Source organism: Gorilla gorilla, chromosome 12 (assembly GCF_029281585.2).
Source record: "Gorilla gorilla gorilla isolate KB3781 chromosome 12, NHGRI_mGorGor1-v2.1_pri, whole genome shotgun sequence".
NCBI classification, from domain to species: Eukaryota; Metazoa; Chordata; class Mammalia; order Primates; family Hominidae; genus Gorilla; species Gorilla gorilla.
The window spans coordinates 25,834,609-25,890,597 of NC_073236.2; the positions used below are offsets into that span (position 1 = coordinate 25,834,609).

The 55,989-nt window shown below is 50.7% G+C and overlaps 2 protein-coding genes across 2 annotated transcripts in view; both read left to right on the forward strand.

Annotated features, from left to right (window-relative positions):
- The window catches only part of LOC101143341 (carboxylesterase 3), an 8,547-nt gene extending 6,814 nt beyond the window's left edge, over positions 1–1,733 (forward strand). Inside the window, exon 9 of the mRNA XM_063695509.1 lies at positions 1,403–1,733. Within this exon, the coding sequence (XP_063551579.1) occupies positions 1,403–1,459 (57 nt within the window). The 3' untranslated portion in view covers positions 1,460–1,733. The remainder of the gene's footprint in view (positions 1–1,402) is intronic.
- Positions 1,734–19,613: 17,880 nt separating this feature from the next.
- Positions 19,614–38,775, forward strand: LOC115932799 (carboxylesterase 4A-like). The gene is made up of 12 exons (XM_063695510.1): positions 19,614–19,686; positions 25,255–25,456; positions 30,280–30,421; positions 30,499–30,632; positions 30,947–31,100; positions 32,713–32,817; positions 32,899–33,003; positions 33,158–33,196; positions 33,727–33,867; positions 34,436–34,516; positions 34,884–35,034; positions 38,605–38,775. The coding sequence occupies exons 1-12, from the start codon at positions 19,629–19,631 to the stop codon at positions 38,694–38,696; spliced, it is 1,404 nt and encodes a 467-aa protein (XP_063551580.1). The 5' UTR covers positions 19,614–19,628; the 3' UTR covers positions 38,697–38,775.
- The last annotated feature ends 17,214 nt before the right edge of the window (positions 38,776–55,989 follow it).

The window sequence follows — 55,989 nt, forward strand, 5'->3', positions numbered from 1 at the left end:
AGAGACAGGGTTTCACCATGTTGGCCAGGCTGGTCTCACACTCCTGACCTCAGCTGATTCACCCGCCTCGGCCTCCCAAAGTGCTGGGATTGCAGGCGTGGAGCCACCGTGCCCGGCACTGCAACTCTTTACAGAGGAATTTTCACTAGCCCCATTTTACACATGAGGAAACTGAGGCTTGAGGTGTCATGGTGGGGAAGAGGCAGAGGCAGAGTTTAAGTGAGTTCTGTCTGACCCCAGAGCCTCAGCTGTCACACGTGGAGCTAGACAGACCTGGGGCCAAATCCCAGCCCTGGGCACTTGCCCAGTTATCCTATCCCCTCTAAGCCCATCTCTTCATCTACACATGGGGATGATACTGCCCACTCACCTGGGCTGTTGTAAGGAGACTAGACATTGCATTTGAAGAGTCTACCTGGGATCTCAATACCAGGGGCTGTTCAATCTTTGTCCATTTCCCTTCTTTGGGAGCCCCAGAACCCTTCCCATTCACACAATCTCATCACTGCCCTCTGGAGCTGAGGGGAGCCCCTATCATTTCTGCTCTCACTTACTTCCCAGTTAACTTCAACCAAGCACCTGCTTCCAGGCCAGACCCTTTGCTGGGGACTTCACATAGGCTGCCAGGCAGAGACTGACTTTCAGAGAGGTTTAGCCACCTGTCTGAGATCACACAGCCAAGCAGTGGTTGCAGAGCTAAGATTTGACTCCAAACCTGAGCTTATGCCAAGGTGACCTTGGGAAAAAGATACCTACCCACTCTGAGCCTCAGTTTCCTCCTTTGTAAAATGGAAATAATAATATAATCTAATCTATTAATTCTATTAATACAGAATCTAATCTATTGTGATGGGGATTCAATAAATGATGACACTGGCCAGGCGCAGTGGGTGGCTCAAGCTTGTGATCCCAGTACTTTGGGAGAAGTGGGAGGATTGCTTGAGCCCAGGAGTTGAAGACCAGCCTGGGCAACATATTGACCCCAATCTCTACACAAATTGTTTGAAAATTAGCCGGGCATGGTGGTACACACCTGTAGTCCCAGATACTTGGGAAGCTGAAGTGGGAAGATCACTTGAGCGTGGGAGTCTCAGGCTGCAGTGAGCTGTGATCATGCCACTGCACTCCAGCACGGTCGACAGTCAGACCATTTCAGAGATTAAAATAAAAATATTAAATTAAAATGATGACACAAAGCACAGAGAATGGTGCCTGTCACCTAGCAAGCACTCAGTAAATGTTTGCAGCTAGTCATTTTATCATCATCATCATCATCATCATCATCATCATCATCATCATCATCATCATCATGGAAATTGGTGTTATTATGAGCATGTGCTGCCAAAGGCAGCATCGAATCAGGCCATGAGTGCCTAACTCCCATCCCATCCTTTCTTTGTAGATTCTGGAAGCCCTGTGTTTTTCTATGAGTTCCAGCATCGACCCAGTTCTTTTGTGAAGATCAAACCCGCCTGGGTGAAGGCTGATCATGTGGCTGAGGGTGCTTTTGTGTTTGGAGGTCCCTTCCTCATGGATTAGAGCTCCCGCCTGGGTGAGGACAGACAGACAGACATGTGATCCCTAGGCTGCCAGACTCCAAGGGGCCTGGGCAGGGCTTGTGGGAACACGGGTCTCCAGTCAGCACTGAGGATTCTTGGGTCCCTTCCAGGTCCCACCTGACTCTCGTTCAGTTCTGTCCCTCTCACCTTTCCAGCCTTTCCAGAGGCCACAGAGGAGGAGAAGCAGCTAAGCCTCACCATCATGGCCCAGTGGACCCACTTTGCCCGGACAGGGTGAGTGAGTGACAGGGCATAGCTCGCTTTGGGCCTGGGATGCTCAGGTCAGCCCCTCTGGGGGACAGCACAGGAAGCCTTGGTCCTCATTCATTCCTCCCACCCAGGGACCCCAATAGCAAGGGTCTGCCTCCTTGGCCCCGATTCAACCAGGTGGAACAATATCTGGAGATCAACCCAGTGCCACGGGCCAGACAGAGAAGTTCAGGGAGGCCTGGATGCAGTTCTGGTCAGAGACACTGCCCAGCAAGATACAACAGTGGCACCAGAAATAGAAGAACAGGAAGGCCCAGGAAGACCTCGGAGGCCAGTCCTGAACCTTCTTGGCTGGGGCAAACCACTCTTCAAGTGGTGGCAGAGTCCCAGCAGGGCAGCCCGCCTCTCCCCCTGCTGAGACTTTAATCTCAACCAGCCCCACATGGAGTCATGTTCCTTAAAGCGTCGGCCGCTCTGTGACTGGCATTATGCTCTTTTGAAATGTCATAAGGCTGCCTCCCACCTCTGGGCCATTGTACAAGTTCTTCCCTCTCCCTGAAGTGCCTTTCCTGCTTTCATCGTGGTAGGTTCTAGCACACTCCTCTAGCTTCCTGGAGGACTCACTCCCCCAGGAAGCCTTCCCTGCTTTCTCTGGGCTGTGCAGCCCCGAGTCTGCATCCATTAGAGCACAGTCCACCCGAGGCTAGCACTGTGTCTGTGTCTGTCTCCCCGTCAGAGGAGCTCTCTGAAAGTGGGGATTAGCCTAACCCCACTCTGTCACCCACACCAGGATCGGGTGGGACCTGGAGTTAGGGGATGTTTGCTGAGTGAGTGAGTGAAACACAGAGTATGGGAATGGCAGCTGCTGAACTTGAACCCAGAGCCTTCAGGTGTCAAAGCCATACTGAGGCCCCCACTGACATTGTCCACCCTGGCCAGAAGGGTGCATGCCAATGGCAGAGACCTGGGATGGGAGAAGTCCTCGGGCGCCAGGGGATCCAGCCTAGACCAGACCTTAGCCCCTGACTAAGGCCTCGGACTAGGGTGGGAGGGATCTCCTCCTCTCTGCTGCCTAGTCCTGGCCCCTGCACAAGACAACAGAATCCAGCAGGGCCATGAGTGTCACCCAGACCTGACCCTCACCAATTCCAGCCCTGACCCTCAGGACGCTGGATGCCAGCTCCCAGCCCCAAGTGCCGGGTCCTCCCTCCCTTCCTGGCTTGGGGAGACCAGTTTCTGGGGAGCTCAGCACAGCTCCAAGAGCACCCACCAAGACACAGCAGGACAGGCCAGGGGAGGACATCTGGACAAGGGCATCAGTTGGGCTATTGTCACAGAGAAAAGAAGAGACCCAGCCACTCGGGCTGCAAAAGGTGAAAAGCACCAAGAGGTTTTCAGAGTGGGAGTAAACATTTCTTGCTTTGAGGATCAATGTACCACTACCTTAAAACACCTGGGTTTGTTTTTGTTTTTGTTTTAGAGACAGGGTGCACTCTGCTGTGCATGCTGGACTGCAGTGGCACCATTGTAGCTCTCTGCAGCCTTGAACTCCTCGAACTCACTGCAGCCTCAAACTCGATCAAGCGATTCTCCCACCTCAGCCTCCCAAGTAGCTGGTACTACAGGCGAGTGTCGCCATGCCTGGATAATTTTTTGTTTTTGTAGGGACAGGGTCTCACCATGTTGCCCAGACTGGCCTCAAACTCCTGGCCTCAAATGATCTTCCAAAACTCTGGGCTCGGCCTTCCAAAAGGCTCGGCCTTCCAAAACACTGGGATTGCAGGTGTGACCCACTGTGCCCAGCCAACACCTGGATTTCAGCATATATCCCAGAGTCTTCCCTGCCCCCATTACGCCATCCTACCAGCTCCAGTCCCACAAATGCCCTTCCTCAGTCAGACTGAGCTGCTGGCTGCTGATGGGTGCATGAAAAGCATTTTCATTTTCTTTTTTCTTTCTTTCTTTCTGTCTTTTTTTTGAGACGGAGTTTCACTCTTGTTGCCCAGGCTGGTGTGCAATGACATGATCTCAGCCCACTGCAACCTCCACCTCCCAGGTCCAAGTGATTCTCCTGCATCGGCCTCACAAGTAGCTGGGATTACAGGCTCCCACCACCACGCCCAGCTAATTTTTTGTATTTTTAGTAGAGACAGGGTTTCACCATGTTGGCCAGGCTGGTCTCGAACTCCTGACTTCAGATGATCCACCCGCCTCGGCCTCCCAAAGTGCTGGGATTACAGGCGTGAGCCACTGCACCCGGCCAGCATTTTCATTTCCAACTGGAACCAGCTCTGTTCTGGGAAGGCCATTTTGGGGAGGAAGGAGAGACAGAAAGCCAGAAGGGCTCTGAGTCATGTCATTCCCCTGCTTGAAAGCTCCTGGTGACTCCCTGTCTCCCTTAGGACAAGTCCAAGTTCTCCACGTGCCACTGAAGTCCTGCTATTCTCATCCCCTTCCTTCCACCAGGGAAGTTCATCCCCATAAGCTGGTAGAGCCTGACAAGTAGACAGGCCCTGGCCAGGCACGGTGGCTCATGCCTGTAATCCCAGCACTTTGGGAAGCTGAGGCGGGCGGATCACCTGAGGTCAGCAGTTTGAGACCAGCCTGGCCAACATGGCGAAATCTTGTCTGTACTAAAAATACAGAAATTAGCCCAGTGTGCTAGTGTGCACCTGTAGTCCCAGCTACTAGAGAGGCTGAGCCAGGAGAATCACATGAACCCGGGAGGCAGAGGTTGCAGTGAGCCAAGATCACACCACTGCACTCCAGCCTGGGTGACAGAGTGAGACCTTGTCTCAAAAAGAAAACAAAACAGGCCCCAATAATACAGTGTGTAACTGGGACATGAAGGGCTGTGAGGACACAGAGACGTAGACCAGCCCAGACTTGGGAGACAAGGAAGGAGGGACATGTCAGCTGAGACCCGAGGAATAAACAGAGGTTACTCAACCGTGTAGACCAGCGTAGAAGACTGGAAGGGTGGGGAGCGAGGCAAGGGCGTGACTGGCAGAGGGAACAACAGGAGCAGAGCCCTGAAGGATGCAATGTGCTGAGGAATCGCAGTTCTGCAGGGCTGGAGAGGTCAGCAAAGAGCAGACGTGAGAGGACTTGTGGGCTGCGACGGGGGGCGGCAGGGACTTGAGGCTCATGGAAGCCCTGTTGTATGGAGGAGGGTGGCTGGGAGAGGGGAGAGGAGGGGGAGAGCAGGGAGAACAGGGAGGGGACCAGGGTGGGCTGCCAGGTGGATGGAGAGTCACTGGTGGGCTCTAGATTTAGAGTCCGCAGACAAGACCGGGCGACTGACCATACACAGAGGTTGGGGAAAAGAAGCCCGGATAGGGCAGCCTTAAGGCAAGCAGGAGCGGACCCGGAAATCAGGGGTCTGGTGTGGGCCACCCTGGATGTACAAAGAGGCCTCTTCCTCTGGGCCTGATGGTGGCCCACACAGGGCACCCATGGGTGTGTAGTGGGGGGGGGTGGGTGTTACCAGATTGGGTATGGCCAACACCAGCAGGCCCAGGAGAGGGTGGGCAAGCCGGCTGCTGAAGCCTCAGACCCTGTCCTAGCTCCAGCCCTCTCCGCCAAGGGCATCCTTCACCCAGGGAGGGAGGAGAATGTCTGGTACCGCCCCAGGGGCCAGGGGATATGACCTGCCAGGCGGAGGGGATTCCAGGCCTCATGCCTCTCTAGTCTCTCCTCCCTGAGGCTCCCTGAGGGCCCCTCCATGCTCTAGGACCCAACAGCCATGCAGAGCTGAAGGGAGCAAGCCAAAGACTCAGACAGGCATGGCCCTGCAGGACAGGGACTGGTGGACCCGGGAGCCTCCCAGTGGAAGGGCCACAGGAAGGGCCAAGTGAACAGTGCAGGAGTGTGAGCACCAGGGGGCGCTGCAGGATCAGACGTGAACACCTGGACCCTGCCACAGGATGAGGTCCTAGCAGATGCTTCCAGTATCTACCCAAGGCCAACCTTAGTTACTCACACAACCCGACAGTCTCTCACACACACACGCTCACAGATAGGGTTCCTATGAGTTCCGCCATTTACTGGGTGTGTATCTTTTCTTTATTTTATTTCTATTTTTTATTTTTGTTGAAAAAGAGTCTCACTCTGTCACCCAGGCTGGAGTGCATTGGTGCAATCTTGGTTCACTGCAACCTCTGTCTCCAGGGTTCAAATGATTCTTGTGCCTCAGCCTCCCAAGTAGCTGGGATTAAAGCTGTACACCACCACGCCTGGCTAATTTTTGTATTTTTAGTAGAGATGGGGTTTCATTTCACCATGTTGGCCAGGCTGGTCTCAAACTCGTGGCCCCAAGTGATCCACCCACCTCAGCCTCCCAAAGTGCTGGGATTACAGGCATGAGCCACTGCACTTGACCACAGATGTGTATCTTTGAGTAAGCTGTGTATCCTCTTTGTTCCTCAGTTTTCTCATCTGTAAAATGAGAGTAAGGTTAGTGACTCCCTTCCCAGGTCTGGCTGTGAGTACTGAAACATCATTAGCCATGAAGCACCTAGAGTCGTGCTTGACACACAGCCAGTGCTAAATAAGTGCTCCCTGGCACAGGTATAAACACTCCGCTCACAATGTCCAAAAAAATCATATGGCTCCTCGACTACAACTCAAACATGGAAGAATTGGGGTATGTCAGGGGGCGTCATAATATTGGCATGAGTCTCTTCCACCTTAAAATAATTTCTGGGACTAGGTGCAGTTGCTCACGCCTGTAACCCCAGCACTTTGGGAAGCCGAGGTGGGAGGATCGCTTGAGGCCAGGAATTTAAGACCAGCCTGGGCAACATAGCAAGGCCCCATCTGTACAAAAAGTTTTAAAAATTAGCCAGACGTTGTGTCTCACACCTGTAGTAGTGTGAGGCAGGAGGATGGTTTGAGCCCAGGAGTTCGAGGTTACAGTGAGCTGATTGAGCCACAACACTCCAGGCTGGGCAACAGAGTGAGACTCTGTCTCTAAGTAAATAAATAACTTCTGAGCCTGTAGCTGCCCAAAAGAATTGGTCGGTGGACCCCTGGGAGGCTCTGAATGGCAGGTTGAGTGTCATATAGAGTCTGTGTCCCTCCCTGGGGACTTCAGGGAAGCCATGTTCAAGTTCCTCCCCAGTCTGTCTATAGCCCCACCTCCTGGGTTTTAGCCACCCCCCATCTCCACTTCCGCACGCCCCCCCAACCTCCACCCCAGTTCCCAGTCCAGCCTGCCCAGGCTCTGGGAAGGCTATTGCAAGAACAGGAAGGAACTTGGCAGGGGAACGCCAGCTCTGGTTCTTGCAGTGGCACCCACATGGCCTTCGTTCCCTGCCCTAGCCTGCCTGCCTTCCTTCCCATCACCCTCAGACCTCCCACACTTTGCGGCATCGTTGCCACTAGAGCCTGTCTTCGGGTGACGTTGCCCCTCCCTGCTGCCCCCAAGCTGGCCCCTTCCCACTCTTCGGACCTTGACCAGGACCCCAGGAAACAAGGCAATCGCTGGCAGTGCGGGTAGGGGTGAGGTCCAGGCTTCTCCCGGCCACCCACTGAGCTCTCCTCAGAGCCCAAGCTTACTCACACCCGGCCTCTCCAGCAGGCCTCTGGGCGGTCCTCTGGGGTTCCGAGAGGACCCCACCTTACAGATGAGGAAATTAGAATCAGAGAGGGGCAGTACCGTGCTTGAGGCCACACAGAGTGAGAACAAAGCCAGGACTCACACCCAAGTTTACTGGCCTTCAAACTGCAAGTACTTCCCCTCCAGAATGTGCCCTTGTGTCTAGGGTGGGCTTTCCAGGTGCTGGAGTTGGGGTCTAGTGGGCTGACTTAGGTGGGGGGACTGGGATTCTAGTTAGGTCAGTAAGGGAGGCCCAGAGGAGGGGTTTTGCAAGGCAGTGGCTTCAGACTGCGGCTGGACAGCCCGCAGGGAGATGACAGGGGCCAGCCCTGCTCTCCCTCAGATGCCTTCGTGAGTCCCCTCTGTCCTTTGGGCCAGGACTGTGGCTTCTGGAGTTTGTCAGCGTGCACAGTGCTACCCCAGCCAGACTGCAGGGCCTCAGTCCCTACCAACCGGGTGTGCAGGTGCAGAGGAGTGTGCAGGTGCAGGGGAGTCTGCAGAGGGAAGGGCCATGTTGAGCTTCCCTACTCAAGGAGGGTGGGCCTCTAGGCCCTATTACCCTCGAGCTCCATCTGAGGGCCCAAGGAAGAGAAGATCCTGAGCCAGTACATATCGACTCTGGGAGGAGATGAGCAGCCGTGGGAGGCGATGAAACCCCCAGGCCTCCCAGGAGACCAGGTAACCCTCAGAGCAGACGCAGAATCACCATGGGGTCTCAGAGCAATAAGGCTGACCAGGTGAGCAGCCAGAGCCCCTTACCTCCACCTGCTCCCACCTCCTGAGGCACCACTGTGATGACACAGGACAAGCCCCAGGAGTCAGTGCCCAGCCTTGGCCAGGACCATCCCCTGGGGTGGGAGCTACCTAAAGTTGCCACCCCAAGGAAAGCCTGGACTCACCATATGCCTAGGGCGAGTCCTGGTCAGGCCCTGTCTGTTTCTCTGTGACCCCCAGACCACAACACAGCCAGGCTTCTGGCCCTGGCCCGCCTCCTGGACCCTCACTGTGCCCTAGGACTGACATTAGTACCGGGCTGCACCTCGGTCCCCATGTGGCTAGCTGGAGGCATACCTGGGTCTTGCCCTGAGCCTGGGGAGTGGGGCTGGAAAGTGCCAGGCCAGAATTCTGGGTAAGAGACAGCATTGGGCCAAGCATGGTGGCTCATGCCTGCAATCCCAACACTTGGCCTCCCAAGGAGGCCAAGATGGAAGGATTGCTTGAGCCCAGGAGTTTGAGAACAGCTTAGGCAACATAGTGAGACCCCTGTCTCTACAAAAAAATTAGCCAGGCTTAGTGGCTGTGATCCCAGCTACTTGGGAGGGTGAAGTGGGAGGATCTTTGAACCCAGGAGGTCAGGGCTGCAGTGAGCTGTGATCGTGTCGTTGCACTTCATCCTGGGTAACAGAGTGAGACTCTGTCCTTTTACAGGACTGAGGGGCTTCAGCAGATCACTCCTGGCCTCCAAGACACCCTGGAAGGAGATGAGCTGGGTTTTGCAGGATAACTAGGAGTTCATCTGTCCCTTCCAAGACCCTTTGCAGCTTAGCGCTCTGTCAGGAGTCAGTCCTTCCACAAAATTCCCCCCAACTGCTTTCCTTTGTGTTTTCTTCTCTCTCTCTCTCTCTTTCTCTCTTTCCCTCTTTTTTGAGACAAGTTCTTGCTCTGTCACCCAGGCTGGAGTCTTTGTGTTTTCTTCTTTCTCTCCCTTTCTTTTCTTTTCTTTTCTTTTCTTTTCTTTTCTTTTCTTTTCTTTTCTTTTCTTTTCTTTTCTTTCTCCTTCCTTCCTTCCTTGCTTTTCTTTTCTCTCTCTCTCCTTCCTTCCTGTCTAAAACAAAAAAAAAAAAACTGAAGCTTATTCTGATTAGATAAAATGTATATGGTAAGCCCTAAAACAAGCACTGAAAACAATGATGACAAAAACAAAATAAAAAATACACAGTGAAATAAATCATTAAAGAAATTAGGCCAGGCATAGTGGCTCACACGCATAATCCCAGCAGTTTGGGAGGCTGAGGCGGGCAGATTACTTGAGGTCAGGAATTCGAGACCAGCCTGACCAACATGGTGAAAACCCATCTCTACTAAAAATACAAAAATTAACTGTGCGTGGTGGCGGGCACCTGTAATCCCAGCTACTCAGGAGGCTGAGGCAGGAGAATTGCTTGAACCTGGGAGGCAGAGGTTGCAGTGAGCTGAGATGGCAACACTGCGCTCCAGCCTGGGCAACAGAGTGAGACTCCGTCTCAAAAAAAAAAAAAAAAAGTAATTTAAATACTTTGGCCGGATGCAGTGATGCACACCTGTAATCTCAAAATTTTGGGAGGCTGAGGTGGGTGCATATCCTGAGGTCAGGAGTTTGAGATCAGCCTGGCCAACATGGCTGAAGCCTGTCTCTACTAAAATTACAAAATTAGCAGGGCATGGTGGCGGGGGCCTGTATTCCCAGCTACTCGGGAGGCTGAGGCAGGAGAATTGCTTGAACCTGGGAGGCAGAGGTTGCAGTGAGCTGAGATGGCAACACTGCGCTCCAGCCTGGGCAACAGAGTGAGACTCCGTCTCAAAAAAAAAAAAAGTAATTTAAATACTTTGGCCGGATGCAGTGATGCACACCTGTAATCTCAAAATTTTGGGAGGCTGAGGTGGGTGCATATCCTGAGGTCAGGAGTTTGAGATCAGCCTGGCCAACATGGCTGAAGCCTGTCTCTACTAAAATTACAAAATTAGCAGGGCATGGTGGCGGGGGCCTGTATTCCCAGCTACTCGGGAGGCTGAGGCAGGAGAATTGCTTGAACCTGGGAGGCAGAGGTTGCAGTGAGCTGAGATGGTGCCATTGCACTCCAACCTGGGCAACACAGTGAGACTCTGTCTCAAAAAAAAAAAAAAAAAAAAAAGAAAGAAATTTAAACACTTACCAGAAAATATTTACTTAATAGAAAGCAATAAAAGATAAATAGAAGACAAAAAAGACACAAGGAAAACAAGAAGTAAATTGGCAGTTGGTTTATAGTGAACTTCGTGGGCCCACTTATACACAAATGTTTTTCAAGAAATTTATTAAACATTTATGGGGATTTGTAACAAATTGAGAAAACTGGCAGATGAACTGCCACCCTTGAGATATTGACACCAACCTACCCTCCTTCTTCTCCTCCTCCTCAGCCTACTCAACAGGAAGATAAGGATGAAAACTTTATGATGATCCACTTCCATTTAATGAATAGCAAATATATTTTCTCTTTTTTGTGATTTTCTTAGTAACATTTTCTTTTCTCTAGCTTGCTTTATTGTAAGAATACATTATATAATACATATGACATACAAAATATGTGTTAATCGGCCAGGTGCAGTGGCTCATGCCTGTAATCCCAGCACTTTGGGAGGCCGAGGTGGGCAGGTCAGCTGAGGCCAGGAGTTCAAGACCAGCCTGGGCAACATGGCAAAACCCCGTCTCTAACAAAAAATACAAAAATTAGCTGGCATGGTGGCGGGCACCTGTAATCCCAGCTACTCGGGAGGCTGAGGCAGAAGAATTGCTTGAACCCGGGAGGCGGAGGTTGCAGTGAAGCCAAGATCACGCCACTGCATTAGAGCCTGGGTGTCAAAAATAAAAAACAAAAAAAAAGTGTTAATCGATGACTACGTTATCAGTAAGGCTTCTAGGCAACAGTATGCTATTAGTAAAGTTTGTTGGGTGTCAAAATAATATGCAGAGTTTCAACTGCATGGCATTCAATGCCCCTAACACCCACATTGTTCAAGGGTCAACTGTATACTTAGGAGTGGAATTGCTGGGTTATATGGTAACTCTATGTTTCATCATTTGAGGAACTGCCAAATTGTTTTCTAAAACCACTGTTTTCTATACCACTTTATATTCCCACCAGCGATCTATAAGATTTCTTCACTTCTTTGTCAAAATTTATTGTCCGACTTTTTTATTTATTTATTTATTTATTTTGAGATAGTGTCTTGCTCTGTCACCCAGGCTGGAGTGCAATGGCATGGTCTTGGCTCACTGCAACCTCCACCTCCAAGGTTGAAGCAGTTCTTCTGCATCAGCCTCCCGAGTATCTGGGATTACAGGCGCCCACCACCACACACAGCTAATTTTTGTAATTTTAGAGGTGGCAGGGTTTCATCATGTTGGCCAGGCTGGTCTCGAACTCCTGACTTCGAGTGATCCACCTGCCTTGGCCTCCCAAAGTGCTGTGATTACAGGTGTGAGCCACCATGCCTGGCCTTATTATCTGACTCTTTAATTCTAGCCATCCTAGTAGGTGTGAAGTAGTAGTGTCTAATATTGGTTTGATTTGCATTTCTCTGATGGCTAATGATGTTAAAGCATCTTTTCATGTTCTTTTTGGCTCTTTTTATATTCCTTGGAGAAATGTTTACTCAAATCCTCTGCCTATTTAAAAAAATTAAGTTGTCTTTTTGTTGTTGAATTGTAAGAGAACTTTATATATTCCAGATATAAGTCCCTTATCAGACACATAATTTGCAAATCTTTTCTCCCATTCTGTGGGTTGTCTTTTCCATTTTTCCATAGTGGCCTTTGCAACACAAAAGTTTTTCATTTTGATGAAGTCTGAATTACCTGTTTTTGTTGTTTCTCATGCTTTTGGTATCATATCTAAGAATATGTCACTAAACCATGAAGATTTACCTCTATGTCCTTTAAGAGAAGAGTTTTATAGTTTTAGCTCTTACATTTAGGACTTTGATTCATATTGAGTTAATTTTTGTACATGGTGTGATATACGGGTCTCTCTCTTTTTTTTTTTTTTTTGAGACAGGATCTTGCTCTGTTGCTCAGGCTAGAGTGCAGTGGCACAATCATAGCTCACTGCAGCCTCAACCTCCTGGGCTCGAGCAATCCTCCCACCTCAGCCTCCCCAGTAGCTGGGACTACATGCACATTCCACCATGCTTGGCTCATCTTTTTTACTTTTTGTTGTCCAGGCTGGTCTTAAACTTCTGAGCTCAAGAGATCTTCCCAAAGTGCTGGGATTACAGGTGTGAGCCACTGCACCTGAGCCAACTTTATTCTTTTGCATGTGGCATGATCCAGTTTTCCCAACATCATTTGTTGGAAAGACTATTCTTCCCCTTATTGAATGGTCTTGACACCCTTGTTCAAAATCAGTTCACCTTGGCCAGGAATGGTGGCTCACACCTGTAATCCTAGCACTTCGGGAGGCCGAGGCAAGAGGGTCATTTGAGCCCAGGAGTTCAAGACCAGCCTGGGCAACATAGTGAGACTCCATCTCTGAAAATAAATAAACTAATTAAATCAGTTAACCATAGAGACATGGGTTTATTTATGGACTCTCAATTCTGTGTATCTGTCTTATACCAGTACCATACTCTCTCTCTTTTTTTTTCTTTTTTTTTTTTTGACAAAGTCTCACTCTGTTGCCCAGGCTGGAGTGCAGTGGCACCATCTCAGCTCACTGCAAGCTCTGCCTCCCCAGTTCATGCCATTCTCCTGCCTCAGCCTCCTGAAGTGTAGTCCCAGCTACAGTAGCTGGGACTACAGGCATGTAGCTGGGACTACAGGCACCCATCACCACGCCCAGCTAATTTTTTTCTTTCTTTTTTCTTTTTCTTTCTTTTTTTTTCTTGTATTTTTAGTAGAGACGGTATTTCACCATATTAGCCAGGAATGGTCTCGATCTCCTGACCTCATGATCCGCCCGCCTCAGCCTCCCAAAGTGCTGGGATTACAGGCATGAGCCACCGTGCCCAGCCAAGTACCACACTCTCTTAATAGCATTTCTTCCTCATAAGTTTTGAAGTAGGGATGTGTGAGTTCTTCTACTTTGTTCCTTTTCAAGATTGTTTTGGTTGAAGTGGGACCACAGACATATGCCACCACACCCAGCTAATTTCCTTTTATTTTTTTTAGAGAAGGGATCTCACTGTGTGGCCCAGGCTGGTCTCAAACTCCTGGGCTCAAGTGATCCTCCTGCCTTGGTGTCTCAAAGTGCTGGGATTACAGACATGAGCCACCATGCCTGGCCACTTCTGTCACTTTTTGCTTCATATATTTTAGTGCTCTGTTATCTGGTACATATATGTTTATAATTGCATGTCTTCCTGATAGATTGACATTTTTATCATTATAAAATACCCTTCTTTATCTCTAGTAATATTTAAAAAGTCTACATTGCTTGATACTAGCATAGCCACTCCAACTTTCTTGTGGTTACTGTGTCCATGATATATTTTTTCCCATTCTCTTCTTTTCAATTTATTTGTATCTTTGACTCTAAAGTCTGTCTTCTGTAGACAGCATATAGGGGACTTTTTAAAAAATCCAATCTGGGCTGAGTGTGGTGGCTCACACCTGTAATCCCAGCACTTTGGGAGGCCAAAGCTGGTGGATCACTTAAGGTCAGGAGTTCAAGACCAGCCTAGCCAATATGGTGAAACCCCATCCCTACTAAAAATACAAAAAAAAAAAAAATTAGCTGGGTGTGGTAGCGCATGCCTGTAATCCCAGCTACTCAGGTGGCTGAAGCAGGAGAATCACTTGAACCCAGGATGCGAAGGTTGCAGTGAACCAAGATCGTGCCACTGCACTTCCAGCCTGCATGACAGACCCAAGACTTTGTCTCCAAAAAATGAATAAATAAAAATTTTTTAAAAATCCCATCTGACAGTCTCTGCCTTTTGACTGGATTGTTTAATCCACTCACGTTTAGTGTTATTCCTGACATAGTTGGATTTACTGCTGGCATTTTACTTTTTGTTTTCCATGTGTCTTGTGTCTTTTTCATCTTCTATTTGTCCTCTACCGTTTTCTTTGTTTTAAGTAAATATTTTCTAGTGAAGTATTTAAATTTCTTTAATAATTAATATCACTGTATATTTTCAGTTTTGTTGTTGTCATTGTTGTTTTTAGTGGTTGTTATAGGGCTTACCATATACATTTTACCTAAAGAGAATCAGCTTCAGAGGTGTTTTGTTTTGTTTTGTTTTGTTTGGTTTTTTTTGAGACAGGGTCTCACTCTGTTGCCCAGGCTGGAGTGCAGTGGCATGATCTCAGCTCACTGCCACCTCCACCTCCTGGGCTCAGGTGATCCTCCCACCTCAGCCTCCCAAGTAGCTGGGACTACAGGTGTGCACCACCAACCCCAGCTAATTGTTTTTTCTATTTTTAGTACAGACAAGGTTTCACCATGCTGCCAAGGCTGGTCTTCAACTCCTGGGCTCAAGCAATCCACCCACCTTGGCCTCCCAAAGTTGTTGGGGTTATAGGTGTGAGCCACAGTGCCTGGCCCTATCTCTACTAGCTTCATTCCAGTGAGATATAGAAACTTTATTCCTATATATCCCTATTCATTTTTCACCCTTTTGTGGTATTATTGTTATATGTATTACATCTATTAATGTTACAAACCCAAAAATACATCGTATGATTGTTATTTTACTGTTTTCATTTTGTTAGCCCAATGCAGCTTACTTCCACCCACCTCCTTTGTGTTGTCATTGGCAAATATATTAAATTTCTACATGTTACAGGCCCAATAATACACTTTATGCACATTCTTTTATAAATTGCCTTGGTCAATTTTTGCTTTAAATCTTTTATAAATTGCTGTTTTAAGTTAAGGTTTTTAAAAAAGGAAAAAAAAATTCTGTGTTTTATAATTACAACTTTCCTCCTTAAGCAATAAAAGAGCCACAGATATGGGGAATTACACAGACATCACAATCTCCACCACGCTGTGGTGTGCCCCGTGCAGTCCCGCCCACTTAATAGCAATTTGTTTAATCCTCACAACAACCCTCACAATTAGTCATTGTTAGCTCTGTTTTACAGATGGGAAAATTGAAGCTCAGAAAGGCCTTCTGGGACACATGGATGGTAAGAGACTAAGTGAGCTTGGGGCCTACATCTTGTTTTTTTTTGTTTTTTGTTTTTTAGATGGAGTCTGGTTCTGTCATCCAGGCTGAAGTGTAGTGGTGTGATCCCAACCTGCATCCTCCACCCCCCCGGTTCAAATGATTCTCCTGCCTCAGCCTCCCAAGTTGCTGGGATTACAGGCATGTGCTACCACACCGAGTTAGTTTCTGTATTTTTAGTAGAGATGAGGTTTCACCATGTTAGGCAGGCTGATCTTGAACTGCTGACCTCAGGTGATCCACCACCTTGGCCTCCCAAAGTGCTGGGATTACAGGCGTGAGCCACCAAGCCCAGGCTGTTGGGGCCTACATCAGTCAGACTCAGAGATCAATGCTCTTTCCACAGCACGACTTCCTTCCCTTTGCTCAACCAAGATACATAGGAATGTTCTTAAGAAAATTCTACCAAGAGACTCAGGCAAATAACACCCAGGCTTTCTGAGAAAAGACTGATTCTTGGAAAAGATGATGCTGTACCAGGACTACCTGAATGAAAACTCTGCTAAGAGACTCAGGCAAGTAACAGCCAGGCTTTCTGAGAAAAGGCTGATTCTCAGAAAAGATGATACTGTACCAGGACTACGTGGCTGATGTGGCTGCCCACTCAACATCCCCTGTGCCCCATGTGAGCATCAGATGGGGCACACATGTGTCCTGGGCACCTCATCATGGTATCTGGCCTGGCACGAGTGCTTCCCATATGGGCTGAGTGAAAGGTTGTTGCTCCCCCAGGGACAGGTGGCAGGAGTAGAGCCAGAGGTTGGCAGAACTCGTCCTTGAGGCCCACACAGATGTGGCCAAGGAGCTGCATAGCTGAGTGGGGGAATCTATGTGTGGCTGGCCCCTAGGCCTAGCAGGTGGATTCACAATCTTGTCTGTCTTCCCCACTGCCCCCTTACCCTGTCCTCTGCCTGACAGCCTGTCCCGTGCATTCTGAACTTTGTCAGATGCTGGGCAGCAAAAGAAGCAGCTTCCTCACCTCCCAAAGCCTAATATCCATACTCCTATTGATGTGGCCACAGCCTATAAGAGAACCTGGCAGAATGAGGCTGTGAGGATAGGCAGGCAGTCAACAGAGAGAGAGATGTGGTCCAGGCCAGGTGGAGCTGCTGGTAGTCCCTGCTTTCCTGGTCCTGCCCGCCCTGTCCTCCCATCCCTACACCTTTCAACCTCACACTGACTGAACCCTCAACTAATGTTCATTTTTTTAAATATGGAAAATACCACTTTGAGAGGCTGAGTCAGGTGGATCACCTGAAGTCAGGAGTTCGAGACTATCCTGGCCAACATGGTAAACATGCTACTAAAAATAGAAAAATTAGCTGGCTGTGTTGGTGAGCACCTGAATTCCCAGCTACTCAGGAGGCTGAGGCAGGAGAATTGCTTGAACCCAAGAGGTGGAGATTGCAGTGAGCCAAGATCATGTTATTGCACTCCGGCCTAGGCAACATGAGTGAAACTCCATCTCAAAACATAAATACATAAATAAATATGGAAAATATGTGGCTGGGCGTGGTGGCTCACGTCTGTAATCCCAGCACTTTGTGAGGCTGAGGCAGGTGGATCACTTGAGATCAGGCGTTCGAGACCAGACTGGCCAACATGGTGAAACCCTGTCTTTACTAAAAATACGAAAATTAGCTGGGGGTGGTGGCACAGGCCTGTAATCCCAGCTACTTGGGAGGCTGAAGCAGGAGAATCGCTTGAACCCAGGAGGCAGAGGTTGCAGTGAGCCGAGATCGGGCCACTGCACTCCAGCCTGGGCGACAGAGTGAGACCCTGTCTCAAAAATAAATAAATAGGCCAGGCACGGTGGCTCTTGCCTGTAATCCCAACACTTTGGGAGGCCGAGGCAGGTGGATCACGAGGTCAGAAGATTGAGACCATCCTGGCTAACACGATGAAACCCTGTCTCTACTAAAAATACAAAAAATTATCCGGGCGTGGTGGCATGCGCCCGTAGTCTCAGCTACTCAGGAGGCTGAGGCAAGAGAATCGCTTGAAACTGGGAGGCAGAGCTTGCAGTGAGCCGAGGTGGCGCCACTGTATTCCAGCCTGGGCGACAGACTGAGACTCTGTCTCAAAAAAATAAATAAATAATAAAAGTGGGTCTTGTTTTTTGTTTTTTGTTTCAGGGTATTTTGGTTAGAGACAGAGTCTTACTCTGTCTTGACCGCCTGGGCTCAATTGATCCTCCTGCCTCAGCCTCCCAAGTAGCTGGGTCTGCAGGCATGTGCCAGCACATCTGGCTGACTTTTTAATTTTTTGTAAAGACAGGGTCTCACTATGTTGTCCAGGCTGGCCTTGAACTCCTGGCCTTAAGCGGTCCTCCTGCCTTGGCCTCCCAAAGTGCTGGGATTACAGGTGTGAGCCACCACAAGTTAACACGTTATGCTGGGGAGGAGTTAGGGGAGAGATTTTCTTTGTAGAGAGCTGTTACCTCGCTGTGAGTTCTCACCCCACTTCTTTCCCCTCAAGCATGTGGGCATGAGACCATGGGGAGGATGAGTGGTGCTTTCCACCATAGGAGGCTCAGCCAGCCAGAGCCTGACTCCACCCTGCCATCGTGAGTGGGGCAGAAGGGGCTGCAATGGGATGGGCCACACCTCTGCTGAGGTGGGGCAAGGGATATTGGAGGTTTGCCCATGTAGACCCCACAGGATAAGTGGCAGAGGCAGGGGTGGGGGGTCATCTTGGGCCTTCATTAGAGGAGCATAGAGCCCAGGCAGCAATGATTGGGCAGTGAATGCCACATTCCTTGGGACTGAGGAAGGGTCACAAGGATGGGAACTGTGGGAGAGGAGTCCCAAATAAAGAGCATCTCCGAAGAACTCAGAAAATTGACTGTGAAAGAAGAAGGAGGCTTTAACCATCTGTCAGGCCTATAGAGCAAGAGGCTGTGGGCCAAGGGAGAAGTTCTCTGTTCCCCTGCCTTTTCCCCTCCCCAGCACAGAAGCCCAACAGACCTTCTTTTCACAAAGATGGGCCAGGACCCCAGACTTTGGGGGTACACAGAGAGAGGAAACATCTTACCTTTCTTTTTTTCTTTGAGATGGAGTCTCACTCAGTCACCCAGGCTGGAGTACAGTGGCGCCATCTCGGCTCACTGCAAGCTCCGCCTGCCGGTTTCAAGCAATTCTCTTGCCTCAGCTTCCTGAGTAGCTGGAACTACGGGCGCGTGCCACCACGCCCGGATAATTTTTTGTATTTTTAGTAGGGACGGGGTTTCATCGTGTTAGCCAGGATGGTCTCGATCTTCTGACCTCGTGACCCGCCTGCCTCAGCCTCCCAAAGTGTTGGGATTACAGGCATAAGCCACCGTGCCTGGCCTATTTATTTTTGAGACAGGGTCTCACTCTGTCACCCAGGCTGGAGTTCAGTGGCCCGATCTCGGCTCACTACAACTTCCGCCTCCCGGGTTCAAGCCATCCTCCTGCCTCAGCCTCCTGAGTAGCTGGGACTACAGGCACACACTACCACGCCCGGCTAATTTTTGTATTCTTTGTTTTAGTAGAGACGGGGGTTTCACCATGTTGGCCAGGCTGGTCTCGAACTCCTGACCTCAGGTGATCCGCCCGCCTCAGCCTTCCAAAGTGCTGGTATTACAGGCATGAGCCACCACACCCAGCCCCATCTTACCTTTGACTGAAGATGGGACTGCTGTCTCCTTGCTTCCACCTCCCACACTTGCTCCTGTGGCTCCAAACTTCAAACAGGATCTTTCTTTGCCTGGCCCACTCCTCCTCATCCTTTACTTAGAAGATTAGATCTTTTCCAGGGAATCTTCATTCCCACCACCCGGCCCTGGGCTCACTCCTCGGGTGCCCCTCTGGGCTCCCACATTATGGTTGCTTTCAGGTCCAGCTTCCGCATGTGGACTATGAAACTGTGAGGACAGCCAAGGGTCAGCATGTGCGAGGAAAGGCAGGGAAGAGGCTGGACGAGGCACTGGGGAGCAGGGAGGCCCAAGACCCTTAAATCCACAGACAGGAAGCCCTGGCTGAAGGGCCAAGTAACCAGGTGTTCTACTTCAATCTTGGCACCCACTGTATGCTTAGACCTTGACTCACACATGTTCAGCTTTAAGCCACTGCACAGATGAGCAAATGGGGTGGAGATTGCAGGCTGATCAGTTTGTCTGAAGAGCCAAGATCATCTAGCGTGACCTGTTGCCCAAGGCAGAGACAAGGCTGTGGGCTGGTCAGAAGCTGGTTACAATTCCTCCCGCCCCAGTACTTGCTGGCAGGGATTAAGAGCAGATAAAAGTGTGCTGACGCACTGTAGACACGGCTACCATGCCATCCACAGTGTTGCCATCACTCCTGCCCACAGCAGGAGCTGGCTGGAGCATGAGGTGGATTCTGTGCTCGAGCCTCACCCTCTGCCTGATGGCGCAGACGGCCTTGGGTAAGACCCCCACCCCTTCCCGAGGGTGTCAGGCAAGACGGGCACAAGGGACGGAGGGACAGGCCCCAGTTCAACCTCTCCTGGGGACAGCAGGGCAGGAGCACTTAGACAAGGCCTGGGCAAATGGAGGGTAGGGTTTCAGGACACTAAACCATCTACCAGCTGGGAGTCTGGACAAGCCCTTTAGCCTCCCTGAACCTCAGGGCTTCTCTGCATTTCCTGCCTCCCGACACCGGTGAAGGGGTCTGAGAACATGGCCACATCTTTCCTTCCTTCCCACCTTTTTCCTTCCTTCCATCCTTCTTTCCTTCTCCTAAGCAGGAGGCCTGTCTCTGCCCCCTCTCTGCTACATGAACCTCTTTACCACCTTCAAATTTCTCCCCAATATCTTTCTTTTTAAAATGAGTACTACACTTTTTACTGTGAAAACAATCTAATACATTAACAAAAGTTTACTGAGGTATAAGATGTATACAGCAAGGTGCACACATCTTTACTGTATAATTATATCTATTATACTAATTATATATATATATATGGTAACCATTATCCAGATCAAGATCTAGAACATTTCCAGTGGGTTAGGCATAGTAGCTCATGCCTGTAATTCCAGCACTTTGAGAGACTGAGGTGGGAGGATTACTTGAGCCCAGGAGTTTGAGACCAGCCTGGGCAAATAGTGAGACCTAGCCTGGGTAAATAGACTCTGTCTCTATTTTTAAAAAACTTTTTTTAAAAAGTTTTTTTAACTTACAAGGATACACCTGTAATCCCAGCACTTTGGGAGGCCGAAGCGGGCAGATCACCTGAGGTCAGAAGTTTGAGACCAGCCTAACCAATATTATTACCCCGTCTCTACTAAAAATACAAAATTAGCCAGGCATGGTGGCACATGCCTGTAATCCCAGCTACTCAGGAGGCTGAGGCAGGAGAATCGCTTGAACCCAGGAGGCAGAGGTTGCAGTGAGCCGAGATCGTGCCATTGCACTCCAGCCTGGGCAACAAGAGAGAAACTCTATCTCAAAAAAAAAAAAAAAAAAAAAAAAAAAAAAACCATCTCCAGCGTCCCATGTACTCCTTCTCAGTCAATACTCAAAGTTACCACTAGTCTGACCTCTATCATAAATAAATTTTGCCTATATATACATATATCCATTATTTTAAATTTGAAGGAAACTTTGCTTACTCCGCTTTTAACATTTTGGCGCATTTTCTTTTCATCTTTTCTTTTCTCTTTTTTTTTTTTTTTGAGACGGAGTCTCGCCCTGTCACCCAGACTGGTGTGCAATGGTGCCATATCCGCTCACTGCAACCTCCACCTCCCGGGTTCAAGCAATTCTCCCCACCTCAGCCTCCCAAGTAGCTGGGACTACAGGCGTACACCACAAGTCCAGCTAATTTTTGTATTTTTTTAGTGGAGATGGGGTTTCGCCATGCTGGCCAGGCAGGTCTCAAAATTCTGACCTGAGATGATCCACCTGCCTCGGCCTCCCAAAGTGCTGGGACCGCAGGCATGAGCCACCATGCCTAGCCTCTTTTCACCTTTTCATTGTGTATTTATCTATAGCTGTACTATTAGAATGTACACAATTTTAAGCCAAATGTGGTGGCTCGTGTCTATAATCCCAGCATTTTGGGAGTCTGATGTGGGAGGATTGCTTAAGCTCAGGAGTTCAAGACCAGCCTGGGCAACATAACTAGAGCCCATCTGAACAAAAAATTTAAAACTTAGCCAAGCATGGTGTGGTGCATGCCTGCAGTCCCAACTACTCAAGAGGCTGAAGTGAGAGGCTCACTTGAGTTTGGGAGGTGAAGGCTGTAGTGAGCTATGATCATGCCACTGCCTTCCAGCCTGGGCAACAGAGGGAGACCTTGTCTCAAAAAAAGAAAAAAATAAGGGAAAGAAAAGAAAAGAAAGAATGAAAGAATAAACACAAGTTTATACTCTGGGGTTTTTCTCTTTTTTTTGTTTTTTAATTTAAATTATTACCAAAAACAGTTTAAAGTTTGAGTCTGTAGTTACATTGGCCTTGCTTGGTCCCCAGATATAAATGATGCTTCCAGTATTCACTATGGTATAGATAAATCTAGTTCAGAAAGGTCTTTGTTTTCATGTGTTTCTGACTATTTTCACAGGGGAGAGACCCAGAAGTGGAATTACTGAGTGAAGGCATGTGAACTTTTCTTTTCTTTTATTTTCTTTTTTGGTTGTTGTTTTGTTTATGAGATGGAGTCTCACTCTGTCTCCCAGGCTGGAGCACAGTGATGCGATCTTGGCTCACTGCAACCTCCACCTCCTGGGTTCAAGCGATTCTCCTATCTCAGCCTCCTGACTAGCTGGGATTACAGGCATGCACCACCACGCCCAGCTAATTTTTGTATTTTTAGTAGAGACAGGGTTTCACCATGTTGGCCAGGCTGGTCTCGAACTCCTGACCTCCAGTGATCCACCTGCCTTGACCTCCCAAAGTGCTGGGATTACAGGCGTGAGCCACCACACCAGCTGGCAAGTGAACTTTTCATGGCTTTGTATACATTTCGCCAAATTATTTTCCCAAGGCATTGTATCAGTTTATCCTCCACCAACAATATATGTGAATGTCCTTTTCACTGTATCTTCACCAGAATTAGATGCCATCGCTTTTAAATTTATTAGGTCTAAGTTGTAACTCCTGGTTTTAGTTAGCACTTTATGACCACCAGTAAGGTGGAATATTGTTTTCATAGGTGCTTACATGCTGCCTCTGGGTAGCAGAGCTGAGATGGGGTCCACTCCATGGCAGCTCATGCTCAGGGGTCTAGAGCACTCTGCTACATGGCTAGGTGCCCCTTGGAGGCTGGGGAGCCGACAGAAAAACATGGTTTAAGGCACTGCTCTGATGTAAGATACTTTTCTGTGTGACCTCGGCCAACTTATATAACCCCTTTGAGCTTCAGCTTCCACATTTGTATAGTTTTGTAACAATAACATTTGCCCTATAAGGTTTTCAGAAAAATGAGGTGAGGCTGGGCGTGGTGGCTCATGCATGCCTGTACTCCCAGAACTTTGGGAGGCCAGAGTGGGAGGATCACTTGAGGCCAAGAGTTCAAGACCAGCCTGGGTAACAAAGTGAGACCCTGTCTCTACAAAAGAGAAAAAGAAAAAAAGAAAAAAATGAAGTGAGATAATTTAAAGTGTTTGGCACAGCACCCAGGCTATAACGAAGGCCCAGTAAATTATAGCTATTGGCTATTCCACCATGAGTGGACCCTGGATTCAGGGCAAATCCAGGTAATGGGTTAGACCTTGGCCTCCTGGCTGTGTCCTGTGAGACTGCAGGCTGGTCATGGCCCCCCTCTGGGTCTTTGGGCCTCCCTCAGCTCCTCCCAAGTCCAGTGGAGAAGCCCATGTGAAAGAGCTTTGTAAACTGCAAAGGCTGCACAAATGGGAGATTTGAGCTGGCCCTTGCCCCTGCTGGCCTGCCTCCATGCTTGAAGGGTCTCCATTGCAGTCACTTCTTTTTGCCCAGATATTGCTTATGTGAGACCTGTAGAGACCTGGGGGCATGGGCAGAGAGGCATTTTTGGCAACCTGCAGCTGGGAGTGTGAAGGTGTGCTCTATTGCATCAATTCCAAATCCTATTCCAAAAACCATTTGCATCAAAATCTGGGGAGGTTTGCAACCCTGAGATTCTCATCAGAGAGTGTGGAGTGGGACCAAGGAATACATATTTTTGCAATGATCCTCCAGGTGATTCTGATGCACAGATAGGTTCGCTAATTACTTGGATCAGGTCTGCTTTCTGTCATTTTACAGAATGAGCTCCATAGGACCGGAGCACAGAACAATTCAGTTTGTGTTTTTGTTGTTTGTTTTTTGGTTTTTTGTTTGTTTGTTTTGAGACGGAGTCTTGCTCTGTCACCCAGGCTGGAGTACAGAGTGATCTCTGCTCACCACAACCTCCTCCTCCCAGGTTCAAGAGATTCTCCTGCCTCAGCCTCCTAAGTAGCTGAGATTACAGGCTTGTGCCGCTGTGCCTGGCTAATTATTATTATTGTTTTTTTTTTTTAGTAGAGATGGGGTTTCACCATGTTGGCCAGACTGGTCTTGAACTCCTGACCTCAGGTGATCCACCTGCCTTGGCCTCCCAAAGTGCTGGGCTTATAGGCGTGAGCCACCGTGCCCAGCCCAATTCGGTTTTGATAAAAGGAGGAGGGGGCAAATAGACAAGGGCACTTCAGGAAGGGACAGTGGATGTGAGGCTTCAATGACTCTTGGCAATAGGAGTGGGGCAGGATGATAGCCTGGAAGAGGAAGAAAAGAGTATCCACGGGAAGTCGGATTCAACTTAGCTTATTTCATTTCTATGCCAAGAGCTGGCTATGGTATAAGTTTGCTGGCACTGTGTATGTGTGCTTGTGTGTGCGTGTAATAAGTATGCTGTAGATAGATTTGTTGTCACCTATGTACAACTGCACTTGTATGCATATGTATGTATGTATATGGACATGCATTTTACTCTTCTGTTTCTGCATGTTTCTTGGAGTGTTTGTTTGTCTGTTTTGAGATGGAGTCTTGCTTTGTCACCCAGGCTGGAGTGCAGTGGCAAAATCTCGGCTCACTGCAACGTCCGCCTCCAGGGTTCAAGCGATTCTCCTGCCTCAGCCTCCCGAGTAGCTGGGATTACAGGTGCCCGCCACCACGCCTGGCTAATTTTTGTATTTTTAGTAGAGACAGCGGTTTCACCATGTTGGCCAGGCTGGTCTCGAACTCCTGACCTCAAGTGATCTGCCCACCTCGGCCTCCCAAAGTGCTGGGATTATAGGTGTGAGCCACTGTGCCTGGCCTTTTTCTGCATGTTCCTTTGTAGATGAGCTGTGCTCACATGTACCTATATCATAAATTAGCATGTACATGTGAATATTAGATGCGAGTATGCATATGAGTAAGAATGCATATATGTGTGTATGATTTCTTCCTAGAAACATGCTGGGCTAATGTTAACAACAATTAACACACCTGTAATCCCACCTGTAATCCCAGCACTTTGGGAGGCCAAGGTGGGCAGATCACGAGGAACACTGCCTCTACTAAAAATACAAAAAATTAGCCGGGTGTGGTGGCGGGCGCCTGTGGTCCCAGCTGCTCTGGAGGTTGAGGCAGGAGAATGGCGTGAATCTGGGAGGCGGAGCTTGCAGTAAGCCGAGATTGAGCCACTGCACTCCAGCCTGGGCGACAGAGCAAGATTCCATCTCAAAAAAAATAAATAAATAAATAAATAAATAAATAAATAAATAAATATAAATAAATAAATGAAACGTTAAAGGAGAGAAAAAATTCTGAGAGAAGCACAAGAAAAAGTGGACAGACACACAATGGTTATGATCAATTGTTATGAAAAGCAGCCACTGCTTCCCATGACAGATGGGCCAGGGTCCCATTTGTGGCTGAGTGGCTGCGCAGGGGTGACCCTTTTCCCTCCTCTTTCCAGGTGCCTTGGTCCCATTTGTGGCTGAGTGGCTGAGCCAGGGTCCCATTTGTGGCTGGGTGACTGAGCAGAGGTGACCCTTTTCCCTTCTCTTCCCAGGTGCCTTGCACACCAAGAGGCCTCAAGTGGTCACCAAATATGGAACCCTGCAAGGAAAACAGATGCATGTGGGGAAGACACCCATCCAAGTCTTTTTAGTAGTCCCCTTCTCCAGACCTCCTGTAGGTATCCTCAGGTTTGCACCTCCAGAACCCCGGGAGCCCTGGAAAGGAATCAGAGATGCTACTACCTACCCGCCTGGGTAAGAGTCAGAGGCCTGTCCACTGGGGTGGGGGGTCAATGGGCCTATGCCTGCATCTGGGTGGGGCTTTGCACAGCTGACTGAGAAGAACTCACTGTGTGATCACAGGCAGGCCTGGGGCCCATTCTGGGCCTCAGTTTTCAGACCCGTATCATGAGCAAACTGGTCCTGATGGTGTTTACGTCACTGACAATGCTGCTGTTGGTTTTGGCTTTTGTTTTTGTTTTTTTTTTTTTAGATGGAGTCGCGCTCTGTTGCCAGGCTGGAGTGCAGTGGCACGATCTCGGCTCACTGCAACCTCCGCCTCCCGGGTTCAAGCGAGTCTCCTGCCTCAGCCTCTGAGTACCTGGGGCTACAGGTACGTGCCACCATGCACACCTAATTTTTGTATTTTTAGTAGAGACAGGGTTTCATTATGTTGGCCAGGATGGTCTCGATCTCTTGACCTCGTGATCCACATGCCTCGGCCTCCCAAAGTGCTGAGATTACAGGCATGAGCCACTGCGTCTAGCCTTGTTGTTGGTTTCTTAGAGGAGAGCTCCAGGCAAGGGGGAGGCTGTCACTGACCGTGCTCCAGCACCTGCTGGGGAGCTGCGTTTTCCTAAATGTGTCTGAGGAGCAGTGTTCACTCTCACATCACCCCCTGACCCAGTCCGGAGCTCTTCCCTCTCTCTGGGGGCTGAGCCCTGAGTCACAGAAGCATAATTAGAACAATGACTGCCCTTTGAAGCACTGGGCTTGGCGATTTACCCAGAACAAGTGTATTTACTGTTTATTCAGACTATTGAGTAATCCACTGTCCAGAACATTCTGTGGCAATCATTAACAATGCTCAGCATCAGTTGGTTAAAGCACAGGGTTTAGAAAAATGTCTGAGAACCTGGGTATCAGCTGATATAAAAAGATACAAATACCACCCCAGGTGTCTAGCTGTTAAAAACAGGTTGTTGGCTGGGCACAGTGGCTCACACTTGTAATACCAGAATTTTGATAGGCCAAGGCAGGATGACTGCTTGAACCCAGGAGTTCAAGACCAGCCTGGGCAGCATGGCAAGACCCCATATCTACAGAAAATTAAAAAAAAATATCTGGGGGCGGTGGTGAGCACCTGTGGTCCCAGTTACTCTAAAGGCTGGGGTGGGAGGATCAATCACTTGATCAAAGCCCAAGGGATCATGGTTGTAGTAAGCCATAAGTGCACCACTGACTGCACTCCAGCCTGAGCCACAGAGTGAGACCCTGTCTCAAATAAAAAAAAAAAAAAAAAAAGCAGGTTGTCCACTATTAGAACATGACTAGCAGTTACTAAAATACCAGAGCGCTCCTTGTCAGAACATTGGCTGTCACTGATAAGATCCCAGTTATCCTGAACATTCTGTGACTTATTTAGAATCCCAAAGATCAGGTGACAGAACATGGGATGGCCACTGTTAGAACCCTGGAGATCAGGGATTTAGAGGTTAGGATGTTCACTGTGTAGAAGTCTGGGCATCAGTTGTTAGAAACTGACCATGAGCTGTCAGAACAATGGCTGTTTGGAAACGGAGTGTCAGGTGTAAGAATTTGTGGATTGCTCAGAATAGCCCATGGGGTGGTGGTTGGGGTGGGCAGCGGGAGAGGAGGATGTTTCAAAGATAGTAGTTTCTGCCTGGGTAGTTACAGGGGAGGTGGAAGGAAGGTATCAGACTCCAAATTTATTTTGAAAGTAAAATTGGCAGGATTTGCTGGAGAATTGGATATAAGCCACAAGGAAAGAAGAGGAATCACTGATAATGACTAGTTTTTGGCCACAGTAGACAAGGAAATAGGGGTACCATTTATCAAAATGAGGAAAACTGGAGCAAGAGCAAGTTTGGGCAAAATAGGAATTCATTTTGAGCCAGGAGCAGTGGCTCATGCCTGTAATTCCAGCACTTTGGGAGGCCAAGGCAGGAAATCACTTGAGCTCAGGAGTTTGAGACCAGCTTGAGCAATGTAGTGAGACCCTGTCTCTACAAGAAATTTAAAAAATTAGCTGGGCGCAGTGCCGTGGTCCTAGCTACTTGGGAGGCTGAGGTAAGAGGATCGCTTGGGCTTGGGAGGTTGAGGCTGCAGTGAGCTGTGATCGTGCCACTCACACTTAGCCTGAGAGGCAGAGTGAGACCCTATCTAAAACACACACACACACACACACACACACACACACACACACACACACACAAACACACAGAGTTCCTTTTGGGGCCTGTTAAATTTGACGTGCTGACGGATGTTCCACGTGGAGGGGCGGTAAGGTGGCTGGAGAGAGGAGACAGAAGGCAAACTGATCATCAGCACATCAGTGGTGTGAAGCCCCTGGGCCTGGATGATGGGAGAAAGGATAGTCAGAAAAAAAAACAAAAACTGAGGGTCGAGGACTGGGCACTCTCATGCTTAGGCCTGGAGAGAAGGAGGAACCACCAATGAGGCGGCAGGAATATCAGGAGCACGGGGTGTTACAGAAGCCCAGAGAAGGAAAGCTGTTCAAGAAAGATAATCTGGCCGGGCGAGGTGGCTCTCACCTGTAATCCCAACACCTTGGGAGGCTGAGGCGGGAGGATCCCTTGAGGCTAGGAGTTCCAGACCAACCTGGGCAACATAGTGAGACCGTGTCTCTACAAAAAAATTAAAAATTATCCAGTGTGATGGTGCGTGCTTGTAGTCCTAGCTACTTGGGAGGTTAAGGATCACTTGAGCCCAGGAGGTCAAGGCTGCAGTGAACTATGATCATGTCACTGCATTGCTGCCTGGGTGACCCTGTCTCTAAAGAAAGAGAGGAGGCTGGGCACCGTGGCTCATGCCTGTAATCCCAGCACTTTGGGAGGAAGAGGCGGGTGGATCACGAGGTCAGGAGTTCGAGACCAGCCTGACCAACATGGCGAAACCCCGTCTCTTCTAAAAATACAAAAATTAGCTAGGTGTCGTGGCATGTGCCTCAGGAGGCTGAGGCAGTGAGCTGATATCTCCTACCTGAACCCAGGAGGCGGAGGTTGCAGTCAGCCAAGATCGTGCCACTGCACTCCAGCCTGGCCGACAGAGCGAGACTCCATCTCAAACAAAAAAAAAGAGAGAAGGAGATAGAGCAAAGGGGAATATAATATGGTCAACCGTGTTGAGGGCTGTCAGGGCAAGTAAGATAATGACAGAGATTTAGCAAGATGGATGTCACTGGTGACCATGGCAGGATGGCTCTGATGGTGGGATGGGCACAGAAGCCTTGGCTGTTCATAATCCCAGTTCCCAGCTATCAGAGCCCTGGCTTTCCTGGTGAGGTGCTAGATGTGGTTTACTAGACAGCATTCTAATACCACATTAGCTGCTGCCAGAGGAGTGTTGGAATGCTGTAGGGAAGGACTGGTGAAAGGGAGCAGGTGATGCTCTGGGAACAGGCTAGGCTAGGACAAGAGCAGAAGGGAGCAGAGGAACAGGCGAGGCAAACAGGGTGTCCTGCGCCCAATCAAATGGTCCAGGCCCTGCTGTTATGAGAATAGCCACCTAGGGGTTGGGCCAGCAGGGAGAAAAGGTGAGGTGGCCGGAGAGCCCATGCTACAAAAATACCCCAAATATCCACACAGTATAAGGCACTGGGCTGGGTGCCAATACTCAGATGAATCTATCTCCATTCCTGCCCTTGGGAAGTGCATGGTCACTTGGGGAGAAAAACAGCCAACTGAAATAACTCCAACCAGGACATGGTCAACAGCGGACAGGAGGCCAGGCATGGTGGCTCATGCCTATAATCCCAGCACTTTGGGAGGCCGAGGTGGGCAGATCACTTAAGGCCAGGAGCTCGAGACCAGCCTGGCCAACATGGTGAAACCCCGACTCTACTAAAAATACAAAAATTAGCTGGGCGTGATGGCGCGTGCCTGTAGTCCCAGCTACTTGCGAGATTGAGGTAGGAGAATTGCTTGAACCTAGAGGCAGAGGTAGCAGTGAGCCAAGATCATGCCACTACACTCCAGCCTGGGCAACAGAGCAAGACTCTGTCTCAAAAAAATAAGTGGACAGGATGTCAGGAGGCACAGAAGAGGAAGTGACCAGGAGAGGAGACACCACTTAAGCTGGGCCTTAAACACGAATAGGAGTTTGCTGGGCAGGGCAGAAGGCATTTGCTTGAGAGGACTGAGGCCCACGGGCTTGGAGGTGGGAGGCAAGGGGCCACATGTATCTACAGCAAAGGGTGGCTGGGACAGAGATGACTGGATGGAAAGGAGGGCCTGGGTACTCCGGGTATCTTAACTTTATCCTGAGGGCAGTGGAGAGCCAGGGAAGATTTTTGTTGATTTGTTTGTTTTTATTGATATATCATAGTTGTACACATTAGGGAAGATATGAAGAAGAGGAGTGACATAGTCCGCCAGAGTGTGGCCGAGGAGTACGAGTGTGAAGAGGCTGGGGTACTGTCCAGACCAGAGACGGTGGTGGCCTTGACATCTCCCCAGAGGTGGGGATGGAGGGGAGGGACCATATTCCAGAGCTGTTTGGGAGGCAGAAGGGAGACTGAGGGGAGGGTGGAGCATGAAAGACAGGGAGGTGCCCAGGGCAGGCAGGTTCCTGCCTTGACAGCACCAACAGGAGCAGGAATCTCTCCACGGACTGAGGCGCCGGGCAGGGAGGGGATGGTTCCTGAGAGGCCAACCTGCCTCCCAGTCCTGGGCCCCGGGGCTGGCGGAGGCCTCCTGGACACGGACACGCACGCGCACAGACGCTGCCTGGATTTTGCTTTGGGTTCCGTCTTCTCACTGCGGACCCTGGATTGAAACGATCTCCCGGCGGCCGCCGCCGCTACCTGGTGCCCGCAGGTGCCTGCAGGAGTCCTGGGGCCAGCTGGCCTCGATGTACGTCAGCACGCGGGAACGGTACAAGTGGCTGCGCTTCAGCGAGGACTGTCTGTACCTGAACGTGGACGCGCCGGCGCGCGCGCCCGGGGATCCCCAGCTGCCCGTGAGAGCCAGGTCTCCCGCGCCCGCGGTCCCACCGCCGCCCACCGCCCCGCTCAGGCCCCGGCCTTCTTCGTCCAGGTGATGGTCTGGTTCCCGGGAGGCGCCTTCATCGTGGGCGCTGCTTCTTCGTACGAGGGCTCTGACTTGGCCGCCCGCGAGAAAGTGGTGCTGGTGTTTCTGCAGCACAGGCTCGGCATCTTCGGCTTCCTGAGGTGGCGGGGCCGGTACCCTTTGGGACCGCAGCTGTGGCCGGAGCGGCGGGGACTGGGTGGGAAGGGAGGGGCGGGGCCTGGGGCGGGGATGGGGGTGGGGCCGCGAGGCGGGGGCGGGGCCTGGCGCTCGGTGGAAGGGGCGGGCGCTCCATACCGTCTGGATGGGGCGAGCTAACTCCAAGGAAGGGGGTGTGGTCGCAGGACTGGGTCTTAGAGGAGCAAGGCTGGGCTGGGTGGGGGAAGCCCAGGAGGGCAGCCCAAGGCGCCCCGACTGTCGAGGCCCGGGACCCTGACAGTGAACCCCACACGCCCAGCACGGACGACAGCCACGCGCGCGGGAACTGGGGGCTGCTGGACCAGATGGCGGCTCTGCGCTGGGTGCAGGAGAACATCGCAGCCTTCGGGGGAGACCCAGGAAATGTGACCCTGTTCGGCCAGTCGGCGGGGGCCATGAGCATCTCAGGACTGGCGAGAGCAATGCCCAGACGGACCCAGCACAGACTTAGGCTCCTGTGTTCCCACAAATGTATGCTCCACTGCACAGGCCATGTGCAGATTTGCGTGTACAGGAACGTGCCTGCCACAGAAATGCTCTCGCCCCTGCCAAGGGCACAGCCCCTCACAGCCAAGGATGTCTCCTCTGTTGAGAGATAGCACTGATGAGAAAACTGAGCCCCAGGAAGGGTAGTGCTGAGGCTTGGGGTAATCAGTGAATCCAGGTGCTACCCAGCACCTTCTGCCTCTCCACATTCCCCCAGAACTCTATCCCTTGAACAGAGCCCACCATCTGCCCCCTGGGCAAGGCTAGGACCTCACACCAGGCCTGCAAGCCAGGGGCATGAGTTGACGGGCTTTGCCCCTGACTCCTGTGTGACTGCTGACCTGGGATGTGCCTGGAATGTGGGTGTACTGTAAGATGCCCTGTGAGGGGCATATGGCTGGGAAGTGAACACATCACACAGGACATTGCTGGCCACAGTCATAATAATACTCAACAGCTGAGCACTTCCTGTGTGCCAGGCATTCTTCTAAGCACCTTATGTGTCGTCATCCATGTAATTCCTTCAATAGTCCAAAAAGAAAAGTACTGTTGTCTCCATTCTACAGATAAAGAAATGAAGGCCCAGAGAATTAAGCAACTTTATCCAAAATTCACTAAAAAGCAGAGGAAAAAAATTTTTTTTTTTTTTTTGAGACGGAGTTTCGCTCTTGTTGCCCAGGCTGGAGTGCAATGGTGTGATCTCAGCTCACCATTACCTCTGCCTCCCAGGTTCAAGTGATTCTCCAAAGCAGGGAAAGATTGTAAGCAGCAAAGTGATATGATCAGATGTGCATTTAGAGAGATGGCTCAGCCTGCTGCATGGGACTGGGTTGGCAAGAAACAGGAGCAGAGACTCGGAGAGCTACTGGGAGGGGCAGGGATGGGGATAGGATATATCCTAGGGGAGATCATGGGGGCTGGCTCTAAAGCAGGGGCAGGAAAGATGGAGAGCAGAGGATGGCTCAGAGTGATCCAGGAGGCCAAATGGGCAGGACTAGGGCAGCTGGGGTGTGGTCATTAGCAGAGATAGGGAAGGCCCCTGGGGCTGGGGGATGGTATGGGGTAAGGAAGGCCACCCAGACAGGGATTGGCTGGAGCAGGTTTGGGGCACATGAAGTCTGAGGTATCCAAGGGACAGGATGGGAGGCCCTAGATGTACTTGTTCCCCCAACTTGGGCAGTGGAGAGAGGCTAACAGCTGTCAGCGCAGGTAACAACCTGGGGAAACCATGAGGTCCCTTCCACCTACCCCTCATTTCTAGCCCTAAAGTAGAGGGAGACCCCTTTTCCACACCAGCAGATTCCCTCCCCCAATCTCACATCCCCTCTGGAACCCACTGGGGCCCACTGTACAGACTAGAGGCAGGAATACCACTGGCTTTAGGTCTAGGACATCACCCTAGGACTCCTGACTCCCTCCCAGCTACTTGCCCTTCCTGGCTTCACTCAGGCTGCCTGCCCATGGCCAGACAGATGCCCAGAACAGCCCAGATGTCTCTACTTGGGCATCTCACGGGTGTATTCCTCCCTGTTCTTGCAGCTGATGTCACCCCTAGTCTCAGATCTCTTCCATCGGGCCATTTCCCAGAGTGGCACCGCGTTATTCAGACTTTTCATCACTCGTAACCCACTGAAAGTGGCCAAGGTGAGTGCCTCTCCTTCCCCAGGGCTCAGCATGGAAGGGCAGGATGGAAGCACCCCTGAGCATCCCTTCTTCTCTCTATAGAAGGTTTCCCACCTGGCTGGATGCAACCACAACAGCACACAGATCCTGGTAAACTGCCTGAGGGCACTATCAGGGGCCAAGGTGATGCATGTGTCCAACAAGATGGTAGGCAGAACATTCCAGCTGTCTGACCTGGCTGCCTGAGGGCCATCCTCCTATCCTGGTACCCAGCCACCCCCAACTACTTCCCCAGGGACCCTGTCTCAAGAGCACACAAGGGAGACTTCCTTTAACTCTGATCCCTTCCTCTCCCCCACAGAGATTCCTCCAACTGGACTTCCAGAGAGACCCTGAAGAGGTAAACAGGCCACATTCTACAATTTGAGTATTTATTTAACACCTACTTTGTGCCAGGCACTTGGGATACTTAGGGAATTGTTCAGGCCAAGATCCCTTCCCTAGTGGAGCTGATGTTCCGGTGGGGAAGGAGAATAAACCCTATAAATAAATATATTGTCCACCTCCTTAGAAGGTGATAAGTGAATAGCAAGGAATGGAGAGGGTAAAGGGGTTGGACATGTTGGGAGGTATGGACTTTTAAATAGAATGGCTAGAACAGGACTCAGTGAAGTGAAATTTAGCAAAGATTTTCAAGAGGTGAAGGAGTGAGCTATACAGATACCCGCGGCCATCCCAAGTCCACGTAATTTGGTCCTGCCTATCCTGCTGCCCTCCCACACCCATCCTCCTGGGGCTCACCATGCCAGCCCCAGCCTTTTCCCAATCAAAGAACCTAGGCTAGAGCAGCCTCTGAAGGGGCACCCAAGCTCGCAGGGACCCTGGGAGGATACTTGAGGAGACTGGGTGGAAATGCCCTTTGCCTTGTAGATTATCTGGTCCATGAGCCCTGTGGTGGATGGTGTGGTGATCCCAGATGACCCTTTGGTGCTCCTGACCCAGGGGCAGGTTTCATCTGTGCCCTACCTTCTAGGTGTCAACAACCTGGAATTCAATTGGCTCTTGCCTTACGTAAGTGAGTAGGAGTTCAATTGGCTCTTGCCTTACGTAAGTGAGTACCATAGTGGAGGCAGGGAAGGATGCCTCTTGGACGGTGCTGGGCACCAGGTCAGATGCCAGTAGCCCCTCTGTGGATGCCCTATGTTTGGGAGCCTCCTGTAGTCCCTGTACAGTGAAAACTGGCCATGAATGATGGAGGGGAAGAAGGGAGAAGTATGGCCTGTTGGAGATTTGAGGGCCACAAATTCTCAGATCATAGTTTAGATGGGTTATGATGTTCATTCCCAAGCCTCTAGGCAACTGAAAATCCTGAAGCCCTCCCTTGCTCCTGGGTCAGGGTAGATGCCCCAACTCAGGATGGACCCCCACTCAGCACCACTTCAGCTCTGGCCCAGGTGGTAGTGATGAGCAGGATGGGAGCAGGGGGACAAGAGAGAGTCATGGGCCCTTCCTGGGCTGTGTGCTGTGTCTGATAACTCATCATTAGATGGGCAAGACCTTTGGGGCCTTTGTAGCTCTGGCCAGAATCCCTCCTAATGCTCAGGCCTGACCCACACTGGGGTCCTTGTCTTGTGAACAGATCATGAAGTTCCCGCTAAACCGGCAGGCGATGAGAAAGGAAACCATCACTAAGATGCTCTGCAGTACCCACACCCTGTTGGTGAGGGACCCAGCTGGCAGGGGTGCTCAGTTTGGACAGGGTTGACCCCCCCATTTTTTTTAACCTAGTAGCTGCTCTTTGCAAAGGGGCTCACAGCCAGGGTAAGGATCTTTCTTGGAGGGTCTGGGGTTTGCTGTGGGATCAGATGACTGCTTACAGGTAAGGTGCTCAGGGTCACAGGGGCAGTTATGCAGCAAAATCAGGGGTTACAATCAGCAGAGACAGAAACTTTCCCAGGAAGCTCCCTTTTTTCCCCCTCCCAGGCCAAAAACTCCTGGGGGGTTGAGCATGGATCCAAGTCACTGGTGGGCCCACCTCTGGCCCAGCTGGCACCCAGGCCTCAGGTAAGTGTGGCCTCCTCACTCAGAATATCACCAAGGAGCAGGTACCACTTGTGGAGGAGTACCTGGACAATGTCAATGAGCATGACTGGAAGATGCTACGAAACCGTATGATGGACATAGTTCAAGATGCCACTTTCGTATATGCCACACTGCAGACTGCTCACTACCACCGAGGTATGCGGGGTCCCCAAGAGTGGCCACACTGGCCCCGTCCACTCTCCAGGTGTGCTGTTTACCAACTGGGCTTATCGACTGCTCCCCTACCCTCTCTGTACTTCTGGGCTAGTACAGGATTCTAAGATATCACAGAGGAGGCAGCATGCTATCAACTACAAGAGAGGAAGGGGCCAGGCACGGTGGCTCAAGCCTGTACTCCCAGCACTTTGGGAAGCCGAAGTGGGTGGATCATTTGAGGCCAGGAGTTCTAGACCAGCCTCACCAACATGGTGAAAACCCATCTCTACTAAAAATACAAAAAAATTAGCCAGCTGTAGTGGTGCATGCCTGTAGTCCCAGCTACTCAGCAGGCTGACGCAGGAGAATCGCTTGAACCTGGGAGGGGGAGGTTGCAGCGAGCCGACATCACACCACTGCACTCCAGCCTGGGCAACAGAGCGAGACTCCATCTCAAAAAAAAACAAAAAAAGTATAAGAGAGGAACTGTTCTTCCTTAGGAACAAGGGCAGGACCTCAAACAGTCCAGAGGAGAAGCCTGGGGTGGTCAGGGAAGGCTTCCTGGCTGAGAGGACAGGCTTAGGGGCACCTTGAAAGTTCAGGCTGACTGGGGCTAGGGGAACATGTGGGTAACAGGTTAAAGTGGGGGGCTGGAAAATGCAGACACCAAAGACCCTTCAATATGAGGCCAAGAAAGGAAGGTTCAGAACAGGGAAAAGGAAGGCTTCCATGATCCTGGCCACAATCCTGTGAATTAGGTTTTAGTATTCTCAGTCTGAAGATAAGGAATTATTGATACAATTCAGAAAGGTAGAGCAACTTGCTTTAGGTCACACAGCGAATGAGTAGTGCAGACAGGATTCAAGTCTGCCCCCTTGATTCTGAAGCCAAAGCTCTTTTTCCTGCTTGGTGCAGGTGAGTGGGAGGCATGGGGTGGATGAGAAGCCTAGGCAGAGGCTTTTCCTGCATCCCTCCTCAGTTTCCCTATTCACAGATGCCGGCCTCCCTGTCTACCTGTATGAATTTGAGCACCACGCTCGTGGAATAATCGTCAAACCCCGCACTGATGGGGCAGACCATGGGGATGAGATGTACTTCCTCTTTGGGGGCCCCTTCGCCACAGGTGCAAAGGTCCCACCTGATACCCCAACTGGGTGTCCAGTCTCCCACCTCTGGATGCAGACCCACCCCTCCATCGGCGGGCCACAGGGAGCTCACCAGTTCCTAATCTGTGATGCTCTCCCAAATGAAAGTCGTCTGCTCCGCAAGCAGCAGAAGCAGCAGGAGTAGGGTGGGAGGGCAGCATCCCCTGCTCTGTCCGAAATCCCACATCCCATTCTGCCCCCAGGCCTTTCCATGGGTAAGGAGAAGGCACTTAGCCTCTGGATGATGAAATACTGGGCTGCACAGGGTGAGTCTGCCCCCCAGCACATCTGGGCATTCTACCTGCCCAGTGCTGGACCCGAGGAAGCCAGCTGCTTCGGATATTTGCCCCAGCATGTCCTACAGGAACTGCCCAGTCGGCCCAACCAGGGTGCCCCTTCTTCTTCAGCTTTCCCCAGTCAGTCACCGGATCCTAAACGTCTCTAGAATGTGTCCTTCTTGATCCATGACCCACACTCTTCATTCACTCAAGCATTCCATAGTCATTCACCACTGCACTCTTTTGGGCCCAGCCCCAGTACTGGGAGCTGGAATTCAAGGATGTTGCAGACATGAGCCCCATCCTCCAGCAGCTCACCACATAAAATCAGGAAATTACAATCTGGTACGCTGAGAGCTGTACTGGGGGAGCACAAGGCACTTTGAGAGCATAGAGGAGGTGTCTGGCCCAGCCTAGGGGGCAGGTGACATGTAAAGAGAGCTTTGGCTAGCCTTGTGACTATTTTCTTAGTCTCGCTCTGTCACCCAGACTGGAGTGCAGTGGCACAATCCCAGCTCACTGCAATCTCCGCCTCCCAGGTTCAAGTGATTCTCCCGCCTCGGCCTCCTGAGGAGTTGGGATTATAGGCCACCACACCTGGCTAATTTTTGTATTTTTGTAGAGGTGGGGTTTCACGTTGGCCAGGCTGGTCTTGAATTCCTAACCTCAAGCTATCCACCCACCTCGGCCTCTGAAAGTGCTGGGATTACAGGCATGAGCCACTGCGCCTGGCCTCTCTCCTTTCAATTCATCCTCCTTATGACACTCAAAGTGTCTTTCTTTTTCTTTTTTTTTTCAATTTTTTTGAGACAGGGTCTCACTCTGCTGCCCAGGCTAGAGTGTAGTGGTGCAATCACAGCTCACTGCAGCCTTGACCTCCCAGGCTCAAGCAATCCTCCCACTTCAGCCTCTCAAGTAGCTGGGACTACAGGCACATACAACCATGCCCGTCTAATTTTTTTTTTTTTTTTTGAGACAGAGTCTCGCTCTGTCACCCAGGCTGGAGAGCAGTGGTGCAATCTCAGCTCACTGCAAGCTCTGCTTCCCAGGTTTATGCCATTCTCCTGCCTCAGCCTACCGAGTAGCTGAGACTACAGGTGCCTGCCACCATGCCTGGCTAATTTTTTTGTATCTTTAGTAGAGACGAGGTTTCACCATGTTAGCCAGGATGGTCTCGATCTCCTGACCTCGTGATCTGCCCGCCTCGGGCTCCCAAAGTGCCGGGATTACAGGTGTGAGCCACCACGCCTGGCCTAATTTTTGTATTTTTTGTAGAGATGAAGTCTTGCTATTTTGCCCAGACTGGTCTCCAACTCCCGGGCTCAAGCAATTTTCTCACCTATGCCTCCCAAAGTGTTGGTCTTACAGGCGTTAGCCACCATACCCAGCCCAAGGGGTCTTTCTGAAATAACATCTGACCAAGTCACTCTCCTGTTTAAAACTCTTCATGGCTTCTCTCTGCCTCCAAGATAAAGTCCCAGCTCCTCAACCTTGCGTGAAAGGCCTTTCAAAATCTTTCCTATGTCATCTCCTTTCCACTTCGATCCCTTTCACACGCATTCTCTTTTTTTTGTTTTTGTGTTTGTTTTTGAGACAGAGTCTCGCTCTGTCACCCAGGCTGGAGTGCAGTGGCGCGATCTCGGCTCACTGCAATCTCCACCTCCCAGGTTCATGCTATTCTCCTGCCTCAGCCTCCCGAGTAGCTGGGACTACAGGCACCCGCCACCTCGCCCGGCTTTTTTTTTTTGTATATTTAGTAGAGACAGGGTTTCGCCATGTTAGCCAGGGTGGTCTCGATCTCCTGATCTCGTGATCCGCCCGCCTCAGCCTCCCAAAGTGCTGGGATTACAGGCATGAGCCACCAGGCCTGGCCACACACACACTCTATTTTTACCTAACTCTTGACTTGTGCTTCCTGCAAAAGCCTTGGTCTTTTATATCTCTCAACCTGGCACATACTGTTTGCTCTGCCTGGAAGGCCCGCCCCAATACACACTTTCCTACTCTTTATTAAAGTTCTAAGTATCATCTCCGTAAAGCCCTCTGGAACCCCAATTCCCAAGGGCAAATTAAACGAGGGAAGGGTGAAAGAAAGAAGCAGGATGAAAAGGAACACAGGTAGTCCTCTCTTTTTTATTTCTGGGCAGAAACCCCAATGATGGGAATCTGCCCTGCTGGCCACACTACAACAAGGATGAAAAATACCTGCAGCTGGATTTTACCACAAGAGTGGGCATGAAGCTCAAGGAGAAGAAGATGGCTTTTTGGATGAGTCTGTACCAGTCTCAAAGACCTGAGAAGCAGAGTCAATTCTAAGGGTGGCTATGCAGGAAGGAGCCAAAGAGGGGTTTGCCCCCACCACCCAGTCCCTGGGGAGACTAGCCATGGACATACCTGGGGACAAGAGTTCTACCCACCCCAATTTAGAACTGCAGGAGCTCCCTGCTGCCTCCAGGCCAAAGCTAGAGCTTTTGCCTGTTGTGTGGGACCTGCACTGCCCTCTCCAGCCTGACATCCCATGATGCCCCCCTACTTCACTGTTGACATCCAGTTAGGCCAGGCCCTGTCAACACCACACTGTGCTCAGCTCTCCAGCCTCAGGACAACCTCTTTTTTTCCCTTCTTCAAATCCTCCCACCCTTCAATGTCTCATTGTGGCTCCTTCTTATGGGAGGTCGACCCAGACTGCCACTGCCCCTGTCACTGCACCCAGCTTGGCATTTACCATCCATCCTGCTCAACCTTGTGCCTGTCTGTTCACATTGGCCTGGAGGCCTAGGGCAGGTTGTGACATGGAGCAAACTTTTGGTAGTTTGGGATCTTCTCTCCCACCCACACTTATCTCCCCCAGGGCCACTCCAAAGTCTATACACAGGGGTGGTCTCTTCAATAAAGAAGTGTTGATTAGACCTGAATTTCTCCACCTATAAAATGGGTGTGTGAAGTGAATGATGTCTCAATTTCAGCCCTGAGAGAAAGGAAGTATTGCTGCCTGCTCCTTAGTGGGCTGTGCCTGGATGCTACACTCAGTCAAAGGGTGCTACTGCAAAGTTGCCTGGGGTACAAAACACTTGCCTTTTGCCTTCATGGTCTCAAGTGCACCCCTCAGGACAGCAGGACAGCCACACCCATGCTCACTTGTCCATCAGTTTAGGTCTTAGTGCCACATCTAGATTCCTCTGGCCTCTCCTGCAGCCCGTGTGTATCCCAGCCTGTCCCACAGTTTTGTTTCGTTGTTTTGTGGGGTTTTTTTTTTTTTGAGACGGAGTTTTGCTCTTGTCACCCAGGCTGGAGTGCAATGATGAAATCTCAGCTCACTGCAGCCTCAGTCTCCCGAGTTCAAGCGATTCTCCTGCCTCAGTCTCCCAAGTAGCTGAGATTACAGATGCCAACCACCATGCCCGGCTAATTTTTGTATTTTTAGTAGAGATAGGGTTTCATCATGTCGGCCAGGCTGGTCTCAAACTCCTGACCTCAGGTAATCCACCCGTCTCAGCCTGCTGATGTGCTGGAATTACAGGCATGAGCCACCATGCCTGGCCACTGTGGGCTTTTTGGTGGTAAAATACACACGACAAATTTTACCATTTTAACTATTTTTGTTTTTTGTTTTGTTTTTTGTGGTGGTTTTTTTTTTTTTTTGAGACGGAGTCTCTCTCTGTCGCCCAGGCTGGAGTGCAGTGGTGCGTTCTCGGCTCACTGTGATCTCTGCCTCCCGGGTTCACACCATTCTCCTGCCTCAGCCTCTCGGATAGCTGGGACCACAGGCGCCCACCACAACACCCAGCTAATTTTTTTTTTTTTGTACTTTTAGTAGAGACGGGGTTTCACCATGTTAGCCAGGATGGTCTCGATCTCCTGACCTCGTGATCCACCCACCTCGGCCTCCCAAAGTGCTGGGATTACAGGCGTGAGCTACTGCGCCCAGCCCATTTTAACTATTTTTAAATGTACAGTTCAATATCATTAAGTACATTCACATCATTGCACAACCATCACCACTATTCTGTCTTTAGAACTTTTTCATCATTTAAACTGAAACTCTGTACCCATTCAACAATGACTTGCTGTTACCCCCTCTTCCTAGCCCCCGGTAACCCCTATTCTGCTTTCTGTCTCTATGAACTTGACTCTTCCAGGTGCCTGATATAAGTACAGTAATGCAGTATTTGTCCTTTTGTGTCTGGCTTATTTCACTTCACATGATGTCTTCAAGTTTCATCCATGCTGTAGCATCTATCAGAATTTCCTTCCATTTTAAGGCTGGATAATATTCCATCGCAAGTATATAACACATTTTGTTTATCCATCCATCCAGTGATGGGCATTTGGGTTCTTTCCACCTTTAGGCTATTGTGAATAATGCTGCTATGAACACTAGCATAGCGTCCCACAGTATTTTTGTCCCAAACTAGTGTTGATTAGGCTAGTGTTGATCAAACCAGTGTTGATCAAACTAGTGTTGATTCCCAGAGGTTCCTGAGTCTCTGGGGCAAATGGAAGCTGCACATATCTGTGGGATGAGGCACATCTAATTCCCCATACCCCAGGATCTAACCCCCAAAGCAAAGGGATGGTGAAGGAGGGCAGAAGCCCCTTCCAAGCAAACATTAATCCTCACAACAACCGTGGATCTTATTATCCCCATTTTACAGATGAAGAAACTGAGGCATTGAGACATTAAAAAGCCTTGCCCAAAGGCCTGAGCTGGTGGAGGCAGAGCGGGAATTGGATCCAGGCCTGTCTGAGGCACCCTGCCACCTCCATCCAGACCTGGAGCAATCCCTGAGAAGGGTGGCTACCACCAGAGATGTGGCAGCTCTGGTCTCAGGAAGCACAGCCGGAGGATGTCCCAGGCAACCAAACAGCCACTCATCAGTAAGGAGCCAGAGTGAGGGCTGCTAGTTCAGCCCCCGGAAGGTGGTCCAGGGGCAGCCAGTGCAGAACTCAGCAGGAGCTCAGTTCCAACTGAGCCTGATTTCACTCCAGTGTCCACAAGGGACATCCTGACCTGGAGGTCCTCGGCTACTCACCCTGGGGCCTGCTGGCACAGCCTAGGAGCTAGCCCAGGCCTGCCTCTGATGGTTCCCCCTGATTTCTCCCCTGACAAAGATTCTCTCCTTGACCAAACTACTCAGACTTTCCTGAACTTCTTCAGCTAGGCCTGACTTTTTAGCAAGATTCCTGCTAAGTCAGTTTAACCAGAGCCCCCCACCTTCGATATCTGATCATATTCCATAATCCAATTAAGTTCCTTAGCCTTGGCCAGGCACGGTGGCTCACGCCTGTAATCCCAGCACTTTGGGAGGCAGAGGCACGCAGACCACTTGAACTCAGGAGTTCGAGACCAGCCTGGCCAACATGGTGAAACCCCATTCTACTAAAAATAGAAAAATGAGCCGGATGTGGTGGTGGGCACCTGTAATCACAGCTACTTGAGAGGCTGAGGCAGAAGAATCACTTGAACTCAGGAGGTGGAGGTTGCAGTGAGCTGAAATCGTGCCACTGCACTCCAGCCTGGGTGACAGAGCAAGACTCTGCCTCAAAAATATAAAAAATAGAAGTTCTTTAGCCTCTATTATCCCCAAGATGATGTCTGGTCACCCTGGCCTGCCTGCAGCAAGAATCCTATTGGATGGGCTTAGCCAGAATTCCCCCCTTTATCTCTGATATTTCCTCTTAGTAATTTTCCATCCACTGACCCCACCTTGCTCCTTGGCTATAAATTCTCACTTGTCCATGCTGTATTCAGAGTTGAGCCCAATCTCTGTCCCCAGCTGCCTGACTGCAAAACCCCACTGTGGCAGTCCCTATGCCTATTTCTTTTTCTTTCTTTTTTCTTTCTTTTTTTTTTTTTTGGAAACAGGGTCTCCTCTGTTGCCCAGGCTGAAGTGCAGTGGTGCCATCATGGCTCACTGCAGCCTCAAACTCCTGGGCTCAAGCAATCCTCTCATGTCAGCCTCCCAAATAGCTGGGACCACAGACAGCCACCACCAGCCTTGGCTAATTTTTTTTTAATTTTTGGGCCTGACACGGTGGCTCATGCCTGTAATCCCAGCACTTTGGGAGGCTGAAGCAAGAGGACTGCTTGAGCCCAGGAGTTTGAGACCAACCTGGGCATCACTGCAAGACCCCATCCCTACAAAAAATATTAATTAAGAAAATTAGCCAGTTATGGTGGCACATGCCTGTAGTCCCAGCTACTCAAGAGGCTGAGGTGGGAGAATCGCTTGAGCCCAGAAGGCCGAGGCTTCAGTGAGCTATGATCATCACACCACTGCACTCCAGCCTGGGTGACAGAGTGAGACCCTCTCTACCGCCTTGGCCTCCATAAGTGCTGGAATTACAGGCACAAGCTAACGGCTCGGCCCCTATGCCTATTTCGATGCTCCTGAATAAAGTCTGCTTTACTGAGCTTTAATAAGGACCATGAATGATTTTTCTTGAACGCCCCTCCTCATGCTTTCTCACATGGGTCTGTGGGGAGGGCAGCTGCCTCTAATGGCCACCTGCCCAGGGCCCTCTTCCGCCAACTGGAGGAAGTGCAGCTGAGCAGGAGCCAGGGCTTAGTCGGGTCCAAGCTGGCTGTGGCAGATGTGACAATCATAAAGGGCTCTGAGGAAACCCTAGGACCCTCCATAGGAATCCAAGCCTGGGAGAACCCCAGTGGGCAGTTTGAATGCTGGGTTGGCCCCTGCCTTCCACAGCCCCGGCTCCACACCCTCCCCATACACCCAGGAAGGTGTCCCTCTTCTCGTCAGCTCCTCCCCGGGTTGCATTGCTGGATGACGGAGGCGGGAGGGCTACCTACTACTGCCCCATCGTCCCACCTTGTCTTCCTGCCCCCACTCATGTCCTCCCACGGCCACTTGGAGTCTCTCCTGAAGCTGCTGCCAGGCCCCATCCCGCGTGGATCGGTGCGCAGAACAGACTGGCTCTTGGTGAAAGCCCGAGGACACTTCTGAGTCTTGCCCCAGCCGCCCTCCCCACCGCCGGGTTTCATCCACCCGCCCGCGCCACCGCGGGTATGAAAAAGTGCAGGCGCTAAGCTCACGCAGGCATAGCGCACACACGAGCCCCCTGCCAGCCGGGCCGGGCCGGGCCGCCCACCTGGGGCTGAGCCTGGCTCCTGGCTCCGGATGCAGCGCCCCAGCTTCTCCCTCGCCACGCCCCCACCTTCCACCCGCGAAGCAGCAATTACCCGCCCAGGCGGCTGGGAAAGGGCCAATAAGCGCAGGAGACGCGGCCCCTCTGCGGGGCTCCTGCTGACCGCAGCCCACGCAGCGCTGCCTCCGCCGCGGGACCCCAGCCTCCCGCCGCCCGCCAGCCTGCCACAGCCCTCCCAGCCGGGCCGACAGCGCTGGCTGCCTGGGAGTCCCCGGGGACGCGCCGTCCGGCCTCCCGCCAACTGCAGTCACGGATCCAGCCGCCTGGCGCCAGCCCAGAGCCGGGGCGGACGTGCAGGCGCCGGGAGCTGAATCTCGCCGCCGCTGGGTGGTGGGGGCTAGTGGGCTGCGCTCCACTGCGAGGGCTCCCGCGCCCCCGACAGCCTGCGCCTTGGCGCCCGCCAGCAGTCTCCAGGCGGGGGCGGCCCGGCCCAAGCCTTCTTGCCTTCTCATGGCCCTCCTTGCTTCTTCCGGCCCTCCAAGGCCCGGTTCTGGGCTGGCCGAGCTGGAGCAGTTCCCCACTGATGGTTACGGCAGAGCCAGGCTTTGGAAACCCACGGCCGTTGCTGGATCGTGCCCCGCGACAGGCACGTAGGGAGGATACGGGGTGGGCAGCACAGGGACACAAACACTCATTACTGACAGTGAATGCATGAACTTCCTCCCCTGGGTCCCTCCCCTGCACAACCTGACTTACCCACCTAGAGGCTTTGGGAGACCCAAGAGGGATGGGTCCTACCCTCCAGGAGCCTGCAGCCTGTATGGGCAGAGGATCCAGGAGCTTGGCTAGGACCCCAAGCTAAAGAAAGCCCCGAGGTCCAGGGAGGGAGGCATGGGGTGAAAAAAAAGGGGGGGCTGGAAGAGGGAGTTGTAGGGGACAGATGCCACCCGTCAAGGCTTTCCCTTCCCCCAAAGAACCCCCTTCCAGCTGAAACTGGTCACACTGGGGCCCAAGAGTAAGGGACAAAGTGGGCCTGAGCCCAGTACATCCTCTGCAGGAGGCTGAAGTTTCTGAAACAAGAAGTGAGAGAGGGTTCAGTAGGAAGGTCCACAAGTGAGGTCGACCAAAGAGATCCTGCTGTTTCCCCATGAGTGCCACAAGGGACTGGGGTGGAAGGGCTGAGGCTGGACCAGTCCTGGATGCAGTGGCCTTTTCTGTGTGTTCTTCCTCTGCTCCCTCAGGTCTGGAGGGCTGGGAGCCTGCTGCGTGCTCTGGAACTTTACTCAGGTCTTGTTGAGCCACTTTCTTTGGGAAAGTGTGGACCATGTCTCTTAAAGAACCAGAACTGCTTCTTTCCACGAAGGTCATTAACTGTGTGGAGAGGGAGAGAGCCCCTGTCATAAACTGGGGGATGCAGACTGAACAATGAAGGAAACATAGCAACAATGAAGGAACATAGCAACAATGAAGGAACATAGGGACAATGACATCACCTTGAGTCCAGTGGAATGAGGTGCGGCTGCATTAAAGAATGAGGAAAGGGACAGAGACAGGTGTAAGAGACGATGGAACAATCAGCCAAGAAAGTCAGGGGGTTGGCTGGGCGCGGTGGCTCACACCTGTAATCCCCGCACTTTGGGAGGCTGTGGCGGGCAGATGGCTTAAGCCCAGGAGTTCAAGACCAGCCTGAACAACATGGCGAAACCCCATCTCTACGAAAAATGCAAAAATTAGCCAGGCATGGTGGCATGCCCATGCAGTCCCAGCTACTTGGGAAGCTGAGGTGGGAGGATGGCTTGAGCCTGGCAGGCAGAAGTTGCAGTGAGACAAGATTTTTTTTTTTATTATACTTTAAGTTTTAGGGTACATGTGCACATTGTGCAGGTTAGTTACATATGTATACATGTGCCATGCTGGTGCGCTGCACCCACTAACTCGTCATCTAGCATTAGGTATATCTCCCAATGCTATCCCTCCCCCCTCCCCCACCACACCACAGTCCCCAGAGTGACACGAGTTTTTAAAAGGCCAGGCATGGTGGCTCATGCCTGTAGTCCCAGCACTTTAGGAGGTGGAGGCAGGCAGATCACCTGAGGTCAGGAGTTCTGGACCAGCCTGGCCAACATGGTAAAACCCTGTCTCTACTAAAAATATAAAAATTAGCCAGGTGTGGTGGCACACACCTGTAATCCCAGCTACTCAGGAGGCTGAGGCACGAGAATCGCTTGAGCCTGGGAGGCGGAGGTTGCCAAGATTGTGCCACTGCACTCCAGCCTGGGCGACAGAGTGAGACCCTATTTAAAAAAAAAAAAAAAGTCAGGGATGGAGGAAAGAGGCAGAAGCTGGTGAACACACAGCCAGACAGACAAATGGAAAGACAGCCAGGGCAGTGCTGGGGCAGTTCAGACAAGAGAGGGGGCATGCCTGGACACTCAGAAGGTAGCCATGGGCAGGGATCTGTTTTTCATCACAGTTGTCTGACCACTGAGACACCTTGGGGTGGGAGGCTGATGGAAAGGGAGGGCTTCCTGGAGGAGCCTTTGAAAGGACTATAGGGAATAGTGGAGGGAGTGAAGGTGGGAGTGGAGGGGAAGCTGTCTCAGCCAGAGGGCACAGCAGGAGCAAAGGCCTGGAGGCAGGAATTGGCTTGTTCAGTCCCAGCAGCTCTATGTCAGTCAGCATGGCCCCCACAGAAAGACTGAAAGAGGAAATGGCCCAGAACTGGAGCACCAGGCCTGTAAGCTAGGAGGGAGCATGGACTCTATGCTGAGGCACTAGGGAGCCATGGGAGGGGCATGTCTTGGTCAGATTTACCTTCCAGAAAGGTCTTTGAGGTTACCTAGTACAGAGACACTGGAGGAAGAGAGAGTGGAAGTGGGCAGACCAGGGGATGGTGACAGAGAACTAGACAGTGGGTCCTTCGTGGAATCGAGCAAGCAAGTTCCCAAAGTAGATGGTTAGGACCTAGTGACACATAAGGGCAGGTGTACTGTTTTTCCAAGGAACTTTAGGCCAAGGCGGGAGGTCAGCTCTGATCACTCACCTCCCCCACTCACAGGATGGCCCCTGGTGTACTCTGGCCTAGCACACTCCCACCCAGCCAGGTCTGGGAACTCACATGGCCCCTCCCCAGACCTGGGAGACCTTGGCACCTACCCACTGGGCCCAGGAAAAGCCCCAAGAGGTGTCCAGTCCAGGGTGGAGGCACAAACAGACCTCCCACCCCACAGAAAGCTTGTTAAGACAGCACTCTCAACTCCCACCACCAGCCCTCTGTGCAATGATGACTCCACTGCCATGAGGGGTTAGGCTTGGGTCTATTTGGGAAGCCAGTAGGTAGGGGAGGAGGGCCCAGATGAGCCCAGAAAGAACTCAGAGGCTGAGATCACATGGCCAACAGAGCAGGGTTCACCAGGCCTTTTAGGCAGAATTTAGGGAGATGTGTGTTCCTGTCTGGGCCTGTTCTTTTGTGTGTCCTCAGGCAGACCACTTGCCTCCCTGGGCCAGACTTTCTTTGGGAACAGTCCCTGTTTTAGGACAGGACTCTGGCCTCAGCCGCCTGTAGCCATGGTCCAGGACCCCTGTCCACTCCCAGCCCTTTCAGCCACAGGAGCTGCTGGCAGAGCACATTGGTGACCTCACCAAGTAGCTGCTGGGTGATCATCATGGATCCCCTGCTGACAAAGAGCAAGAACCCTTTTGAGGGGGAGCCTGAAGGTGAAAGAAAAAGCCTTTCAGGAAATTAGCACCAGTGGCAGGAAAATTCATCAAAAGCTGGAGGAGGCGCCTGTGGCCGATTCACGTCTCTTGCCAAAGAGGCAGCTCCTCTGACCTGGGGGAAGGGCTGGTAGCTTCTGGGGCCTTCTAGAGACCCCAGATCCCTGGCCCTGTTGCTGGGCCTCTCAGCACCTGGCAGAGGTGCCACCATGGATTTGCTGCTCCCAAATCACAGGATTCTGCAGTGCTAGGAAAGGCTGCTGATGAGTAGGGGGTCTTGGGTTTTAATATAACTCTTCCCTCTGCTGTGTGATCTCAGACACTCAACTGGCTTCTCTGATACTCCCTGCCAGGAGAAATCCTAACCTGCCTGGCCTCTAGGCGACCAATATATCCACAATACTCAGTATATCTGAGACAAGAATATTTTTCTGAAGAGTGAGGATGCAACTATACCCAAACAATCATTGGTAGTGGGAGGTCTCACGTGAGAAGCAGAGAGGCAGCCTGAATGTTGAACCCATTATTCTGGTAGCAGCCCCACCTGCCAGCATCCAGGTATGGCCGACAGGATAGCTGTTGCAGCACACACCTCCAGGGGGCACCATTTCCATGGTTTACAGTCTGAATGAGGCCTGAATGTAACCTGAGCTTCATGACTGCCTCCTCTGGGCTTGGTACCCACAGGCACACTCACACCACACACGTGCCTCAGAGAAGGCTCTGATTGGTTGATCACGATCACCACCTAACCTAAAGCATCCACATTGGTCAGGCTTTGGAGCCCGCACTTCTGCTCTAGCTATGCATGGCTCCCTTCAGCTCCCAGAGCAGGTCTAGTCCCAGGTCCAGCCAGATCATTTAATGCTGATAGAAGCAGGATCTTTTGAAAGAGCTATGGATGTAGCAGGCCCCAGAGGCTCAGGAAGTCCTTTCCAGGCCATGCCCTGGTTCTGGCACTGCTACTGCCCCTGCTCCACTACTAAAGGAGGCAGGCCAGGCCATACATGGTGGCTCACGCCTGTAATTCCAGCACTTTGGGAGGCCAAGGTGGGCAGATCTCCTGAGGTCAGGAGTTCAAGACTAGCCTGGCCAACATGGTGAAACCCCGTCTCTACTAAAAATACAAAAAATTAGCTGGGCATGGTGGTGCTCACCTGTAATCCCATCTACTTGGGGGGCTGAGACAGGAGAATCGCTTGAAACGTTGAAACCGGGAGGCAGAGGTTGCAGTGAGCAAGATCGCACCACTGCACTCCAGCCTGGATGACAGAGTAGGACTCCATCTCAAAAAAAAAAAAAAAAAAAAAAGAATAAAGAAAAAAGAAAAGGAGGCAGGCCACAGGCAGTTACTTTTTTTTTTTTTTTTGAGACGGAATCTTGCTCTGTCACCCAGGCTGGAGTGCGGTGGAACGATCTCGGCTCACTGCGGCCTCCACCTCCCAGGTTTAAGCTATTCTCATGCTTTAGCCTCCCAAGTAGCTGGGATTACAGGCGTAAGCCACCACACCCAGCTGATTTTTGTATTTTTAGTAGAGATGGGGTCTCGCCATGTTGGCCAGGTTGGTCTAGAACTCCTGACCTCAGATGACCCACCTGCCTCGGCCTCCGAAAGTGCTGGGCTTACAGGTGTAAGCCACTGCACCTGGTTTCAGGCACCCTTTCAGCTCATTGTATGGCATTTTGGCTAGACCTTATGTGAACTCAAATTGTTATCCTGTGCTTCTCTTACTGGCAACGTTTACAGATGGCTTCGTATTAACCAAAGCGTTGTACAACTCATAGCATTTCAGAGCTAGAAGGGACCATAAACAGTGTCATAGCCACCGTTCTTTGAACACTTACAACTTTGTGCTAGACACTAACCCAGGTACCTTCTGATGTTTTTGCCTGCACGGTACAGCCATTCCTTTTCCCGTGACACCACCCTGTCCTCGGCAATTCACCGTGTCCACACCACAGCTCAGGGATGACCAGACAACCCAGACTTGGACTATTAAGCTCAATCTCAGGATTTTTGTAGAAACATCAGGAAAGAGAATGGGTACCACTTGAGGGTGAGTCAGCATGTGAAGGAAGGTTAAACGGAAAACTTGCCAGGTACAGTGGCATGTGCCTGCAGTCCCAGCTACTCGGGAGGCTGAGACGGGAGGATTGCTTGAGCCCAGGAGTTCTGGGCTGTAATTCACTATGTTGATTAGGTGTCTGCACTAAGTGTGGCATCGATATGGTGATCTCCTAGGAACGAGGGACCACCAGGTAGCCTAAGGAGGGGTGAACCAGCCCAGGTCGAAAATGGAGCAGGTCAAAACTCCTGTGCTAATCAGTAGTGGGATCGTGCCTGCGAGTAGCTGTTGCACTCCAGCCTGGGCAATATAGCAAGACCTCATCTCCAAAAAAAAAAAAAAAAAAAGGAATAGTTAAATGAAATAGTTCACACTGAGAAACAGCCTTGAACGAATAAAATAAAATAGGCTGGGCGCTGTGGCTCACACCTGTAATCCCAGCACTTTGGGAGGCCGAGGAAGGCGGATCACTTGAGGCCAGGAGTTCAAGACCAACCTGAGCAGCAATATAGCAAGACACCCCCACCTCTAAAGAAAAAAAAAATTAAACAGTTAAGTGACTACATTTCTTCAACTGCAGGACTTCTCTGGGATCTCTCTCTGAGTCTACCTGGCTATATGCCCTTGAATGAGTCAGTCACCTGTTCTGAGTCTCAATTTCAAGAGCTACAAAGTAAGACAGTAATTATTTCCCTCTTTATCCTTTATTTATTTATTTATTTATTTATTTATTTATTTTTTATTTTTTGAGACGGAGTCTTGCTCTGTCGCCCAGGCTGGAGTGCAGTGGCGCAATCTCGGCTCACTGCAAGCTCCGCCTCCCGGGTTCACGCCATTCTCCTGCCTCGGCCTCCCGAGTAGCTGGGACTACAGGCGCCTGCCACTATGCCTGGCTAATTTTTGTGTTGTTAGTAGAGACGGGGTTTCACTGTGTTAGCCAGGATGGTCTCGATCTCCTGACCTCGTGATCCACCCGCCTCGGCCTCCCAAAGTGCTGGGATTACAGGCGTGAGCCACCGCGCCCGGCATTTTTTTTTTTTTTTTTTGGGATGGTGTCTCGCTGTGTCACCCAGGCTGGAGTGCAGTGGCACGATCTTGGCTCACTGCAACCTCTGCCTCCTGGGGTCAAGCGATTCTACCACCTCAGACTCCAGAGTAGCTGGGACTACAGGCATGTGCCACGCCCAGCTATTTTTTTGTATTTTTAGTAGAGACAGGGTTTCACCGTGTTAGCCAGGATGGTCTCAATCTCCTGACCTCGTGATCCACCCACCTCGGCCTCCCAAAGTGTTGGGATTACAGGTGTGAACCACCATGCCCGGCCTTCCCCTTTTATCTTGAAGAAATTAAGGAGAGGCCAGCGAGAGAGTGTTTGGAAAATTGCTTTATGCAGTGGCTTGTGCCTGTAACCCCAGCACTTTCAGAGGCCAAGGTGGTAAGATGACTTGTGCCCAGAAGTTCGAGACCAGCCTGAGCAACATAACAAGACCCCGTCTCTGGAAGAAAGGAAGGAAGGAAGGAAGGAATGAAGCAAGCAAGCAAGCAAGCATGGATTAGCCAGGTGGAGTGGTGTGTGCCTGTGGTCTCAGCTATTGTGAGACTGAGGCAGGAGGATCACTTGAGCCTAGGAGTTTGAGGCTGCAGCGAGCAATGATGCCACCACTGCACCCCAGCCTGGCTAACAGAATGTGACTCTATATTGAAAAAAAAAAAAAAGTAACAATTAGCCAGGTGTGGTGGTGTGCACTTGTAGTCCCAATTACTCAGGAGGCTGAGATGAGGATCGCCTGAGCCCAGGCGTTGGAAACTGCAATCAGCTAGGATCATGCCACTGCACTTGACTCAGGAAGACCCTGTCAAAAAAAAAAAAAAAAAGAAGGAGAAGAAAAGAAAGAAAGAAGAGAGAGAAAGAGGAAGAAAAAAAGAAAGAAAAAGAAAAAAGAAAGAAAGAAAAAGAAAGACAGGAAGGAAGGAAGGAAGAAAGGAAGGAAGAAAGAAAGAGAAAGAAATTCACTGAAGGGAAACCTGGGTTGTTCATCTTTGTGTCCATCTCCGTCACCAACACTACCTAAACTGCAAAGCATGCTGGGAGCTCCCACTGAGCAGGAGGGAGCAAGATGAAGTTAGCATAAGCTGGGACTAGGGAAGCTATCAAGCCTGTGGGATGCCTTTGAGGTAGTTGAGTCCAGTCTTGTCTCATAGGCATTGGTGAGGGCACACTGAGAGGCAGTCATTCTGCCCAGCATAGTTTAGAAAGCCTTGTCAGAGGCCTCTGAATTACACTTTTTTTTTTTTTCTGAGACAGTGTCTCACTCCATTGCCCAGGCTGGGATGCAGTGGCACGATCTCAGCTCACTGCAACCTCCACCTCCCAGGTTCAAGTGATGCTCCTGCCTTAGCCTCCCAAGTAGCTGGGATTACAGGCATGTGCCACCATCCCCAGCTAATTTTTGTATTTTTAGTAGAGACAGGGTTTCACCATGTTGGCCAGGCTGGTCTCAAACTCCTGACCTCGGGTGATCTGCCCGCCTCGTCCTCCCAAAGTACTGAGATTACAGGTGTGAGCCACTGCCCCGGCTCGAACTACTCTTTTTTTTTTTTTTTTTTTTTTTAAGGCGCTTCACTCTTGTCGCCAAGGCTGGAGTGCAATGGTGCGATCTCAGCTCACTGCAACCTCTGCCTCCCGGGTTCAAGCGATTCTCCTGCCTCAGCCTCCCGAGTAGCTGGGATTAGAGGCATGCGCCACCACACCCGGCTAATTTTGTGTTTTTAGTAGAGACAGGGTGTCTCCATGTTGGTCAGGCTGGTCTCGAACTCCCGACCTCAGGTAATCTGCCTGCCTCGGCCTCCCAAAGTGCTAGGATTACAGGCATGTGCCACCGCGTGTGGAATTATTATTATTATTATTATTATTTTTTAGACAGGGTCTTGACTCTGTTGCCTAGGCTGAAGAGCTGCAGTGGCACAATCTCAGCTCACTGCAGCCTCGACCTCCCCACCTCAGATGATCCTTCCACCTCAGCCTCCTGGGTAGCTGGGACTACAGGCTTGCACCACCATACCGTATCAGCTAATTTTTTGTATCTTTTTGTAGAGATGGGGTTTCATCATGCTGCCCAAACTGGCCTCGAGCTCCTGGGCTCAAGCCATTCACCTGTCTTGGCCTCCCAAAGTGCTGGGCTTGCAGGCATGAGCCACTGAGCCTGGCCTCTCTAAACTACACTTAATGAAGAGTGTGAGTTGGTCTGGCCAAGAAAGGGGAGAAAGACAAGCTAGACAGAGGGAAGCTAGCCAGGGTTGGAGCAGACCAAAGCTGAATTCCTTGCCTATTTACTCAGTAGTGTCATCTCAAGGAAAAGAACGATTGTCTGCTTTCTAAATTGCCCTTTTTGTGTTCCTGGAGGGGAGGCAGGCTGGTGAGGTGTCCGTGGGCTAGTAATTATTTCTGCTTATTTACAAGGTAATATTACAGCATGATGAGAAAACCTGCCCGTTTTGGTGGTTCCAAGCTTGGAAAGTTTGGGAAAGAATCCAAGAACATGGCAGGTTATCAAGGCGTTATCAGCTGGGACACAAAAGGAGAGAAGGTAAAAGAGGCATTTGGATTCCAGAGTCAATAATGAGCCAGAAGTGAGTGTTGAATTATTCAACCTCCTGTATTGATCCATTGATCTCTATCTGCAGCTCTTGGTTTATTCTTGGTTGGCATTTCCTGTGTCTCAGACACTGATAAGAGAAATGGAAGGAGGAGGAGCAACAGATTCTTAAGACTCAAGAAAAGAGAAGAGGTGATGTCAAAGAGAAATTTGGCAACATACATCAGGAACCTTAAGATGTCCATATCTTTTGACCTAGTGGTTCTACTTTTGGAAATTGATCCTAAAAATACTATCCAGAACTTTTTTTTTTGTTTTTTTGAGGCAGAGTCTCACTCTGTTGCTTGCCCAGGCTGGAGTGCAGTGGCGCGATCTCGGCTCACTGCAAGCTCCGCCTCCCGGGTTCACGCCATTCTCCTGCCTCAGCCTCCTGAGTAGCTGGGACTACAGGCGCCTGCCACTATGCCCAGCTAATTTTTTGCATTTTTAGTAGAGGCAGGGTTTCACTGTGTTAGCCAGGATGGTCTCCATCTCCTGACCTCATGATCCGCCCACCTCGGGCTCCCAAAGTGCTGGGATTACAGGCGTGAGCCACTGCACCCTGCCTGTATGTCCTAAATTTTCTACAAAAAAAGTACAAGTTTTAAATAACTTTAAAAAGTCTTAAGGGTGAGGGGAGAGACCCTCATATGAAGGCTTCACAGTAAAGTAAACAAATTAGTGTAGAACTAAATCCTCCCAGAATCCAGGGGACTGCTATGTCCCAGGTGGGCTGACCATCTCCTTGGCACATAGCATGGAGCCAAATGAATAAATGGATGCTGTGGGGCAGTCATTCCATGGAGGACAATCAGAGGCCCGTGAACATATTTAAAGAAGTATAGCCTTGACAATATAGTGAGACCCCATCTCTAAAAAAAAAATTTTTTTTTTATTAATTACCAAAGTATGGTGGCACCTGTAGTCCCAGCTACTTGCTACTCGATACTCAGGAGGCTGAGGTGGGAGGATTGCTTGACCCCAGGAGGTCAAGCCTGCAGTAAGCCATGATTGCACCACTGCATTCCAGCCTGGGTGAAACAGGAAGACCCTGCCCCAAAAGAGAAAGAAAGAAGAAAGATGAGTTTTCCCAATAGAGAAACAGGAGGAAGTCATGGTATGGGCACGTGGGGAATGGAAACAGGCCAGTATGGCTGGATTGCAGGGTGCCATGGGGAGAAACGATGGGAGATAGTGTTGGAAAGTAGGGATTGTCAGGGGGTCATAAATGCTAGGCTGAGGGCCTTTGTCTTTCTGCCCCAAGTTTCTTCAATCTCGCGGGAGGGGTCTTAAGCAAAAGGGTGGTGTGGTTAGAGCTCACCCCAGCTCTCATCACATTATGTTATTATTATTACTACCATTATTATTGTTATTACCATTATTTTTATTCCCTAGCCCCTTCGTCTAGTCTGTTTCCCATCACTTGTCAGAAACTAGGAGAGCAGGGGAGGGGAAGGGGAGCAGCCCAAGGCAGCCCTCTAAGATCATCAGCCAGGCTTCCTGACCCCAGCTTGGCCCTCTTCCCACCACAGTAGGCTCAGTCCTGCCATCCCCAGGCACCCAGACAAACTCCTCCACCCCCAACCCCCATGACAAAGAGGCTCATTTGGAGCCCGGGCAAGATTTGCAAACGTCAAACTTATAATTACAAGGATGAAATCATCTGGTTCCTTTTAAGCAAACGGGTTTATTGATCCCAACACTAAAGAAATGCTATTCTGGGGAAACTTGCTTCTCTCTGCTTTCCTTTCCCTATGGGATGGCTGAGCTGGGGGAGGAGGCTGGAGGGCTCAGAAGGAGGACATGCCCCTGGGAGGGAGGGGAGATTCTCTGGGCCCAAGGGTGGATTTTACGGTATATAAATTATATCTCAAAAAGAAAAAAATTCTTTAGGGCCCAGGAAACTGCCACACTTGGGCAGATGACACCCTCATCCTGAATTAAGGCCCATTGCCTTCTAAAAACTAGAAGCTGAGTGGAGCCAGGGTTTTAGGCAATGTGCCAGCCACTAATTTTCCTTCTCTCCCACTCCTCTCAAGTCTCATTTGTGGCTCCAGATCCTATTTCAGCTTCAAGATGGCACAATATTTTCTCAGTAACTGAAGGGAAACTATTTCCTTAGAAAAAATGCATCAGAGGCTCAGAGACTTCCTCTGTGAGGAGAGGCAAAGGTGGGTGGCTGCTGACACCAGACCTGGATAAAACCATCCTTTCTGCTGGGCCTGCAGAGGCAGGACATCTAGACTTTGACGTTCCAAGCCAAGAAGGGACAAACAGGCTCAGAGATAGGAATGCACAGTCCTCAAGGGCCGACCCACATCCTGCCACAAGGCCCACAATAGAACCCCTTTCTTTAACCTGTGGGGACCCTTCTAGAACATGGTGGGGTGCTCCCAGAGGAATAACCCCAGACATAGCCTTCTATGAGTTTGCAGTTCGGTGAGGGCAGCAGGCAGGACTTTTTGTATCTCCACTAGGTCTCAGAGTAGAATGATTAAAATCACCACCCTGGGGTCACTTAGCCCCTGTGAATCTCTGTTGGCCCATCTGTAGAATAGGATCAATAATACTAAACTTACAGGGTTGTGGTGAGGAAGGAATGAAGATGATGTATCCCAATGCTTAGCTAGTTTCTTTAGATTGGGGGGGGGTGTCTCACTCTGTTGCCTAGGATGCCCTCAAACTCCTGGCCTCAAGTGATCCTCCCACTTCCACTTCCCAAACTGCTGAGATTACAGGTGTGCACCACCATGCCCAGCCCCCATTTTGTTATTTCAAATGGATCAGGTTCTCGTCACTGTCCTTTTTTACGTTTTTTACTTTTTTTTTTTTTTTTTGAGGCAGAGTCTTGCTCTGTCACCCAGGCTGGAGTGCAGTGGTGCAATCTCCGCTCACTGAAACCTCTGCCTCCCGGGTTCAAGTGATTCTCCTAGCCTCCAGAGTGGCTGGGATTACAGGCGCGCGCTGACACGCACAGCTAATTTTTTGTATTTTAGTGGAGACGGGG

What these genes read in the sequence shown, in the direction of transcription:
- LOC115932799 (XM_063695510.1), top strand. Translation starts at nt 19,629, where the DNA reads ATGAGGTGGATTCTGTGCTCGAGCCTCACCCTCTGCCTGATGGCGCAG. An exon ending in GCTACTACCTACCCGCCTGG is followed by an intron (nt 25,457 to 30,279) that starts GTAAGAGTCAGA and finishes TGGTGCCCGCAG; the next exon opens with GTGCCTGCAGGAGTCCTGGG. An exon ending in ACCCACTGAAAGTGGCCAAG is followed by an intron (nt 32,818 to 32,898) that starts GTGAGTGCCTCT and finishes TTCTCTCTATAG; the next exon opens with AAGGTTTCCCACCTGGCTGG.